Source organism: Hakea prostrata, chromosome 2 (assembly GCF_041222555.1).
Source record: "Hakea prostrata isolate BN-2017 chromosome 2, UWA_Hpros_2, whole genome shotgun sequence".
In the NCBI taxonomy this organism is placed as follows: Eukaryota; Viridiplantae; Streptophyta; class Magnoliopsida; order Proteales; family Proteaceae; genus Hakea; species Hakea prostrata.
Genome location: NC_142601.1, coordinates 38,121,013 through 38,193,101, shown reverse-complemented (window position 1 = coordinate 38,193,101; position 72,089 = coordinate 38,121,013). Strand labels below are relative to the sequence as shown.

The window sequence follows — 72,089 nt, the reverse complement described above, 5'->3', positions numbered from 1 at the left end:
AAGATCCAAATTAGGAAACAAAAAGTTACCATAATTAGATAAATCATGGTTCTTGAAGAATTCAAGATAGAAATCAAAGACAAGAACAATAGGAGAATGAATCATTGATTCAGGTAAAGGTATCATGAAAAGCATACTTAGATCTTCAAGAAAATAGACCTAAGAGCATAAATCTAAATAAGGAAACAAAACCTACCATATATGTAACTATCATGATTCATGAAGAAAACATGATATGGTAGAAGAGAAACAACTAGAGATTGATAGATCATGGATCATGAAAAGAAAACACAGCAATTGACTACTAACATGATCAATATAGAAGATCCAAGGAGATCAGAATTCAAATCAAAAGTTAAACAAAGACTAGATCATGGTTTGATCATGATTCCTTCAAAAGCTTGCAATGATCATGGTTAAGATCATTGTTTTAGCCATTAATCCTTAGGATGATCATGAGAGACAAGTCCAGAGATGTTTGCAACAGAGAATGCAGCATCTCCTCTACTGTCTCAACTCAAAAAGGAAAGAAAAATAGAGATGGAGGAGAAGAAGAGAGTGTAGCCATACCTTTGATGCAAAAGGAAGAGTTTTGACGAAGATCCGTCAAGAAAATCACCAAGGATGCAAGGGAGATGACTTGCAGAGGTCTTTGGTTCATTCCAAAGAGTTTGGAGGCAGCAAATACGAAGTAGACTCGAGATTGGACTTAAATAGAGCAAGCAAGACCTAATTGCCAAAGACAGCACCCATTGGTTGAGTGGATTGGTCGACTGGTCCAGTCGACCAATCAGTCGACCAATGCAGACAGCAATTCCAAAACAGGGAATTGAAGACCCAGATCAAATCCAATCCTAAAGGGGTTTTGCACACATATCAAGTGACTTACCTAATAGGTAGAAATGCCTTCAAACCATGATAGAGAGCACTCCAAGTCCATCAACTAATCCGATCTTCATCAAGATTCAGTTTCCATAAATAGAACTTCATCATCAACTCTCATGGATTCAAAGCCAGACACCAAGTCCTCCACTGGGATGGCCCAAAGCTGACTTCTTACTTTACTTCGGGTCACAGGACCTACAAATAACAAGGTTTCCGGGTCAAGGTTAGGGCTGGGTTTTACAGTGCTGCTCCGGTTAAAAATGAACCAAAAACCCTGTAGAGAATTTCATCAGAATTACCTGCAACTGCCATGGTCTGTTGATAATAGCCGATGTGGGCCGTAGGATCTCCGGAGCCATCGAATGTAGAAAAGGTAGGCAAACGGAAGTTGTGGGGAAACTGATATCCCACAATTGGCTTGACAAAGGGGGTCTTCCGAATAACTGAGTAAATATCCTCAGTTATCCTTCCCCTAGCCAACTGCCCTAGTTTTTGATTGATGTTGGCCAATTCCTAACCAATCTGAGTCGGGTGATCTTCAGCATTATGATCACGACCTCGAACAACACGATCATCATGAGTTATCCGATCGTCACGAAAGGCCCGTCCATCACGAAAATTCCGCTCATCGCGAACTGCTTGATCATCACGAACGATTCGTCTAACAGTCGGTGAGTGAGTTCTCACCCCTGTATCCAACCTTGTATTTGAATTGGTTGTACTTTCCTGTGGTCCGTCGAATCGATCGTCCCGCCTAGGTTGATCGTCAATCCTCCTAGGCCCTCGGTCAACCTTTACGAAAGTTCTGACCGATATTCCGATCATCAGCCAATCTTTGATCACGTGGCAATGCATGCCTCCCTGAATCGCGATGATCAGGTTCTTGTGGTAATACCACTCGTCTGGTGAGCATGCAGAGTGCTTGACTCACCTCCAAGAGTTGAATCTTTACCTGATTCAATTGATCTTGGAATGTCTCTGGAGGATCACGTCCTCCTTGACCACCATCTACCTCAATAGGTGGTAGACTTCCCTGGGGAATATCTGGATCATTCCCCTCAGGAATTTGAACACTGGTATCGCGTTGTGCAGCGGCTGCTGCCGATCTAGTCACCATGGCTTTACAAGTGATTCCCACAGACGGCGCCAAATGATGCTTCCAAAATCTGCTCAGCCCTTAGATCTCCTTATGATGACCTGTAAAACGAAAGCGTCAGACGTGGCCCGACCGAGGGGGTCGGGAGTCCACCTCCGAAGGCTAAGTCAATTGATGAACTTAATCACAAATGGCTCTGCTAGAAGCACAGAGCTAAGGAATGAAGAACGGGGAAAGTGATCTAGATCGTAAGCCTCTGATAGTTTACGTCTACCAGTGTGTATGTGGATCTGAGTCCTCTTCATGTCGTAGGCAAGTAAGGTTTATATAGAGTGTACCTTCGAATCTCCTTCGTTGGATGCACTTGAGCCTTCTTCGGGTAGTCGTTGGATCTTAACAGTTAGATCCGTTGAGCGATAGACTTCTACTAGTTTGAACTAGTAGAGGACTCCTAAGATAACCTCCAGGTTATCCGATGATTATCCCTTCGATAATGATAAGTGACAGCCGCCAATTTGTGCATGCCGTCATTAGGGTAATTAACTTAATCCATAAGTCGGATTAGGGCGTGCTTGTAGCTGCTTTAGTTTTCTTCCTCAGCAAGCTATCTTCTAGATCCGGTTCGCTCGGAAGCGAGTCGATTCCCTCCGTCTCGACCGGGGTCGAGGGTCAAACCGAATATGAACTCGGTTCGATCATATTTTCTCCGTATCACTACTAATGGCAATTTGAATCTTGTTAGAATTCAGCCATAGATTTTATCATATTTAATCATAATCATTGATTTTTTTTTTTTTTATCCTTAAACTTTTTTCTAAAATTTCATTCATATTAATGGAAATTCAAATCTCGCTTAGAATTTCAACTTTATTTACCAAAGTTTTTAATGTAGGCCCCACATGTCAAAATATAATACAATTTTATGAGATGGGACCCACGGTGGGTCCCGCATTGGCCCAGGCATATTCAGCCCCCCCCCCCAATATTCAATCCTGGCTCCACCCGGGCAAAACCAGGATTCAACATTAGAGGAGTCGGATAGTGAGAGTTTGGATCATTTCCCCATCGGTGGAGCACTAATGCTTTTCACCAAACATTGTTTGGGCCCCACGTGGGACACACTAAAGATCCCACATTTAAATTATATCATCATGGTTAGACATGGTCCTCACATATTAAAAAAAAAAAAAAAGGTAATCATTGATAATGACATTTTTACCTTTACAAATATAAGTAACTTATTTTACAAAAAAAAAAAAAAGTAAATTAAAACATAAGGATAACTAATAAATAAAAATTTTATAAAATACTTTTTAGTTTTAATTAATTTTTTTATTAAAAAAGTCTTTCAAAATCAACATTGAATGGGAAAAAAAGAAGATGATTTTATCAATAGAAGGCTAGAGACAAATTAAAAGAATCATGGTAGTTGATTACTTTACAAATTCTAAATATTCAATTCACAATTTAAAAATCAAATAAAGAGGATAATAAAAAATAATAATCGAGAAAGAAAGACCATATAAATTCAAATTAAAAAAATTAAAAAAATTAAAAAAATAAAAAATGAAGAAAGAGTAAGAGAATAACAGATTGTGGAGAAGATTTAGGAATAAACTTCTTAACATCAACTTTTTCAAAATTTTGCCACACTACGTGTGAGAAAGAAGAGAGAAAAAAAAATGGAATGAAAAAAGAGAATGAATAGGAAGAGATTTTAGGGATTATGATTAGTTTTTAATTAGATTTTTCATCCTTGAAATAGGGGTTGAATCATAACAATTGCATAATTATTGAGAATGAAATTTATGCCCATCATCTCTACCTTTAAAAAAGATTTCCCAATATTTGGGGTGGGGGTGGGGAGGGGCCAGAAAATGATATTTCACATGTAATGGCTCCGCCACTGAGTATAATTGCTTGTTGGGTGGGTGATAACATGTGAGACATTTTACCCAAAAGAAATAAGAAAACATGTGAGACAATGGAATATTAATTTGATTTGAGACATAATATGTTAATGTAGGCTTTCTAAACACATCATGCTGAGAATTTTTGTGTTGTGCATCAGGATTATAGGATGAAATAATCTGGGTTTTTTGTGCATTTTTATCTAAAATGGGTTTTTACTAGGGGTACGATACAAGTTTGGATTTTCTACTGTTTTTTCTTTTTTTTTTTGTCAAAAATTTTTCTACTTCTATAAGTAGAGGATTGTGCTCCTCTCACACCCTTTTACCATATAATTATGGAAAGTATCTTTCTCTAAGCACTGTCAAAGTGGACCAAATATAAATTTCTCATCCTTCTAAATATATGGTCTAGAAATGTATGATTTTTAGGACCCAACATTCTATTCATTTGATCATTACATTGTATCACAAAGTAAGATAATTTTTAAGGTAATTAAAACCCTATGAGGTTTCACAGAAAAAAAAATTTAATGACCCTATAAAGTTTCTTTTCTTTTTTAGTAACCTATTAGGTTTCTGATGCGTTCAAAATCTGCTCAGCCCTTAGATCTCCTCGTGATGACCTGCAAAACGAAAGCGTCAGATGTGGCCCGACCGCGGGGGTCGGGAGTCCATCTCCGAAGGCTAAGTCAGTTGATGAACTTAATCACAAACGGCTCTACTAGAAGCACAGAGCTAAGGAATGAAGAACTAGGAAAGGTGATCTAAATTGTAAGCCGCTGATAGTTTAAGTCTATCAGTATGTATCTGAACCTGAGTCTCAGATTGTGTGTTTTCTATCTCCCTCACCTCGTATGGTAGTGAGGTTTATATAGAGTGTACCTTCGAATCTCCTTCGTTGGATGCACTTGAGCCTTCTTCGGGTAGTCGTCGGGATCTTAACAGATAGATCCGTTGAGCAACAGACCTCTACTAGTTTGGACTAGTAGAGGACTCTTGAGATAACTCTTTAGGTTATGCGATGATTATCCCTTCGATAATGATTAGCCCCAGCCGTCAATTCGAGTCTGCCATCATTAGGGTAATTACCCTAATCCATAAGTAGGATTAGGGCGTGCTTGTAGCTGAATCAGTTTTCTTCTTCAGCAAGCCATCTTTTGGATCCGGTTCGCTCGGGAGCGAGTCGGTTCCCTCTGTCTCGACCGGGGTCGAGGGTCGAACTAGGTATGAACCCGGTTTGATCATAATTTCTCCGTATCACGAGCCCCCCATACCAAGCATTCGGTCGATCCCGAGGGCTTGGTTTCTAACTGGGTTCTTCGTCAGGCGATAGACTTTGCGTGCTCCATTAAATGTCATATCACATTTAATGCGGTGGTCACTTTTCCTCGAGCGTTGTGAGGGTAAGGCCATGTGTCACCTTGCAGTCGATCTATCGTGGCTCACGTAATCCAAGCGACGGTTTCCGAACGCCTGTTTCGGATTCATGAGTTCAAACTTTCAAAACGTCTTTCAATCTAGATCGTTGATTTTGAATCAATCTCGATCGTTCAGATTCCCGAACACTCGTGCGGGTGTTTTAAAAGCGGTTCGTTGTCTTCGTAGGTTTCATTCTTCCTGTCTGGAATTTGAACCTTTGTTGTCTGCTTCGTGCCTTCTTGCTCTCAAGCTTCTGCCTCACTGAATCAGTAAGTTTACTGGTCTTTTCTTTTTGTAGTTTACTGAAACAAGTAATGGCGGATAATAGGGCTTCTCTGGTATCCAGTGTTGGTAATAATAGTGAACCTTTTGCTTCTCCTCCTTCCGAACAGTCTGATAGTGATAACAAAACCCTAAATGTCTTCTGGCGCTAGTTTGCTGAAGTTTCTCAAAAAGGTTTAGAGAGAAAAACCGAAACTCCTTCTGCCTTCCTCGAGTCTGATCTTCCAAGATTGTCGAGTCTTCTAGGCAGCCTCAAACTTCCAGGTCCGATGTTGGACCTGGCTCTGTTCCCTCCATTTACAATGAGGAAACCCTTCTTTCAGCCATCCAAGATTTTGATTTTCCTTCCTCTTATCAGGTTAGGGCTCCCCTTTCTGATGAGAGGGTTGATTCAACCGTTTTGGGTGAATTTTCTCTGTATATAGATGCACTGGAAAGCGGGGTTCGCTTTTCCTTTTTTAATCCTTTGTCCTCCGCAGTTCTGAATCATTGGGACATTTGTCTCAGAATGCTCCTTCCCAATAGCTGGCGTCTCATCGTCGGCTTCTTGGGTTTGTGTTTTGAACTTGGCATTACGCCATCTCTTTCTCTCTTTGTATATTTTCATGTTCTTTCTATCTCTCATCCTCCCAGATGGGTTTTTCTGTCCAAACGCAATAAGGTTGAACTTGATTGGAGGGGCAGCATCCTTGCCAAAGGAACTTGCCCTTCTAACCACAAAAGATGGCGCGAACGATACTTTTTCTGTCGAGCGCCTCCATCGGATCTTAATATCCCAACCGCCTGGCGGCGGTGTACTTCTTCTTCCGAGAATAACCGAGGCCTCCCCTTATCCAAAGAAGACGAGGCGGCCGTCAGGAAGATCAAATCCATTCCATGGTATCAAGAAATACATGGATTTGAGGTGGAGTATAACTCCATTCTTCAGTACTGGGGCTTGGCTCATTGTGAGCTTCTAACCATCATCCTTTAATTTTACTGAAGTGATATGTCTTTAATTCTGACCCTTGTTCTTCTTTGCAGTGCCTCCAAGGATGAACCCCGAGAACCTGCGAGTGAAGGCTGCTAGGGTCGTTGCGACAGCCGAGCAACGATCACCCAGAGCCTTGACCGTAGATCAAGAGGCTTCTGCTCCCTCTCCCGACCCCTCTTATAGGGGTATTAGGAATATCAGGCCTGTGGCTGATGCTTCGGGTAAAGGGAAGAAGCCAATGGTGAAGAGGTCCAATGTCTCCTCCTCTGCCCGAACCAAAAGGAGGCATGATACAATTGATGCTTCCTCCCATAAAAAATCCAAAGCTTCAACGGATTGTGAGGAGGTCTTCACCCCCCAGTGGACCCTGAAGTTGACCGACAGGGTGACTCGGGACCCTAAGAAAGCTGCTGAGTGGAGCTCCCTCAGTCTTGTTCCTTCTGATCGCCAGGAATTTGAAAACCTGGATGACGTTGCCCTTGTTAGTCAATCCACAAGGTACCAGTCTTCTTGCTTACTTATTTTTTTCATAATTTCTTATGACTTCTTCTGATACTTTCCGCCTTCTCAGGAATGTCGTGTTGAGCTTCTATCAACACATGGAAGCATTGAGCCAGGTTGGCCGCAACAGCTCTTTGCTGCAAACCTGTGAAGAGAATTTGGCCAAGGCCAATTCTGAGATAGACCGGCTGACTGCAGCTGCTGAGGAGCTGCAGAGAAAGCATGAGGAAGAAGTGATCTCCCTCAAGGAGGCCCTTGATGCTTTGAAGGCTTGGGCCACTGTTGCCGAGCGCGAGGCCAGGAAGCAAAAGGAAGCTGCCACGTTGTTCGGTGACAGGCTTGAATTCCGATGTAGGGAGAACGAAGAATATCTGAAGTTGGCGATCCCTAGCAAGCCCGAGCATATAAAGCCAGAGCTTTGGAAGGAGTGTGTTCGGAAATACCTGAACAGCGTACCTTTCTCCGAGCTGGTAGGTGCCTACAACATTCAAGTTTGTCGCTTGGGGCAGAATGACGTTTGGGAGCAAATTCTCGCATCAATCCCTTCCTTCGATACTGCTCCCTTTCGTGAGGTGTGCCATAAAGAGGTCTTCGGGAAAGTTGGCATGGATCTCCCAGACTGGGCTCGGGAAGAAGATGATCCTTTTCCAGCTGACCCTCAATATGAGGCATACCTGGCTGACGAGCCGGCGCTTCCAGAGGAGAAATCACAAGCCGAGTCTCAAGTTGCTGCTATAGAGGACTCAGCCAATGTCATTCTTGAGGAAGGCTCTTCTCAAGATCCTGAGAAAAGTCCTCCCGACCAGGGTCCCTCGGGCAACAATGAAGAAGAGCCTTAGGGAGTTATCTTTTGTTTCTTTGTAAAGATTGACCTCCTTGTTAATGAATAGACATTTCTTTTTCATGTTGGCCTTTCCATTTCCCTGTCTCCTGCCGAAATCTTGTCTTGAATATCAAAGTATAAATGATAAAACTTATCACTTAACTTTACATTCCTCGCCGAATAATAATCTTGTAGAAATATTGTGAAGATGCGTTTCAGAAAGATGCATTAATCTTCCCCACTACTTCATTTATTGCAAAGTCCACACGTTTCCCTTATGCGAAGTCCAAACATTTTCTTGCTTTTGTACACCATTCACTGTTTCCAATGAATCAGAAATACTCCCATAATTATAATGGCGGTGCGACGATTGGAGGTATCTCTGCATCGGGTGCTCGCTTCCACATGTTTCCATGTGGCATCCCTCCGACCGTTGATCTTGCTTTCTACGGATTTCGAAGCGTCATTTCGATCTGGGTCGTTGGTTGTCCTTAGCCTTCAACCGTCGTCTTAATACCTGAGGCTATTTAAAGCCTTCATGGGTACTCTCCATCTATCCTGCTATCTGCAAGTTAGATTTGCTAAAGTGCTAAAGCGACATTCCGTCCTTCTGCCTGCTTCCGTATTCCTCGTACTCCAACAATAGCTCTATCAACTTCTGAACAAGTGAGTCTTTTTTTTACTCATCTCTTTCCCCCTTGAGTAAACTGCACAATAGTATTACTTGGGGTTTAGTTAATCGGGTTTTTCTGAAGTGATAGAGAACTAGGGTTTTCCTTCTTTTTTTTTTTGTTGTCGTTGGATATCTGTACTGATACGGCTTTTCTGTTTGCATAGTGGCTCCCAAGATCAACCCGAACTTTATCAGAGCGAAATCTAGCAAGAAAATCGTTCCGTCGGCGGTGGTTGGGGCCAGTGAGGTGGTTTCAGCTAGTGAATCCTCCAAGCATAAGGCGACTGCTGTTGGTGAATCTTCAAGTCAGATTCCCACAGTTTCTATTGATGCCGCCCGTACGCCTCTTTTTCCCGAAGTGATTGCTCGTCTTTCCCAGGAAGATCTTGATCACTCAGTTGTTGATGGCGCTGTTGACGCCCCTGCTGCAGAGACCGTTGGTGCACCCCCGAAGGAGACTCTTTGGGCATCTGAGGCAACTATGTTGGCGTCTGATTAAGGTGTGGTCCCAGCAGGCGCTGCTCCTATTTCCAACTCCAGTGCTTGTTTGGCATCCTCCTCCTCTCCTTTGGAGTTGGAGGATTTTTCCACCAGGAAGAGCCGTCGGGTGATAGGTGATGCAGCTCATCCTTCTCTTGATGTAGCTCATCCTTCTCCCGAATTAGTGTCAAACGAGTTTGACAGAGCGTTGGAATGGTACACTGCTGCTCGAATGACTTCTAAGAGCGCAGTGCTTTCCAAACTCTCAGATGAAGTCTTTATGAAGTCACTGGTGATGTAAGTCTTTCTTCATTATCTTTTGATTCTGAAAAATTACTCTTCTGCTCCTTTTTAACTCTGAAGTTGTTTGCAGGAGTCTTACTAGTAACTTCCACAACCAAGTGGAAGCAGTTTCTAGGCTCAGTAGGTTGAGCAATGAAGTTTCCAGGCTTTGGGAACTCTCTGAAGCTAAAGATGCTGAGATTGCTCGCCTTCGGAAACTAGCTTGGGAGGTTGTAGGAGAAAAGAATTCGATGATCGGTCGTCTTCAGTCGGACTTGGATGATGCCAGGGAGAAGATCCGACAACTGGAGCGAACAGTTGGAAAGTCAGGAGCCAAAGGATCTGAAACGTTACCCCAAAGGCAAGCTGTCGTTCCTTTGCCCGAATCCCTTCCAACTGATGTTCGCAGAGCCTGCGTCTTCAAGTATTTACACAGTAAGCCCTTTGTTGATATGCTGAATGCTTATAACTTGCAGGCGTACCGGGATGGTGAGAACAAAGTATGGGAATCAATATTAAGGAAGGATCCTCATTTTGATATGACTCCCTACAGTGCTGTTTGCCATCCTAAAGTATTTACCAACCTGGGTATTCCTCCTCCTGACTGGACCAAAGATAAGATTGATCCTCCACCTTCCGATCAAGATGTTATGCATTATCTGGAAGATTTTCCTGTTTATTCTCCCCTGGAAGAAGTCAATTATGACGAGCTCATCTTGAATGCAAGTTTGGTCGAGGACCATAGTTCTCCTGGACAAGCTGGACAAAGAGTATGAAATTGCGGAGGATTTTATGCATACCGAAATATTTTTTGTAATCCTCATTTCTCCTCTTCTTTTCCTTGAATCCACACCAATGGTTGACTCATATGCTTGTTCTAGCAAAGTCGTGTCGATCTTGTATAACTTCTTAACAGTCACCGATGATGACTTTCTTCTTTGACCGAAGATTGTATCCAGCTCTTGTAATTGTTTTGATACTGGCCTCTTTCGATCTTTTGAAGAAATAAGAAATTAACTTCATCTTGAACTTTGCTAGCCCCTTGAATCGCTGTTGAATTAGGTCTTAGTTGTTTGAAACAATGCCTTTACTTAAAGATTTCCGGAGAAATACAATAAGTCTGAGAAGGAACTCACTCGGGTTTTAAACCGATGCCTTTACTTAAAGATTATTCGAAAATTCAATAAGTCTTGAAGGAACTTACTCGGGTTTCAAACCGACGCCATGCGAAAGGAACTCACTCGGATTTTCATCCAATGCCTCGACTTAAGAAGATCCAAAAAAAATCCATAAGTGTTGAAGGACCCACACAGATTTTCATCCGATGCCTTATAGTTGGATCTTGTTCTTGAATGTGGTGTATCCGATGCCTTATAGTTGGATCTTGTTCTTGAATGTGGTGTATGATGCCCCCCAATCAAAATATAGTTTGTTGAAAGCCAAAAATTGCATTGATTGAGTTGAAAATGCTTATATCGCGAACAAAATTGAAATCATCATCAAGGATAGAACTTTTTGAGATGCCTGGCATTCCACGACCGATCCAACTCTTTCTGGGTGTTGATGTTCTTCAGCCTGTAAGCTCCTGAACCAACTGGTTTTACAACCATATAAGGTCCTTCCCAGGAAGGGTCTAATTTTCTTTGGTGACGCGGGTCGGAAGCTAGGGTGTTTCTCCACACCAAATCTCCGGCTAAGTACCAGCGATTCTTCACTCGAGTATTATAATGAGACACTATCCTTCTTTGATAATGTTGAGTTCGTGCTATTGCCTTTCCCGAACTTCGTCCAACAGATCAAGACTATCAAGCAGTCCTTGTTCATTTGCTTTTTCCTCGAACTCACGATCCCGTAATGTCCCTGCCATTATCTCCACTGGTGCCAATGCTTCGGATCCATATGCCAACCTGAATGGAGTTTCTCCTGTGGGTGTTCAAACCGTAGTTCTATAGGCCCACAGTACATTATGAAGTTCTTCGACCCAAGAAGCTTTGTCAGCTTCGAGTCTTCTCTTTATTCCTTCCGAAGAGCGTTCAGTTAGTAACCTCTACCTATCCATTGCTCTAGGGGTATGCCACTGAGGACATACGATGCTCGATCATATATGTTCCGCAAAATTGCTCAAATTGCGGACAGTCGAACTGAGTACCATGGTCAGTGACGATAATCTTTGGAATCCCAAAGCGATATATGATTGATTCAAGTACGAATTTCTCCACTTTTTTCTCAGTAATTGCTGCCGGTGCCAATCGGCTTCAACCCATTTCGTGAAGTAATCAATTGCTACTATCAGATATTCCCGTCCGCCTGACGCCTTGGTGAATTTGCCCATGATATCAATTCCCCACATCGCAAAGGGAATGGGATCTAGAATTGAAGTCATGGTTTCCGCCAGGCGCTTCGATACTGTAGCATGAATTTGACAGTTACCACACCGATGAACATATTCCATAGCAGCCTCTTGACCTTAGGCCAATATAACCCAAGTCTCAGAATTTTGTGAGCCAGGGCTCGTCCACCCATGTGAGCTCCACAAATTCCTTCATGCACCACAGTCAAAGCTGATTTTGCTCCTTCGGGGCCTATACATCTCATAAGGGGTCCAGAATAAGATCTTTTGTATAGTCTCCCATTCTGAATGACAAATCTAGCTGATCGAATCTTGATCAACTTTGCCTCTTTCGGATCCTCAGGTAATTTGTCATCTCTCAGATACTCGATTATCGGATCCATCCAGCAACGCTCTACTTCAATATAAGAAATTTCTTTCTCATGATAACTTGGAAAAGTTATTTCTTCAATATAGACCAAAGGGTCTAGATTCTTTTCTTTGGCATTGGCTAGTCGGGATAGCTCATCTGCCACTGAATTTTCATTCCTCGAAATCTGAGATATCTTCAAATTCCGAAATTGGTTTTGAAATGCCTACTCTATCTCTTGATATTTCTGCAAGCGAGGTTCTTTAATACCATACTCCCCCTGGACTTGGTTGACTATAAGTTGAGAGTCACTATAAATAGTAACATCTGCAATAGACAATGCTTTTGACAACCGAAGTCCAGCTGTCAGAGCCTCATATTCTGCTTCGTTATTACTTGCTTCAAATGCAAATCTCAAAGCATATCGAATAATAAATCCTGCTGGACTTTTTAATAGAATTCCAGCTCCTGCTCCATCTTTATTACTCGAACCATCCACATATACCTCCCAAGTGGTTGGTATAATGGGATCATCGATGGTGGGTTCCACCAGTGCAGTAGTTTCTACTACAAAATCGGCTAATGCCTGAGCCTTGATTGCAGTTCTGGGCTTAAAGCTCACTTGGAACTCACTGAGTTAAATTGACCAGGACACCATCCTTCTAGACAAATCAGGTTTATTAAGAACTTTACTAAGAGGAAAAGTTGTAAATACCTCAATTGGATGAGCCTGAAAATATGGCCTTAGTTTCCTAGCGGCCATCATGAGAGCCAGAGCCTGCTTCTCAATCTGCGAATATCTTGTCTCCGCATCTAGCAACACGTGGCTTACATAGTAAGTCGGCCACTGTTTTTTTATCTTATTCACGAACAAGTACCGCACTGACCGCTGAAAGGGACGTCGCTAGATATAGCTGTAATATTTCCCCCTTCTCTGGTCTGGACAAGATCGGTGGTTGTCCAAGTGCTTCTTTTAACTCCTCGAAAGCTTTCTGGCACTCTTCAGTCCATTTTGCTTCCTTGCTGCCCTTCAAGTCTTTAAGTGCCTTGAAGAAAGGCAAACATTTTTCTCCAGACTTGGAGATGAATCGATTCAAAGTAGCAACTCTCCCTGTTAAACACTGCACATCACGAACAGTTTTGGGAGCCTCTATATCAACCAGAGCTTGTATTTTGGCAGGATTAGCCTCAATTCCCCTCTGTGATACCATGAAGCCCAAAAATTTGCCCGAGGAGACTCCAAAGGCGCACTTTTTCGGGTTTAGCTTCATTTGATACTTTCGCAAGATCGAGAATACCTCGGTCAAATCTGCAATATGATTTGCTTTTGTAAAGCTTTTCACTAGCATGTCGTCAACATAAGCTTCAACATTCTTTCCTATCAGCTCTTTGAAAATCTTGTTGACGGCCCTCTGATATGTTGCTACTGTGTTCTTCAGGCCAAAAGGCATGACCTTATAATAATAGCTTTCACGATCAGTCATGAAAGCCGTAAACTTCTCATCCTCCTTATTCATAAGGATCTGATTATACCCTGAGTAGGCATCCATGAAACTTAAAGTTTCATATCCTGCAGTCGCATCTATCAAGAGGTCAATCCGAGGCAACGAATAGAAATCTTTAGGGCAAGCCTTGTTAAGATCTGTGTAGTCTGTACACATCCTCCACTTCCCATTCGCCTTTTTTACCATTACCTCGTTGGCCAACCAAGTTGGGCATTCAATTGGTTCTATGAAACCAGAATTCTTGAGTTTTTCAACTTCGCTACGAACGGCTTCATATTTTTCACTGGAGAAATTTCTCCTTTTTTGTATCACTGGTTTCGCCTTAGGATCTATCCAGAGTTTATGCTTTGCGACAGCCCGATCGATTCCTGGCATGTCTTCAGCAGACCATGCAAATACATCTTTATTCTGTTGAGGAAATAACTTCAACTTATCTTTAAATTCCTCCAGCTGTTCAGACCCGATATAAGTAATCTTTTTCTCATCCTCGGTACACAGCTGGATTTGTTCCAGCTTCTCCACTGGTTTCAAGTCTTTGCATCTCTGCCTCTTCCCGATCGTCTCGAACTTCTATAGGTAGGGCAGTTACCTTCCTCAGGCCCTCCTTGTTTTTTAAATAGGCAACGTAACATTGCCGAGAGATCCTCTGGTCAGAGGAGACTTGACCAGTTCCCATATCAGTCGGGAATTTTATCTTCAGGTGTTTTGTCGAAACAATAGCACCTATCTTGGATAAAGATGGTCGCTCGAGGATAATATTATAAGCTGGCAGTTCCCAAACCACCAAAAAATTGATTCGGACAGTTGTTTCTTTAGGAAAACTTCCAATAGATAAGTCCAATTGGACCGATCCTTCCGCCACTGCAGATGACCCTGCAAAACCATATAGATGTGTGGATGAAGGTTTCATCAAGTCCTGATCCACCTTCAATTTTTGATACACTTCGTAAGAAATTAGGTCAACTGCAGACCCTGTATCAACCAAAACTCTATGCACTTCCCGACGTGCAATCTCTACCTTGATGACTATGGCATCATCATGAGGTAAACAAACATCTCTTTCGTCCTCCTCGCTAAAGGTGATAGAATCTTCACCATTCAGCTTTTTTCGCTTCTGCGTCTCCCCGGTTCCAACAAATTTGGATTTTGTTTTCAAACTCCGGAGTGATTCGGGCTCTGGTCCCCCAAAGATGGTAAGTATCGGTGACCGAGTAGCTTCAATCACCTCCTTGCCCTTCTTAGACTTCGGGGCCTCCCTTGATCGTTCTGAACTAACCGAACGATCCCTTTTAGAAGCAGCCGCACGTGGTTCCTCCCTCCTTCTGTTAACAAAATTGGACAAATGTCCCTGAGATATTAATCTCTCAATATCTGCTTTCCAGATGACGACAGTCATTTGTATAATGACCATAGTCCTTGTGGAATCGGCAATACTTTTCTCGATCCTGCTGCTCTCTGGGTTTCAAAAGAATTTTAGGCGGCCACTTCAAGATATTTTTTCTTTTGATGATATTTAAAATATCAGCCCGAGGAACATTCAATGGAGTATACTCACTTTTACCGGGAGACCTTTGGCGCCAAGCCTGAGATTTTCCAACCCGATCACGGACATTTTTCTTTGGCTTACCTTTCGCTCAGAGCCTTCTGTTCCTTATTGGAGACTTTATTATCTCCTTGGCGCGCGTCTAGAATCTCCATGACTTCAGCTTGCTTCTGGCATCTCTGTACCAACTCAGCATAAGTCGCAGGCATATCGTGTAATAATAACTCCAGGAGTTTCCGATTAGTGAGTCCCGTGAATAGAGCAGTTTTGGCTACTTGCTTATCCAAATTTTCTATCTCCATCGTTACTTTGTTGAATCTTTTCAGAAACTCTCTGATTGATTCGTTCTTTCCTTGTCTGACAATAAACAAGGTTTCTTCCGTTTTCTTGACCTGTATTCCACTCTAGAATCGCCCTATGAATTTGCGCGCAAATTCATCAAAGTTTACGATCCTTCCAGAGGGGAGGTTTGAAAACCACTTTTGTCTTGCTCGATTAGAGATGAACCAAAAACCACGCGTAAAATTTCATCGAATTACTCGAAAGCGCCATGGTCTGTTGGTAATAGCCGATGTGAGCTGTTGGATCTCCGGAGCCATCGAATGTAGAAAAGGTAGGCAAACGGAAGTTATGGGGAAACTAATATCCGGCAATTGGCTCGGCAAAGGGGGTCTTCCGAATGACTGAGTAAATATCCTCAGCAATCCTGCCCTTAGCCAAGCGCCCTAATTTCTCATTGATGTTGGCCAATTCCCGACCAACTGCGGGTCGGGTGATCTTCAACAATATGATCACGACCTCGATTAACACGATCATCCCGTGCTATCCGATCATCACGAACAGCCCGTCCTTCTCGAACATTCCGCTCGTCGCGAACTGCTCGATCATCGCGAACGGTTCTTCTGACAGTTGGTGAGTGAGTTCTTACCCCTGTATCCAACCTTGTATTTGAATCAGTTGTACTCTCTTGTGGTCTGTCGAACCGATCGTCTCGCCTAGGTTGATCATCAATCCTCCTAGGTCCTCGGTCTTCTTCACGAAAATTCTGACCGGTATTCCGGTCTTCAGCCAATCTTTGATCACGTGGTAACGCACGTCTCCCTGAATCATGTTGATCAGGTTCTTGTGGTAAAACCACTCGTCCTGGTGAGCGGGCGGAGTGCTTGGCTCACCTCCAAAAGTTGAATCTTTACCTGATCCAATTGATCTTGGAATGTATCAGGAGGATTATGTCCTCTCTGACCATCATCTACCTCGATAGGATTTTGGCTTCCCTGGGGAATATTTGGATTATTCGCTCCAGGGATCTGAACACCGAAATTGCGCTGTGCAGCGGCTGCTGATCTAGTCACCATGGCTTTTCAAGTCGTTTCCCACAGACGGCGCCAAATGATGCGTTCAAAATCTGCTCAGCCCTTAAATCTCCTAGTGATGACCTGCAAAACGAAAGCGTCAGATGTGGCCCGACCGCGGGGGTCGAGAGTCCACCTCCGAAGGCTAAGTCAGTTGATGAACTTAATCACAAACGGCTCTGCTAGAAGCACAGAGCTAAGGAATGAAGAACTGGGAAAGGTGATCTAGATCGTAAGCCGCTGATAGTTTAAGTCTATCAGTATGTATCTGAACCTGAGTCTCCGATTGTGTATTTTCTATCTCCCTCACCTCGTATGGTAGTGAGGTTTATATAGAGTGTACCTTTGAATCTCCTTCGTTGGATGCACTTGAGCCTTCTTCGGGTAGTCGTTGGATCTTAACAGATAGATCCGTTGAGCAACAGACTTCTACTAGTTTGGACTAGTAGAGGACTCTTGAGATAACTCTTTAGGTTATGCGATGATTATCCCTTCGATAATGATTAGCCGCAGCCGTCAATTCGAGTCTACCATCATTAGGGTAATTACCCTAATCCATAAGTAGGATTAGGGCGTGCTTGTAGCTGAATCAGTTTTCTTCTTCAGCAAGCCATCTTTTGGATCCGGTTCGCTCGGGAGCGAGTCGGTTCCCTCTGTCTCGACCGGGGTCGAGGGTTGAACCAGGTATGAACCCGGTTTGATCATAATTTTTCCGTATCAGTTTCTAAATTACTAGGACCAAATAAGATGATAGAAACAAAAATATCAAATATTTCTTAGATTAAAGGGAAACATTAAGGTAGCTTGTTCTAATTCTGGTTCAGGGATTCTTTAATGTGTTCGACCTTCTTTTCTTGGATAAGTTTAAATGTATTCAAGCTCCAATCATGAACTCTTTTACGTGGAAGAACTTTCTTTCTGCCATATTCTATCCACTTTTATTAATTAAATTTTTTAAATTGATTAGAGCAGATCGTTGAAATAAATTCTACCAATCCACTTTTGGTTGGCTTGATAATAAAGGCCGTACCCCTTGAAAATATACATAAATATCCAACCAGAACTTCAATAGGGGTCAGGCAAGTGGAAGATAGCTTCACAAAAAAGTTAATGATTAAACAATCATATAGTGTCAAGCCAATCCCCACAAAAAGTTAGGTATGGAACAAAATATCCACGGAATTTTTTCGGCATGGGGCGAAATGAAACCCCAGCTGAAACCGACTTTTGCGAGATTTCATCGAGAAATTGGCGATATCTTGTCATTTATCGCGATATATAGCGATATATCCTGATATATTCTAAAATATCATTTTTTTCCAATTTTTTTTTGCTATTTTTATGTTATTTTTTTGGCGATTTTATCACAATCTTACCAATTCTATCCCAATAATTCAAGACTCAAAAGTTAATGTGTTAAATGTAATTAGGAGGAAAATCTACATAGAATAATTTATAGATAGGATGACATTATATAACAAAATCTTCAAGATTAATGAGCAATCTTACCAACTATATTCTAGTGATTTAGTCCTCAAAAGTCAACATGCCAAATGTGGTTAGGGAAGAGTATATACATATGATGTAGGCCTCAAAAGGTAATATGTTAAATGTGGCTAGGTAAGAGAATTTAAATAGAAGAATTTATAGAAAATAATTCAAATTTATCACATATTTGTATTCAATTAGGATATGCATTAAATTTACCAAAATTTTATTGACAAAAAAATCCAAAACTGGGAGCGAAAATTTCCAAATGGGGGGGCGAAATATCGCTGAAATCTCGGCGATATTTCGCCATTTCACTCGGTTCACTAGCAAGATGAACAAACTTTCGTTCATTGGTTCAAGCCAACTAAAAGATTCCAATACCCTCAAATCCTTCATCGTGTTTTTTTTTTTGGGTCAGACCTTCATCGTGTATTCAGTTAGAAGTCTTATTGAGCATTAGTAAGGTGTAGAAGAAGTGAATTATTCTCTTGAATATATTGTATAAGATATACAAGAGTAAGTATGATGTGTCTAAAAATTTACTACTCCTTAATGCGTGCCTAGAAATCAAGGTTAAATATAGGCCGACTTAGCAGTCAAGAACCCACCTCATAACCACAAAGCTCTGGCTAATTGCATAGCTTAATTGAATAACGACAATGGAGGGAAACGATTCAGATACCCTTGGTTCGTATGATACTTTAGTTTATATATGATTCACCTCTTATTTTCGATCGTTGGATTCGTTCATAATCCTTCTTGGTAGCTGTTTGATCATAGAATTCTTTTCCTTTCTTTTTGAGTCAGTTGTAGTTTGTTCAAACTTGGGGTTAGGAGTTTTTGTCATTCTTGTTCATCGTTGATTTCTTCGAGAACTTATTCTCGGATGATTGGAGTGAAACAAAACCACTTTCGCTTTCTTGGCTTTGGGAAAAGATTTTATTATCCGGCTCAACAATTCATACCTAGAAGCCTTAAAAGATGGTCCAAGTACCTTGGGACCGTGATCGTTGCTATTCTTGTTGGCTTTGGTTTGACGATTACTGTATATTTTGCAAATTTAGAGATAGTTCCTCATACAGAACACAAGCATTACCTACTTTTCTCCAAGAATACCGAAAGTGAGATTGGTGAATTTTTGTTTCAGGAGTTGAAAGCGAGGTTCAAGGGAAGAATTCTTCCTGACACACACCCTCGGAATACTCGGGTGAGGTTGATAGCGAGAGACATCATTAAAGCTCTTTCAAGTCCTCAACCAACTATTACAGATCATCAAGAAGGGTTTAATTGGGAGGTTTTTGTGGTGGATGCGGAAAGGAAGAGGAAGCAGAAGAGAAAAATCGAAAATCCCTAGGGCTGCGTTTGTTTGCTGGAATAATGGTGGGGTGGGAAATTCTTGAAAAAAGTGTAGATTTTTTACTTTTCCTTTAAATCCCAAAATGGTAAATTGTTTGGTTGCTTGGGGTGAAAAAGTGGGAGTCAACAAGGAAACTTGTGTGCTGATGTGGCAGTCCAACTTTTCCACCCCATGCCATTTTAAAACCCAACATATTTGGTGTGATTTTGAAGGAAAGTTGGGAAAAGTAAAAAGTGGGACCCACTATATCACTTTCCACAAAATTCTTTCATTTTCTTTTCCCTCGCCCCATTACACATGTGACCCACATGTTCTTTTTTCCCACCCCTATTTTCCCACCCTACCTTTACAAACAAACGTAGCCTAAATCAAGTCCATCTGACTCGAGTGAACATCACACACTTCTTTTTGTACATTTTAAAAGATTTTGTGAGGTTTTATAATTTTTTTTTTAATATTTACACTTGAATTCCGCATATTTATCCACAACCGTTGAAATCGTGTCTATGCACGTGACCGCAGCAGCTGCCAAATAAAAATCCCCCCATTATTCGCAGCACCACCCATTTCTTATCTAACAATTAATTGCTCGTGCAGAGCCGAACTTAATATGATATCAACCGCCGCATGGGTGTCTTCCCGAGACCCGAGGCCACTAATGCTGCAAATTTTACACGCTCAACCACACAGCAGTCGTCTTGTTTTTTTTTATTCCGGTAAAATCCACGGAGCAGTCGTCACAACTTGGGACCTGGCTTCAGTTCATGGAGCTGAAGTGTTCAGCCACCTTTTACACCATCGGATCGCACATTTGGATCAAGATTTGAATTTCGATTCAACCATTGAAATCAAAATCTTACCGAAATCTCAATTTAATGGTCGATTTTTTCTCGCTTAACAGTTTAGTGCAGTAACGAAACAATTTCCCACAACTTGCTGTTACAATCGCTCGGAATGATGTGCTTGAAATTGAACGTTGCTACATTCCTGTGCATTATCGTCATGCGCTATATCTCGGTCCCTCGGAGTGAGATCTTGACCGTTGAGATTCAACGATTCAAATCAAAATTTCTATTAAAATTTTGAATCCGACGGTCTCAAATTAAGTTCGACTGTTTTCACGACTGAAACAATTTCGCTCAACAGAGTAATTTTTTTGTGATCCTTTATATTTTCTTTTACTTCACAATCCCTGCTTAGAGCTTTTCGTCCCTGCTGAATCCCTCTGTCTTCCTTTACGTGTTTCACGTGTAACGGTGATCGTTGTTTACGTGGAAACAGTTGAGATCATGTCATTTCTTGATCATAGAGATGGGTCGTGAACTAAAGTCCCGATCAACTGAATTCAGTTTTTCTTACTCATTTTTTAAAATTTCCTGTTCTTTTACTAGTGAATAAGACCGTTGTTTCTCCAACAAAGAAATCTTGTTTCGCTCTGTAAAATCTGGGAGGTTATAAGTGTTTCTTGAGAAGTGTTTAGGCACTGGACTACAACTCGTCTCACTATTGATCTTACTAGTAAGTTGGGTATCTGGGTTTTATCGTTTGTTGGAACTTTCTTCTTGAAGAAACAGCAGAAGAAGAGGAGGAGGAGATGGTGAAGGATTTGAACGCAAAGCTTCTGCAGGAAAGGAGGTATGGTGAAGGATCAGGAGGGGAGGTAGAGGGAAATGAGGAGGAGAAGGATTTGGGGAAGAAGGTATGGAGCGAATCAAGAAAGCTCTGGGTGGTGGCTGCTCCTGCAATCTTCACGAGATTCTCCACCTTTGGCATTCAAGTCATCAGTCAGGCCTTCATCGGCCATATTGGTTCTGTTGAGCTAGCTGCTTACGCTCTTGTCTCCACCGTCCTCTTGAGATTTGCCAATGGTATCTTGGTAATACTATTATTTTTTTTTCAAAAAAAAAAGAAGTTGCTATTTGTAAATTTGTTATTTGTAAATCATTAATCTATCTCTTTGTTTGTTGTTGATCGTTCCTAACAGAATTTGATTTTATTTTACAAATCCATAATTTTTTTGAAATGTTAAGTGGAAACACTGTTGATAGATTTGTGTCTGTAAGAACAGAGTTTGAGGCCATTACTCTTGACGTATTCACTTGTTGAATAAAATACAGAAGTTTTGGAATGTGGATGATATCTTTTTTCAAATTATCAGTTGTAATATCCTTTTTGAGGATGCTCGTGTATTTATACATCACACGTGTGAATGTGAATATATGATGCTTCAATAGAAATGCTGAATGCTCCCCCTGAAAGGAAACCTTTGAGGTAATCGTTTTTATCAAATCCAAGTTTATTTTAATAGGAAAATCAATGAAATGTTTTTCACTGAAATATTTTGTATTGATTAATCAAAATTCATGGATTGAAAGACCACATCCCAGAGGTTTGCCCCTTATTCGTTCTGTATAAGCAACAGGACTGGGCAATAGAGGTTTTAAAGGTGAAGTATGCTGTTCAGTTTTGTAGCTTCACTTGCCAGGCATTCCCAAGGAAACGATTCACAATGGTTAGTATCACTGAAAACTTGTGATTCCTGCAAACTCAACTACTTTTGAGATTTTATTGATTCTAGGAGTACTATAACAAGGATGATGGCAGACCCCCTTGTGATCCACTAAAGAGCAAGTAGCTTGATTGGTTCAAATGCAATTCATAAGATGGAAGTGATATTTTGCCAGTTGTGGCAATAATGTGTTATTTTCCTCTGGTGATGTAGATTTACGCATAAAGAAGACTAAAATGCCTTTAAGTTACCGTTTGTGAAACACTCCACATGAAGAGTTTTATTGTTCATGTGGTGGTGTTCATTCATATTGGAGTGGTCGGTTCCTTATTTGAGATAATAGTTGCTACTTTGTTAGTTTAAACTACTCCCAATGGTTTCTATATCTGTGTATTTCTTTAGTTGTTAGCTGAGATTTATCTGCCTATTTTACTTTATATTTTGGACATTGGCTATCATTTTCAGCTTCTTGTACAAGTCACAATATTGCCTTGTGTGAGGCTTTCTAATCTGTTACTTCCTATTTTCTGGATAGCAGAAGTTGCTACATGTAACCAAGATTCAAAACTTTAGAGTTTCCACCTTATGATTTAGTGAAGAAAAGTTATCTTGTTTTTACCAATGACAGTGAAGGCTTATAGGAGACAGTCCTACGTTGAATGGGAGGCTCAAAGCTTGTTCTCTATTTCTCTATTTTATTCATCTTTTATTTTATGTTTGGTGGGTTATAACTTGCCCTTGGAAGAAGGTTGATATTGTTGTGGTGAAGACCAATTTTCACCATGTGAAATGTTCTACGGCTGATTCCGGGGCCTAAACATGCTCACATGGCTGTTTTATGATGTTGGCCATCATCAGGTGGGCATGGGTCCTGTTCAGAATAATTGAGTTCTTCAAAATGACTGGTTCTTGGCCCCAAAGTGTTTGGAGGTCCTGTGTTGCTGACTTGCTGTTTTTAGGTGTTTTTTTTTTTGGATATGAGGGCATTTTGGTCTTTTTATCTTTTTATGCAGGGTTTTTCACCTGGAACTCTATAGTACGTTAACAGGGTTGAGAGGGGTAGAAAAATGGCTAGGTTGTTATTTTGTTCTTCTTCCTTGAAACGCATCTCTGCTCAGCCGTGGGTATAGCCTTCAGGTGAACTATGTAAAATCTAGTATTGCGTTTGCACATTTGCTCTGTTTTCTAACACATATTACTGCTGAAAGTTGCTGTTAATACGTAGAGTACTGATCATCCCATAGAGTTGGTTCTTAGTTGAAATGGTTCTACATTATCTGGGGTTTGGTGTTATCCGTGTGGTAGATTGTCAATGATGTGGAGGTCATTGGATCTGTTCTTCACTTTTATCTCTCTCAAGGATATGACCATTTCGGTTTGAAAAGACAAAATGGACTTTGCCCAGTTTAACCCATCCCACTAGTTGAAAAACAGGGATGCCATGTCTTCAGTTTAAGATCAACCATATTCTCTAGCGTCGGTTATATAGTATTATCTGTGTGGTAGATTGTCAGTGATGTGGAGGTCATTGGATCTATTCTTCACTTTCATATCTCTCAAGGATATGACCATTTCGGTATGAAAAGACAAAAGGGACCCCATACCTCTAGTTGAAAAACAGGGTGCCATGTGTTCAGTTTAAGATCAACCATATTCTCTAGTATCCAAGCTATTCTGTATGTTTGCATATGTTCAGTCATTGGATGTTACAAATACTTCTTTACTTTACATGATGACATCCAAAAGGAAGTGTACGTTGAGCAACCTTCAAGATTTGCTATGCAAGGAAGTTTTCGAGCAAGGTTTGTGGGATTCATAAGGTTTTTTCTAGGGCTGAACCAATCCCACAGAAGTGGTTCAATAAGTTCAACTCATTGTTATTCAATGTGAGTTCTTCCAATGTTATTCAAACCATGGTCCAAGAACTCCAGCTTGAGGGCAATCTTTCCTTTCAAGATAGGAATTTAGACCGAGATCTCGACGAGATATGATCTTTTCTTTTTCGGAACTCAAGCCTCCATCCAAAGGGTATGAGGTGTTCATTTGGACTGTAGCTTGTTTTCCAGCCTATTTTAGGCCTTTTGAACTCATTTGTGACCTCAGATTTATGAAAATGTAGTGCAAGTCAGAGTTAAATTTTGGACCCCAAGTTGGAAACTGCCATGCTGAAGACCTTATATAAACCTATTGTACTCATAAGATACTGATACAAAAGCCTTAGCTAATACACTAATGCTCAAACAACTGCTCATACAAAAAATCTGGCGAAATATCCTATTGGAAATAGAAGATTTGAGCTGGCAGCACGCTTGGAAGAACCTAGGCAAAACTCCTTTGTCTTAGAGATCTCTTCTTGATCGACTTTGGGAGTCTTAGATAAGGGGTTGGTTTTAGTTGGGCCGAGGACCTAGATCTCAACAGAGTTATTATATTTTTTGGACTTGCTTGGCATCTCATCTCACTAAAAGTGATATACCATTCTTCTCCTACGATTCAGACTACTTAATTTTTGTTTACCATCAACACACTGAAGTTATGATTCTTGTTGTTTATGTGAATGATATAGTTTTATGTAGTAATGATGCTATTGGAATCTTGAGTTGAACCTTATCTTTATCAATATTTTCAGACTGAGGATTTCAATTTTCTACAGTATTTTCTTGGTGTTGAGGTTCTTTGGAATAAGAAGGGAGTTGATATATCACAGAAAACATTTATTTGGCCTCTCATTTGATATGTTGAAACCAAACCAATTGATACCCCTATGGCTTTGCATCAAAATCTGGCTCTATTTATAGTGAATACTTTTAAGGACCTACTTCAGTATAGATGACTAGTATGAAAACTTGTTTATCTTCTTGCCAGTAGGCCATTGACATTTCCTTTGCTGTTAGACTAGTTCGTCAAATTATATGTTCTCTATAGAAATTCCTAAGAAAACTATATATCGTGTCCTGAGTTATTTGAATGGAGCTCTAGGCAAGGGGCTTGTTTATCATCCTCGCCGGAGTATTGATGTGGTTGGTTGTCTCGATGTGGATTGGGCAGGTTCTGATGGTCATTCATGTTCTACTACTGGGTATTGTACGTTTGTTGGAGATAACATTGTAACTTGGTTAAGAAAAAAATTACAATTGCAATGTGAAGTGCTAAAGTAGAGTTCTGGGCCATGGCACACCTTGTAGATAAACTAATGCGCCTGAAGTATTTTCTGAGTTAGGATTCCCAATTTCACAAGCCATGCAAATGTTCGTGACAATTAAGGGGCTACTAAGTGCCAAACATTCCAGTATTCCACGAGCATATATAACATATATATTGAAATTGATTGTCATTTTGTTTGAAATGTTGTTCTAAGAATTTAGCTCTCATTCTCTTCATTGCCTAATTTTATCAGCTTGGTAATATCTTTATCAAACTTGTATGGCCCTATTTCAAAACTGGGAGTTTCAGGCTGGGCTTTCTCTTTTTTATTTTTTTTTATTATTTTATTTTTATTATTATTTTTTTTTTTTTGGGGGGGGGGGGGGGGTTACAGTTTGAGGAGTGTTAGTTGAACTGGTGTTTACCACTTCATGTTCTGTGCGTTTACATGAATGTGAACCATGGGGGTCCGTGTGTCATCTACATTTTGGCTTAGTTATTTGTGAGTTTAGTCATTGGGAAACTTCAAGCATAAGCTAGGTAGTTTTTCCCTTTTTATTTATTTACTTTCCATATGGATTTTAGGCATTTGGAAGTGTTTACTTCTCTCTCTCTCTCTCTCTCTCTCTCTCTTATATATATATATATATATATATATATATATATATATATGGTAAAGATGAGGGAAAGAGAGTTATTCAACCAAAAAAGAATGATGAGGGGGAGAGACTGCTAAGTCTGATGCATCTCTCTTTGCTGTCTCACCCATCCTCTTTTTCTTCTCTTCTTTCCATATTGTCTTGGGTTTATGTTTTTTTTCTTTATTACAACTCCGATTGAAGGAGTTGAAAGAGCATAGGAGAAGTTGTGAGGAAAGACATGCAGATCCTAGGGCTTGTACCTAGTATGGCCTCGCATAGAACCCAACCTTTTGGAGGGAAAGGATCCATGTGATAGACGGTAGACCTTAGCTGAGACTCTCTTGACTGGCTGGGCTAGGCCTCATTCTTCTTACTTCCGGCTTGTATTTCCTTAATTTTCCAGTTTTGTTGCTCATCTCATTTCCCACCTCTTGTAACCGTCTCTTGATTCCCGTTCATGTTTAGTCTTCATCTTTCCTTTGTTTTATTTGGACCATGTAGCCGACCTCTGTAGGTTGGGACAAGGTTGAATTGTTGTCGTTGCTGTTGTTATTATTATTACTATTATTATTCTGATCATTATTAACCAGTATGACGGTGGACCACTTGATTTTGTGGATGTCAATTCTGTGGCATACCTCAACTCAATTACCTACCTGTATGCGAGATTTCTCATTGTTTTTCTGTTGTCCTTCCACCAGATTTTCATTTCTTATGCATTGAGATCCCATGTAATCCATAGATAGTTGAGTGACATCAATCCACAAAGGGATGACAATCTTGGAATAACCTTCTAGGCTGTTGGTCACTTGGTCTACTGGTCTAGGTTCCTCAAAATTTAAAAGAAAAAAAAGCTGAGGGTTCACATGAAGTTAGTTGAAATTCTGTCTTATCTTGCCTATATAAAAGTGTCTTATTTGGCGTATGTAACCAAAAAAGAAAAAATAAATAAATAAAAGAAAGAGAAAGTGAACATGAGAGATGCTGTTCGCTACAGCTTACATTAAAATCTAAATATTATGACTTACAGAAAGTATGGGTATGGAGAATCCAAAAAGAAAACTTGTGGGCCATTTAATGAATGGTCTCCCATTTCTAAATGGATAGGGGCATATTTATCCTTCATAATACATTGACAGCAAATTCATAGTCATGATTCTGCATGACCTTAGGATTCTGCTAAAATGTAGTCCCTTATCTTTGGTAATGAATGTCGATCATCCATAAACTGATCTATTAAGTCATGCATGAACCTTTCTATATCCGCTTCTTCATTCAAAAAAAAAAAAAAAAAGAAAAAAAAAAGCCGATCTCTGTTAGGCTTGCATTACTCTTTTTTTCTTCTTCTGGCTGATCTCTGTTTGGCATGTGCAGTTGGGCATGGCCAGTGCACTAGAAACTTTGTGTGGGCAATCATTTGGAGCAAGGCAGTACCATATGTTAGGCATATACCTTCAAAGGTCATGGATTGTTCTCTTCATTTGTTCACTCTTTCTTCTTCCTGTCTTCTTCTTCACATCTCCAATTCTAAAGCTATTAGGCCAAGATCCCCACATTGCAGAGGTTGCTGGGACGATAGCACGGTGGTTAATACCTGTGATGTTCTCTTTCATAATATCCTTCACCTGCCAAATGTATCTATCTGCACAGAGCAAAAACTTGATCATTGCATACTTGGCAGCAGCTGCCCTTGCAATCCACCTCGTTTTGTCATGGCTTTTGACAGTGAAGTATAATTATGGACTTACTGGTGCAATGGTGTCAACAATACTAGCATTTTGGATTCCTAATGCGGGTCAGTTTATGTTTGTTACTTGTGGTGGCTGTCCTGAAACATGGACTGGTTTTTCTTCCCTTGCTTTCAAGGATCTATGGCCAGTCATCAAGCTATCACTGTCATCTGGTGCTATGCTCTGGTATGCTTTCTTCTATATATATCTCTTGTAGAATTATAGTTTTCATTTCTACAAATCAGTTATAATAAGTAGTTAGGTGGTTCTGTGAAAGTAATAGTATATTTTTCATGTATGGTATAACTATTAGTGAAAAAAGGGGAACATTGATTATGTACTCGACTAAAATAATAATGAGAAATGCTATATTTTATTCTAACTCGGTTTTTTTTTAAACAGTCTCGAGCTTTGGTACAACACAATCTTGGTTCTTTTAACTGGGAACATGAAAAATGCTGAAGTTGCCATTGATGCTCTGGCTATCTGGTAATTCTGGTCAACGTTTCATCTTTTTTTATTTTCATCCCTTATCCCATTCCTGGTTTGAGTTGTCTTTTTCATCATCTGATATGTCTCATTTCTTTTCACACAGTATCAATATCAATGGGTGGGAAATGATGATATCTCTTGGTTTCTTGGCTGCAGCAAGGTATTATCAGTTTACTGTATTATGTTAAGATTTTGTTCTATTCTTTTCTTTGTTTTTCCTGGTTAGTGTGTGTTTATTGACCACGTGGCGAGCTGACGCAGATAATGTAGATAGATCTGCTAGTCATTGGAAGGAGAATATGAGTGAGGACAATGATATACATTTAGAATCATGGGTTTGAGGGTTTTTTTTTTTTTTTAAGAAGTAAGAGATGTAGAGATAACAACCTCTTTCAACTCAAACAATTCATACCATTGGGGGTGTTGGAGGTGCTTTTAGCCATTGCAAGGTATATATACAAAAAAAAAAAAAAAACTAGAAATGATTAGGTTAAGGTACATTATGACTCTCTAATGGCTTAAATACCCCTTAGATACCCTTGTTTGATAGAGATAACATCAAACTAATCCTTATTTACTAATACCACTGCCTTTAAAGGTAGTTCCTAATGTAACATAGATACTAAATAATATTATTGCAAGACATCACTGCCTGGTTGTGTAGCCCTGCACTAAAGCAGGGGAATCAACATGTGTGGAATTTTTTTTAAGTGGCCCATGGTAGTATTTTGTGTGCCCTGTATCTGGGACTGGGGTATACACAATGACCACTTAAGGATATTCCACAGCATTCACTTTTGAAGGTACAGTGTTTCAGCTCATCCCACAATTAAATCAGCAATGGTTGGCTTACATACAAAGATTTATGGAGGAAGAAGGAAATAAATGGATTTGATCTCTTCAAATTGTGTTTTGCTTTCTGGATCATCTCTCAACTCTCTTCAAGTTCTTTTTTCCTGTTGGATCTTCTTCTATCTTTGGTTTGTTTTATGAAGCTTATATCATCCTATGTACAGTACTATATCGCCAGTATTGATAAGCTCTGAAAAAATTCAACTGGAGATTGAGCAACCTAGTCTCAGATCTCTTCATACTTCTCCTTGTGTGAAGTTGACAAAAATTATAAGATTCAAGAAAATCATAATCTATCTTTAGAAATAAAGGATTTTGGCTTTATATTAAACTAAAACAGATGAAGTGAAGAGGTTTTCTAACGGTGGGAAGAAAGAGTGGAAGAAAATAAAACTTCAGAATCGTGGTGTGTTTGTGGGGCAAGGGGAAACAAAGGAGAAGAGGGAGCAAAAATAAAGGGAGGTGAGAGGGCAAGGAAGAAGAAGAGAGGATAGGCAATAAGAATGGTGGAAGAGAGAGAGAGGCTGACGGTGCAACCTAGAGGGGGGTGACTTGGTTGCAACTAGTGGATTGTCCTAATTTTTGGTTTGTGCGGAAATGCAAGGTAAATTGAAAATTCAAATGAATTTAAACAATAGCAAACAACCACAACATAGGATTTATAGTGGTTCAACTGTACAAGTGTATGCTCACTCCTTTCTTGGTCTCAAGAGAGTATTCTGCTAATGATTCTCTTTTAATATAGTGGGTAGAGATCAAACCCTTACAATAATCTTTGTTACGGGGCAAGAGTACCCTTTACAATCTTTGTTTACCAAGTAGGGCAAGAACACCCTTTACAATCTTTGTTCATGGGCAAGAGCACCCAATCAATCTTTGTTAACGGGCAAGAGCACCCAAAACCAATTCTAATCTACCCAGACTAGAAATGAAATAGTTACAAATGAAAGATGTTACCTTACAAGAGGTGTGACACTTTACCTCTTGTGTGAATGTGATGCAATGAGAGTTGTATGCTCAATATATGAAATGCATGCACCACTAACGCCTTCAATCACCTCAAACTTGACTTCCACAAGCTTAGTTAACACCTTGGTTTGTTTTTCAAGGTTGGAGAGAGGATGAGAGGCAAAACACAATTTCTTTCTTGTGATTTGAGAGCTTAGGATCACTTGGGGAGTAGTTGATCAAGTATGATGTTCAACCCTCTCAAATGGGGTGAATTGGGCTTATATAGTTGGCCTTTGAGTGCCTTAGCCCAATCCCCAACGGATAGAAAACGGACATAATTTTAGTCTAGTTTTCAGTCCAGACGGTTGTCCGTCTGGGAAATATCCGTTAAAAACTAGCCGTTGCAGAATTTTGACCAGACAGATGTCCGTCTGACTAGATGGATGTCCATCTCAGACGGAAGTCCGTGACCAGACAGATGTCCGTCTTAGACCGACGTCCGTCTAACCAGACAGATGACCGTCTTAGACCGACGTCCGTCTGACCAGACAGATGACCATCTCAGAAGGATGTCCGTCTGACTGGACGGAAAATCCGTCTGAGCTTCTGTGACTTGACAGAAACTAGATGGATGTTTGTCTGACCAGATAGTCATCCGTCTACAGCAAGTCAAGAATGGGACTTGGATTTGGCTTGGGTTTTTGGTCTTTTTGGTCAATTCTAAGCCTCATACACCTTTCTACTATGTCCTAGGCCAGTCTAGTGACATGATATGCACATGATTACATACAATTACATAAGAGTGCATTGGAGGTGTCCTCAGTCCTAACTTCATCTAAGTCTTGATCACTGAAGTTCTTGAGTCTTCTTGAACTCCATTCTTCATGATCATCTTCATGTCCATCTTGGCTTGGTCTTCATGACCATCTTGGCATGGTCATCTTGACTTAGACTTCATGCCCATCTTGGCATGGTCATCTTGACTTAGACTTCATGTCCATTTTCATGTCCATCTTGGCATGATCTTGGCTTGGGCTTGACTTGAGCATGAGCATATGACTTTGACTTTGAGTTGGTCCACTTGTTCTCATCTTGAACTAAAACAACACAACTCAATATAGCCATTTGTAATTCATGTTTGTTATCATCAAACCAATGGAGGCTGATGTGGCAAATGCTGACATGGCATTTTCCAACAGAGGCCATAGGAGGTTCTTCACTATTAAAATGTATTTATAAAAGGAAAAACTGAAAAGGCCAAATGTACACTTGTTGGGAGGCATGATGCATTGTATCTTGGCACTTGCATTTGACGCTTTCAGCCCCTATGGCCTCTGCAGGAATTGGTCTGCCTTGTGCATTAATCTGCATAACTAGGGAACGAAGTAGGGTTCTTCAAAGTGGTGGGGGCTGCAGCCCCCAAGGAAATATTTTGGGGGGCCTATCTGGGTATTTTGGTAAACTTGCTTGCACTGGATTAATTCACTATACATTTGTGTCATGGGTGTATGCATGGTATGAGATCACGCTTGTTGGCCATGGGGAGACGAGTTATGGTTCGAGTCCAGAAATCTCCAAATCTTGACTGAGATCTCGGTTGAGTTGAGATCCCAGTTTGACCCAATATCTCAATCCAACCATCCTTTTTAAGTCCCACAACTCAAGCAAGACTGGTCGAGATCTCGACCTATCTTGCCTCCTCTCACCTCCCATCTCGTCAATAGCTTCCCAAGTTCATTTTTTGCCAAATATTTTGCCGGATTGTTGCCTCCGCTCGCCTCTCACCTTGCTGACAGCTTCCCACAATTCCCTCTCACCTTGCTGACAGCTTCCCACAACTCCCTCTCACCTTCTTCTTGTTAGGATTAGGACAATCAGTCACACACAATCAAATAAAAGCAAGAAAGCAAAGAGATGGATTTTAGCATGTGCCAGACTAATGATAGGGAGAGTTTTGCAAATAGTTTGTATGTTTTCAGATGATTAATGCATTATAAATAACTATCTTCAAATATGGGGTTTTCCACCCTAAGAGAACAGTCTTCCTGCAACAGCTTGTATTCATTAAAATAAAATAAAAAATGATAAATGATCTGAATAAACTGCAACCTGAATGTATCTAGGTTACATAACAGTGATTTGTATTGCATACACTGATTTGTTCATTGGTTCAATCAATTGTATGAGCATAAATCAATTCCCTAATATGTACTTTACTGAACATAGAATGACATCATACATCTTATGGATAGCACTTTGTATCACTACAAGGTACAATTTGATCTTTAAAGGTGCAAACACGCTCAAGAAATTTGTATAGTTATCAGAGATAGCAAAGCATGACTTAATTGTAAGCCATTGACCTTGCTTTTTTCCCATACCGCTTTAATATGTACATCAACTCTTTTTCTGACAATGGTTCCAGTGTGCGGGTGTCAAATGAACTTGGAAGAGAGAGCTCAAAAGCTGCAAAATTTTCAATTGTGGTTGCTGTGCTTACATCGCTGTCTATTGGATTTGTTCTGTTCTTTGTGTTTCTATTTCTTCGGGGAAAACTGGCTTATATATTTACAAACAATCCTGAAGTGGCCCAAGCAGTTGCCAACCTTTCGCCTCTCTTAGCTTGCTCTATACTTCTGAACAGTGTTCAACCTGTCCTCTCAGGTTAGTTACTTCCTCTAATTGTTTTTTTCTTTTCTTTTCTTTCTCTTAAGAATGTAACATGACAGTGTTGATGCTACCATGGTGGCACGAAAATGAGCAAAGCTAATGGTGTCGGTTCACCAATATTTGCACTTCACAGTATGGAACATTTGGCATAAACGTTTGCTTGTTGAAGGGTACATCAACAAAGACAATCTGACCAGAACTGAATTGTGCTGGAGATTTATCAATTAGAAGCATGTTATATGACTTGAAAATTATATTTAAGAGAAAGGGGGTGTGGGATATGAAGCAATTTATTTATTACCTGCCGAATTATCTCAAGATTAAAATAAGGCACCGTCGGCTCAGAAAAAGGATCCTGTCTTATCCACTATAATTTTGCTATGTGGACAAGTGAGGTGGCTATTCTTGCTGTTGGTGTGAGAACATGGTCTGGTAAAGCTACTTGTAAAATTTGATATCCTAATTCAGTAAAAAACTCATATATTGGCCTGCATCCTATGTATGTCTATTCATGTCTTTTGGCACTCCAACCCCCTATTGTTTACTTCTCAATGGTCCTGGCTTTTCATGGCTATATGTTGCCGCTTTCTAAAACTTCGTTTGGGATGAAATTTGATATTTGAGCAGGGGACATTGAGGTCTCCCTGTCCATAGAAGATGTGTGGCATGTGCCTCACTTGAGCTGCCATGTGGTATGTCATTTGGGAGCCCTTCCTATGTCGGATGCGAAAGAAGCTAGAGCTCTTAAAATTTTAATTTCTTGGTGGTTCCTTTAGAAACTTATACGTTGAACAACCATTAAGAATGATTCATGATTCATTTTCCTTCTTTTAGGGGTTGCTATTGGTTCTGGCTGGCAGAGCACTGTGGCTTATGTAAACTTAGCATGCTATTACTTGGTAGGGATTCCTATTGGAGTTGTGCTTGGGTATATCATTCATTACAATGTCAAAGTGAGTAACCTTTCCTCAATTTTCCATATTTTATGTCAGAGGTGTTTGCTTTCTATTGTTTGTTATTTCAAGCTGAGAAGCCACAAATGAGTGTGTTGTTGTAGCTACTTTTTATGTGATTAGCTTATGAATCATCAACTTCCAAAGGGGGGGGGGGAGAATAAATGAAACTAAGGTTTTAAGACTTCTTGGGACTGTTTGAGATGCACCGGAATTTTTGTTCAAACAGCCCAAGCTCGATCTTCAATGGACTATATATGCCTTCAATGACTAGGCTCTTGTAGTGCATGCAAAAATTTAAGTAGTTTTTTGCCAGTCTTCCAAATTCTTAACTTTATTTTCTCGTCTCTCACTATTATCCGGTTCTGCAGGGGATCTGGATGGGAATGTTAATTGGAACACTTGTTCAGACTATTGTGCTTGTTTTGATCACCTCCAGAACTGACTGGGATAAGCAGGTATAGTTACTGCATATGCCTTAATCCAAAATACTACCTCAGGCTGTAGAATATGAGCGATGAGAACAATATCATGGGCTATGCCCAACTACTTGATATAGGAGTATCAAGAAGACTGCTGAAGAGTTTCATGGAAACCTTTGATGAAAAAAAAGGAAAAACAAGTTATTGCAGTGACATTCCTTCTGTATTATATGTATTTATTCCTTCCTCATTAACAAAAACCAATTATATTTGGATTGGTTGTTCACAGGTAGCTCTTGCCCGTCAGCGTGTGAAAAAATGGGTTGAACCAGTTGATGAATCAAAGGGAAACACGGAGGACGTGTAGCAGCTTTTTACAATCACAGTTCATCTTCAATGGCCAGGTTCCAGGCATTCAACACAGAAGGGGGGCTATGAGTGCTAGAATCAATATTAAGCCAATAATAGCCTGGTTGGATGGTGCTCTTATTTGCACTATTTATTTCGATGGGGATTTGGAAATAGGGAATGGGATTTTTTGGTTGAAGCTGGTTCTGCCCTATTAAGAGACCAGATTTCTTGATACATGCAACTAGCATCTTGGCCATCTGTCTTAAGCCGAGATTGTTTCAGTTAGATTCTTAAGCATTTGAATCACTGAATTTCGCTCTTTCAAGTTTTTGTTTAAAAATGTTTTAAGAAGTGAAGATTGCTTTATTGTGTAGGTTTTTTTCAATATTTTAAATTAAGCGAATTTGATATAAGATGATTTTGTGGTTGCATTTGTCCTAGAGAATATAGTTTCTGGAATGGCCAAAAAAAAAAAAAAAAAAGAAAGAAAGATCATATAGAAATACCAATGCAAGGGTTTTGTTAAATTAGTTACACAAATTCACGTCTTAAAAAGGGTAGAATAGAACAATCACAGCTGGTATGCTTTTACTATCATAGAGGGGTTACCATTCATATAGGGATTAACCGCATTTATGGAAACAAAAATACCAAAGGATTAGCTCATAAGTGTGTGTTCACCTATATGATTGTGCACCATATCAATGATATCAAATCAACACGTCTGCTTTTGATAGAAGATGCATCAAGATGTTAAACAAAAACATCATCTTTTTTCGTTAACAATTTGTGCTCGACAACCTAAACTTATCCACTTCATGGCTGAGAGACCTATGCTCTTCAAATGCCATTAACCTAACACAAAATTAGGTGGCAATGAAACTTGAGACTCAGAACTAATTTTGTGTATTAGGCGGCAATGAAACTTGAGACTCAGAAAAACTAAGGCTGACCCTTTTACCGAAAAACAAAAAAAAAAGAAAAAGCCAAAAATAAAGATTTAAGAGGTCCCACCGAGATTTGAACTCGGGTTACTGGATTCAGAGTCCAATGTCCTCACCACTAGACCATGGGACCGCAGATGAGGGAAGAATATCTTATTATTTACAAAACATAACCTTTTATCTTTGCTAGCTTTCTCATTTTGTAGTGTAGGGATACAAAAGATTGGTGTTTCTTTGAGTCTCAGTGTGAAATCCAGCCCTAACCTTGATCCAGAATCCTTGTTGTTTGTAGGTTTTAAGACCTGAAGTAAAGGAAGAAGTCATCTATGGGCCATCTCAATGGAAGATATGGTGTTTGACCCAGAACCCATGGAAGTTGATGATGATGTTTGACCCAGAACCCATGGAAGTTGATGATGGTGTTCTATACTTGGAAGCTTTGACAAATTTGAAAATGAAATTGCACCTTGATGAAGATGAGATTAGTTGCTGGACTTAAAGCATAGTTGGACATGTTTGAAGGCATTCCTCTATACTAGGTAAGCCATATGTTGAGTTGGGAGAAGCCCATTGGATTTGGATTAAGTTTAGGCCCTCATTTCCCTAGTTTGGCATTGCTGACATGCTTGGTCGACTGGGCCAGTCGACCAGCCAATCGACCAACAGGGATAGAATCTGCCAAAATCCTCTGTTAAGGTCTTTTGGTGCTCTATATTATAGAAGTATATGTTCTTAGCCTCCTTTGTTTCTAAAACCCTTAGGCTGCATTTGTTTGCAAAGGTGAGGTGGGAAAAAAAAAATGTGGGTCCCATGTGTAGTGGGGTGAGGGAGAAGGAAAGGAAAGCAAAGGGTTTTGTGGAAAAGTGATAGTGGTGGGTCCCACTTTTTACTTTTCCCAACTTTCCCACTAAGTCCCACCAAATATGTGGGGTTTTAAAATGCAATTTTGCTGAGGTCCTGCGTAATTAATGCGCAGGACCGTCAAGCGAGCCGTCCGATTAGATCGGACGGCTCGCATTGTTCTTCCATTAAAATAATATAAACAACCTGTTAAAGCAGCTTTTTGGGAACAGGTCGGTCCAATGACACTAAACCGGTTCGAGCTTCTCTTTTGAGTTGTACTATATGTTATAAATACGTTTTATAAAACACAACGTACATACAATTGTTTTATACCTTTAACAAAATACATTTGTATACGATACGAAATGATTTCAAACCCATGCGCGGGTAAATTTTGAATTTCAAAATATTTTGAAATACACAAAACCTATTCTTTCACCGCCCAACCCTCATTTCGTTTGTGAACGATTTCGAGCTCTGACGTTCTGGAGAAGAAGAAGAAGAAGAAGAGGTTGAAACTCAACCACAAAGTGTAGCGCGACTGTGATGCAGATGAATTTCGAGGAGGACGAAAAGGAATTGGAAGCCATAGCGAAACATTTGCGGCAGCTTGATGAGTTGAAAGCTTCCCAGTTTTGATCGAAGCAGAAGAGGTATAGCTTCAGTTGTAGGTCGCTTCCCAGTTTTCGATCGAAGGAGAAGAAGGATCTTGAAGCAAAAGAAAGAAGCCCTAGTTTGAGGTAAGGTTGTAGTGTTCTGGTGTCCCTCTTCGGTTCTTCCATCTTTCCTTGCAGTTGTTCCCTTTTATCGTAGAATGAAAAATGTTTCCAAGAATTACAAGTTGTGAATATGATCTAAAGAAGAGAATTTTCTGATAAAGAAGGAAATAGAAAGAAGAGTTCTTGAAGGTTTGGATTCCTGGTCAATCAAAGAGGTTTTCGAAGAAGATACCGTATTAATTTTTATTTTTGGGAGGAAGTAGAGGAATGGGTGGGGGTTTGGGGGTTTTCATGTAATGTGGGCTCGGTTTCTTCTATTTTTTGAACAAAATGTAATTTCTTTATGGTTGCGATCTCTTATGGGTTTTAGTGTCAATTCTTCTGGTCTGGTTTTTGAGGAAAATCAGCATTTGGGCTTGTGCGAAATTCAACTGAGTTTGGTTAGGATATCCCCATGGTTCGTCTGCTTTACTTAGGATGGTCGGGTTGACGGTGTGGGATTTATAATGATTTTGTTGATTTCTGGAGTCTGGTGACAGTTTCGACTATTTAATTCTGCTGTTGACGCTTTGAATTTGAACTATTATAGGATTGTTTTAATTTGTTTCAGGGAAAAAAATGGCTATATATACAAAGGAGACCTGCGTGGTTTCTTATTTATATGGGTGAGTGGTGAAATGTTGTCTTCTCTGTTTTATTATTCTAATTGGAAATGGAATCTCCGGTTCGATTATTATATCTCTTGTCTCACTTGTTATTCCTGCAATTTTTGAATTTTTCCATGTTACAGAGAGTCGATCATCTTATGTTACCCAATAAGTGAAACTGTGATTATGTTACCTTCGACCCAAATCATCGGGGTTGATTTGGGTCTTCTGCAATTGAGATGATCAGAAAACTCTCCAGTCTAATGAAACATAATGGGACGTGACAAACGGAGAAATCAGAGAAGTGGTGTTAGAGCAGGGTTGGGGAGGATGGTGAAATGGTTCCCTCATCTAACTCGTTGGCCACCAAAGACTATTCGGCCAGTCTCTACTCTATGAAACTGGTGAAAGTTATCAGAAGCCAGATATTAGCAATATTGAAGAGGCTGAATCATCCCTTCGTGAAACCAGCTGTTTGAACTATGAGGTTTGTTACTGCACATTATCTTGCGTTTTGATTTTGCTGAGATTTGACCATGTGAATGTGATTCTGATTTCGGAGAACGGTATAGAAAACACATGTTAACCAATTCGCCATATTCTATATTTGAAATATTACTTTTATAGAGAAAAGTTCCTTTTTGCTTTCCACATTAGATGATAGAATGAGTTGGGTTGTGCCTGTTTGTGGTTATTTAGTTGACATTGTGGATTTGTTAACTGTTGCATACATACAATTGTTTTATATTCATACAATTGTATGCTATATTTGAAAGATTACTTTTATAGAGGAAAGTGCCTATTTGCTTTCCACATTAGATGTTACAATGAGTTGGGTTGTGCCTGTTTGTGGTTATTTAGTTGACATTGTGGATTCGTTAACTGCTGCATTGTGTAAGATCATTATGGTCATATCGAGAAGACTATAGGTGGTCAATGCTGTTTTCTATATTCTCTGGACCTTTACAGCTACTTGTATGGGATATGTCGATAATCATTGTGCTCAGTTCCTAGCTATAATGTTATCTGTTGGTTCTCAGAAATAAGTGAATCGCGGTGTTAAAAGCTTCGGCTATATTCTTGTCCATCTTCAGTTCATTATTGTGGCGCTGTTTAGTTTTAACCTTCTGTCCTTCATTTTTAACATTCTATTCCCAACAAAATTTTTCAAATTTGGTTGTCTTTTGAAATCTTTGTTTCTTAAATTAATGGGTAGCTTAACATTGCTTATGAATGAGATACTAATTCCTATGTCTTTTGGTTCTATGAATTTGGTCAAGAAGCTTAAATGCTTTTTTATCTATAATTCGGTTACGAAGGTCAAATACATTTCCTGTACACAGGAGGCTAGAGCATTGTTAGGGAAGGTCGAGTATAAAAAAGGAAACATACAAGCTGCTCTTTAATTTTCCATACCCTTTTTTTGATTTGCTTGTTAAGCTGATACTTTAATTTTTCTAATCTGCTTTTTTGAACATATCTTGTAAAATTTTGCATGCCCTTATTCTGGTATTTTCTGTATTTACACATGAATGTTTGTAGTTATTGCTGTAAATGACTTCTTTTTATAGAATGCATCTTTTATTCATCCATCTGGTGCATCTGATGGATCATCATATAATAGTTTTTTTTTTATCTAATATGGATGGATTTTATGTTTTTCTGGTTTAGGTATACAGGGGGTGGTTGTTCACAGACTTCATTTCATTAAATTAGTACTTTTGACAAATACTGATGCTTGACTGATGTTTTCCTTTGCATTAGAGTCTTAAGAACCTTTTTAATTTTACATTTATTTCTTGAAACCATCTATGGATAATCCCCCTATCAATCGTCATCTCAACTGATCCATCTTTTGTACTCTCGTGTTTATAAAATAGATATTGGAAGACATAAATAAATGTAAGATTAGAACCTAAATAGGTCTAATCCCAGTCAGCATGAAATAAACATCTCCAGGAACAAGACATCGGTTGGTGTGATCTGAAAAATGGTAACCTTTGAAATTCATATGGTTGGTATACATACATACATATATATATATATATATATATATATATATATATATATATATATAAAGAAAGCTCATGGCTTTGTTCTTGAGTTAAACTTCAACTATAGTGGAGTGAATGTATGAAGATGGTTTATGGTTTTATGTGTTTTAATCCGCATCGTATTCTTCTTTATATTTGTAAACTATCAATTAATATTCAATAAGGAATCATTTAGGATTCCTTTTAAGTTTATTAATGTATTTAAATTTTAGTCTGTGCATGAATATCGACTATATTTCACATGAATTTTGCAGACATTACCCAGAAAGGAGGGAAAGTGAAATTTTGACGTGATGAAGTCTCTGGTGAGACATAATCAATTGAAGCAAATGTTCCAACAATTGGGTCAGTGAAGTCATCGACAGACTCAAACCAAAGTCCATAATCTTCAAAGGCGAATTGTGGATTTCATTCAGGAACAGGCATTTGTCAGGCTTCAAGTCACGGTGAATAATATTGTGCTGGTGTAGTGAACATTAAGGTATCAACAATTTGCTGAACCACAGCTTCTATATATGATGCTCTGGACATCCAATTCTTTTATTTGTCATATCAACCTTTCATATGACAATTACAGTCTGATGAAACAAATAATTGAAACATGACATTCATATTGAAACATTCTTTATTCCCTTTAAATTTGTATAAAACAATGATAGACCATACACGTTATTGTAATTCTTCATTTGGAAATTTTAGTGTGCATAACAGTGATTGGTTGGTCAATTATGAGATATTTTTTAGTTTTTATTTGGGGTTTCCAATACAAAAATTCTTCACATAAAGAGTTGGTATGTACAGTTGTTATTCTAATTTACCAAAAAATTATGAAGATATGAAGGTTTTGTATGTATGATTGCGATTACGTTTAGGCAAACTTGGTAAAATTGAATGGTTCTGTTCTGAACCTATTTTAAACGGAATGATTCCGTTTCATCAGACTGATCAGATAGTTGAATTGCCCATCACCGTTATGAAGGTACTTGAAACAGAATGATTATGTTTCATCAGACTGACTAGTTTCGACTATCAAGTATATTGCTACTTCTATTGTCTGTTTCTCAAGTCTGGTGTGTCATACCAGAAGTTGGTGGATTTCAAGTTGCCACATTACATTCAATACTTTACCAAATCGCTTTACAGCTGATGTAGTAGAGAACTTTGTCTCAGTAAACAAATGTTGGTATGATTTAATTATTCTTTTTGAAACACGTATTTGCTTTTGAAATTATTTATTTTGAGTAGGTTGGATCTTGTTTCTTTTATTTTTTGGAAGTTTGAATTAGGTTGACAGGCTGGAGGTCTGAGACAGATCAATGCTGCTTGATCTGTGTATAATGGGAATAACCGAGATGACCATATTTTAGTGACAGCATGAGCGCACAAGCAAGCTGATCAGGTTGAACTTGTATGAGAGTCTGGTCAGTAGGTTTGCATCTTTCCTTCACATGACTTCAGGATATTCTATATTTTGTACCGTTTGTGAAAAATTCCCATTCCTCAGTACTTTAGGTCATCAGTATCGTTCAATTCATATCAACTTCGAAAATATTAATCAGTAGAAGTATGATTTAATTCAATTAGAACCGTTCATTCTGTACTTTTGACTCTTAAAGTTCAACTGCTTTCATGCGCTTAATCTTCGTCATCAAGTTTTTTATCCTTTAACCTTTCGTATTATTTCCAGAAATCATTCATTTTTGAAATTTGTATTGGAATTTGGATTCTCAGGTTGTCATCAATTTAGACGCTGATCTCAATATGTTTAACCATAATGCCTCTTGTGGTCAGCCGCCCCAAATGTTTTGTAATCATCCAAATTCTGAGGTCAGCCGCCCCAAATCAAATCACCTCATTAATGCACCTGTCCAGCTTCCTTGACGTTATCTTCTTCTCCGTCGTTTGATCAATAAATATTATTTGCTTCCCATCGCACGATTGTAATGATCTCCTTAATCGTTTTTACTTTATCCACGTGTCTGGTCGCAATGTTTCCAAATCCACCGATAAACCCCAAGCGTCGATTACGAACAGTTATAGCCGTCGATATGAAGCATCGTATATTTCCCTCCACTTTTCAAGAGTCTTTTCAGTATGTCACCTCATCTTTGTATTTATTTACTCCCTGTCATCCGCTTGGGCCCATAACCCGCAGTTTTGCTCTTCATACTCAAACTGCAAACTGCATTCCTCTGCAACTCCATTATCATAATTCCTGAACCTTCGTTGCTGCCTTTCTTGTTCTTCTTCATGGATCCCTCTATGAATTCATCAGGCCCCAACACCTCCGAACAAGTGAATGCGCCTTCACATGTTAATGTTGATAGCCCTGCTCTGTATGCTGTGGACGAAGAAATAACTCCTTATGTTCCCTTGGACACCACCTGTGAAATCCAGCCCAAACCTAGCCAGGGCACCCTATCTGTTTTGGGTAAAGAAGGGTTAGTTTAAATGTTTGACCTTAAAGTTGGACCTTGATTTGATCTTAGCTTGTTGCTTGTAGACCCTTTTGGTTGACGATTTGGTGTCGGAACCCAAGCCCATGGACATTGTCGATGATGCCCCTCACTTGAGAGCATTGTCAGTGTTAGTTTTGAATCTGCGCACCGAAGAGGGGTGAATTAGTTGAAATACCTAATGAACTCCTGTGCCCAATCTGAATATATTTCCCGAAACTAGACTTCTTGATGGACTTGTAGGAGAAAATCTCACTCAATTTGACCCCATATAACCTTCCAAATCCCTGTCCGAAGTTGCTGAACTATGTCTGTCAAATCCTGCTTGCGCATCGAAGAAGATGAGCCTAGTTGGTGAACCTAATGAACTCCAATTCTTGATCTGAAGGTATTTCTGGAAACTAGACTTCTTGATTGACTCGTAGAAGAAAACCTCACTCAATTTGACCTTGTATAGCCCTCCGAATCCCTGTTTGAACCTTGCTGTCCTGATTGGTCGACTCATTGGTCGATTGGACCGAAGTAGACCAATCCAATCGACCAATGGTGTCTAAATTTACCAATTTGGTCCTGTCTCCTCTATTTAAGTCAAATCTCGGGATTACTTCGCCTCCTATGCCTCCTAAGCCTCTGGAATGAGTTAGAACCCTAATCTAATCAATTTCCCTTGCATTCCTTGGTGATCTCTCTCAAGACTTGAAGTAATCTTCTTCCTCTCGCATCAAAGGTATGTCTACTCTCTTTTCTTTCTTCTCCATCTCTGATTTTCTTTCTTTAATCTGTTCTTGGATGAGATCAGGAAGAAGATGATGCACTCTTGCAACCATCCAATCCATGATCTCATCTTGTTCCTTGAGATCTATGATCATCATCATGATCTCAACCTCAGCCAGTGAAATCTTCGAAACCCTAACCCTAATCCTTTGAAACCCTAACCTGGGTGATTATCTGAGAACCTTTTTGGTAACCTTCCATGTGAGGGAAACCTCATGGGTAATGTGGAGGTTGATCTAAATTCAATATTCTTTAATTCTTCTTGTTGTAATTGGCCAATCATCAATTCCCTCCCTCCTGTGATCTTAACCTTTTTATGGGAACCATAAGGGTGAAACCCTAATTTCTTGGGTTAGATCAAGAACCCATGTTTTGACCATGATTATCTTCCCATAATGTTTCTATTAACCTAAACAAGATTTTCTTATTATGTTCTTGATTGCAACCATTCCCTTTCTTCCTGTGATCATAACCTTTTCATGAGAGCCATAAAGGTTGAAACCCTAATTTCTTGGGTTAAATCAAGAACCCATCTTTTGACCATGATTTGATGATTTTATCTTCCTATATGATTCTAATACATCCTAGGAAGTTCCCCTTCGAATTTCGGATCAATCCGACTTCAAACGAAGAAGTTATGGCCAAAACAGTTTTCACTATTCCGTACTGACTCGATTGGTCGACTGGGTCAGTAGACCAAGGCAATCGACCAATGAAGTCAGTAGCTTCAATTTTCGCTCGATTTGATTTGTTTGCTCTCTGATCTTTTAGGTATCATTCCTAATGTTATATCTATGCTTGTTAGGGGTTTATTTGCCATGTTTGGTGTCTCTCTCTTTGATCTTTGGATTATCTTCGGCGATAATCAGGTAAGGACAGTTGATTCCTTAACTACATAGATTGCTTGTTCTCTGGTTTCTACTTTATGAAACTATGAGATTACCTACTGTTATTGTATTTTAATTCTGATCTCCTACTGTGGGAACAGTAGCACTTATTTATATCATCTTTTCATTGTTTATGTTATATGAATTACTTATTACTGCTTAATCTGATGTTGCTTTTACATTCTCTTTTATATGATGAACTACTAGTTGTGTATGTCATGACTGATCTGAGAATGTGTTTGCTTAAGTTTGGTTTGGGATTGGGAAGTGTCCTTTTGACACTTCTGTCCTTGGACATTATCGGAAAAAGTATGGGATGTTTCCGGGGTTGCCCATCGACACTTTCCCGAATCAATGGTTGTCATACCTAGGGATGTCTAGCAGTGTTTGGCTAGGATACACCCCTGTTATATCAGACCCGATTCGGAAGGGTATTGAGACCGAACGACCCGTGGTAGCAATGGAGATTCACGGGCGCTCAAGACCGGTAACCAACCCGTGAGAGGACGGGAATCACATTGTGGGGGCCATTTATTGGAGGGTTGCATATGGCTAGACTTGGGCTCATGGGCGCTCAAGACCGGTAACCAACCCGTGAGAGGACATGAGAGCTTCCCGTTTACCATATGTGGATAACCAATAGGGTTGATGAGTCCGTAGTCCGAGTTGGTCGGTGCCATAGGATACGCTGACTCTAGTGCGAAGGATACCGGAAAGGATCGTCAGGGACGAGGAATGGACGTATCTGGAACTGAGTTGATATAACCGACTAGATGACTTGCATTGGGCTAGGCTTTCCCCGACATGCGCGCCGGTACTTATGCCAAACGGTTGTGAGAGAGTGTGTTGACTTAACCCCTTACCATGGAAATTGTCCGAGAAGGATGCAGGACCCATTACCAATCGGTCGCCCGAGATATCTTAAATGGGTGAGGGAATCCAAGATATCTTAAATGGTTGAGGATGTGAGCGGACCTACCCAAAGAAGTACGGTGCTATGACTTAAAGCATGTCTACCATAGAGACCAGCATACATAGAGTTAGATGCATACATACATTACTTGTTTCATATTGCATTGCATCTTGTTATGGTTTGCTTCCATGTTATTTATGTTGTTATGGATTAACTTGCCTTACTGGGTTTCTTTCGAAACTCATTCCTTTTTTTGTACAATCTGTTGTTAGACTTCTCTACAGGTTTGGATTTCTTTGACGGCCCGTATGAGGAAGCGCAAGGTGAAGAAGATGAAGACTGAAGAACCAGAAGAGCTGACTGAAGATGTGGATTTGATTTCCTTTGTTTCTTCTAGACTTATCTTTTACTTTACTTGTATTAGCTTAGAGCTTTATTTAGATTTCGATCTACCTTCCGCATGTGTTTGTAGGGTATATTTCCGCTATACTCTACAGTTGTCTTTTGATTTGGTATCTTGTTATTCCGTACTCTGATATTCTATAGTGATCCTTCTGAGATCCTTTCTTGACTTTTATTATAAATTACTTGAACATTATGATTTGTTCTTGCTTTTGATTATGTTATTGTGCGAAATGGATGTGATCGTTCCTAAACTTGATCTTTTGGGCTGTGGATCACACTCTCGAGTATGCCAGATAGGGTACCGGCTGGGAGGATGTGACACCACCAAAGTAAAGATGGACCCCAGACATGCTGGACCAGAATGGTATCCAACTACGGTCAAAGAATCTCACCTTTCGTCTTACCGTCAAGATTTCCATTTTCCTTCTAATGCCAAGTTATGGGTTCCTGAACATTCTGTGCGTCCATATAATGCTTGCCCCGACGTTATTGCCGTTTACCTCCATCACCTTGATTCTGGATTTAGAGTTCCTCTAATTCCGATTGTCCAGTCTTTACTTGACTACTACCGCGTCTGCCCTTCTCAACTTACTCCCAACAGTTGGAAGTTGGTTTACTGTTTCTTTGCCTTCATCAGTCAAATGGCCCCACCCCATCTATCAAACTTTTTAGAAATTTTCACAGACTCAAAGTTTCCCGTGAGCGTGGTTATCTCCATTTTGCTCGAAAAAATAGTATTGCTGCTGAGTTGGGTAACACAACCAAAATCTTCCCAGAGCACTCTATTCCTCATGACAACAAGAAATAGAGAGAAAGGTATTTTTTTGTTCCATCCCCATTCCCAATTACCGCTCTCGATGGTGTTTCCATACAAAGGAATCCCTTCGTCCTTTGAACCAGCGTCCTACGCTGAGTACATATGATCAGGAAACATGGAGCCTGATCCCGTCTGGAATACCCATTGATGCAACAGAACTGAAGAGCGATCTTTGGATTGGCAACTCACAACCTCTTACCAGGTACATAAGATAGGGTTTTTCGTCTTCTTCTTCTTATTTTTTTTAATACTATAAATTTTGTTGCAGTTGTTCACAACTGTTTCTTTTACAGGGACTGATGTTTATCAAATCCCTAACATTTATGAACTCCGAAAGGTTGCTTCAGAAGAACAAAAGCGTGATTCCAAACCTGAGAAGTCAGGTAAGAAAAGAAAACATTTTGCTGTTCATCATCCCCCCAAGAGAAAGGTTGGTAAGAAGAGTGCTGAGAGAAAATGTCCATCTGGTCAGCAAAAGGTAGACCAGGTACAAGAAGAAATTGTACAAGAAAATGCTGATGAAGAAATGCCCGATATTGAGTTTGTCAAAGTGATTGACAGTAAAAACCCTCCTGTTCGAACAAGAACCTCAAGAACCTCCAGAAGCCTGAGATGTAAAGTGAACTCAGCAGGTCCCTCTTCAGGCCACAAGGTATCAGCTTCCAAGAAAAGAAAGAAAGAAAAATCAGGGGTTTCCCCTCCTGCTGGAACTCCTGACAGTGTAGCTGAAGAGACTGGTGAGCCCGTTTATTGTTCTAGGAATGAAGTGTTCACTCCTCCCATGTCACCCATGCTACCTCATGATGTTTCTGTTCTCCCAAACAATATGGTTGAGAATGAATATCAAGGTAAGGAAATACCTAATTATTCCATTGAAAATTTGAAGAATATGGCAGAAGAAATTCTTGCTAATGTTGCAGGTGATATTATTGAACAAATAGCTGATCTGGTGTTTGATGATAAGACTTCTGTTCCCGCTCCTCCCCCTGAATTTGTTTATGAAGAGAATATCCGTAAGGATATTCCTGAAAATGAAAATGTTGTTGCTGATGATGACCATGTTTTAGTTTTTGGTCCCCCTATACATGATCCTACCCCTGTTTTGGCTCCCCCTATACATGATCCTGATTTGCTTGCCCATGTTTTTGCTCCCCCTATACATGATCCTGCTTTGCCTGCCCCTGATTTGGCTCCCCCTATACATGATCCTGCTTTGCCTGCCCCTGTTTTGGCTCCCCATATACATGATCCTGCTTTATCTGATGACGAAGAGAACATTGCGGCTGAAGTTGTTGACATGCAAGTAGATTCGAATGACGCCAAGATACTGAGATGGTTGAGGGAGACTGATTTGAGACTTAAAGCATGTTTGCCAATAGAGACTAGCATACATAGAGTTAGATTCATATATGCATTGTCTATTTCATATCATATTGCATCTGCTATGTTCTACTATCATGCTATTTGTGTTGCTATGGAATAACTTGCCTTGCTGAGTTCTTTTGAACTCACTCCTTTTTGCAAATAACTTTGTTAGAATATCCTGCAAGTACTGACGAGTATGATGGCTAGTACTACGAAGTACAGACCGATGACGCATACTACTCCCAAGATAGTGGCTACAGTGACTACGAAAGTGAAGAACTCATGGGTGAAGACGTTTCACGTCAGGATTAGTCGCACTCATGTGCTAGTTACTCGCTATTTGGATTCTGAGACTTATACTTTTAGAAGTGGTATTTATAAGTTAGAAGAGACCTTAGTTTAGTTTGATTACTTCTTTTCTTTCCTTTCTTTTGGGAATTGGTTGTAATCTTTCCTTTTTAGTTTCGAGCTACATTCCGCTATGTTATGTGGAGTGAATTTCCGCACACTCTACATATGATTGTTCGAGATTGATTATTATATTGGTATTATTTCTTTCCGCACTCTGATTATATTGCTATTCTCTTCTTCTTATCTAGATCTCTTTGTTTATATAATGTTACATTGATTATGTCTTGTTCATGATTATGTTATTGTAAATGTGGGAGGATGATTTCCTCGAATACTGGATCTTCGGGGCTATGGATCACACACTCGGGTATGCCAGGTAGGGTACTGGTTGGGTGGATGTGACAATCTATCTAGGAGATCATCTCTGTGAGCCGAATTGATCTCTTATAGCTCAAGACTCCTCCTCTAGTTGTGACAATCTTTCTCCCATAGTATACATGTAAGCCTCTTGGATAGTGTGGAAGTCACCATAGACATCTGAGAAGCCAAGTTTGGAGTCTCGGAAGTTGGACGTGAAGGACCTCCAACCTCAAACTGTTGAGGTGGGATAGTATCCTCCTCATCTATCGGAACATCCTGTGTCTCCTCATCCCCCTAATGACCCTCACCATCATCATCTCAATCCTGAGCCTGAGCTAGAGCCTGAACATCCGCATCGTCGTCGTCATCATCATCCTCACCCTTAGAACTCTCTGCATCATGAAACTGCATCATCTTGATTAGTCTTGACCGTATGACATCTCCTAAGTTTGGACTAAGCTCCTCTGTATCCTCGAGACTGATGTTGAAGTGTTGGAAAACTAGTGTGAGATGTCAACCAAAGCTAAGTTCCCCAGGATACTCGACTCAATGGATCATGACGTGTTGTATGATGTAGGATAAATCGATGTGATGCCCTATGTAGATGCTATAGATGACGAGCGCCTCCATCACCAAAATCTTATTGTGATGACCGCCCTTCGCTATGATGTTTCACTCGATGATGCAAGGCAATGACTTGAGTGAAGGTGTCACATCCACCCAGCCGGTACCCTACCTAGCATACCCGAGTGTGTGATCCACAGCCCTGAAGATCAAGTATTGAGGTAATCAACCTCCCACATAGACAATAACATAATCATGAACATAAATAATCAATGTGTAAAGTATAAATGAGAGATCCAAATAAGGAAGGAATAAATCATATATCATCAGAGTACGAAAGACAATCAAAATGTCTAAATCATAAAGTCAAGTGAGGCGGAAATCTCAGTCTACTAACAGCGGAAAATTAGTACCAAAAAGAAAAGGAAAAGAATGTAAACTAATCCAAGTAGCAAGTACAATGAGTAACTAAATTGTTCTCAATCTTATAGACGACATCTCTATAAGTATAAATCTCAAAAATGGCGCAAGGGCGCTTCCACTCTATGGTCGGACTAAGCATCGTACGTAGCATAACCACCCGTGGAATCTTCAATGTAATTGTTGTAACCACAATCACCTTCCTGGAGATATGTCTCTTCTCCTTGCGCTCTTTATACGAGCAGTCATGATACTCAGAACCTGTAGAGAAATCTAACAATACATAGCACAAAAGAAGTGAGTTTCAAAAGAAACCCAGCAAGGTAGTTAATCCAAAATAACATAAATAACACAATTTCAAAGCGAAGTAAGATGCAATATGATATGAAACATATGATGCATTATGATTCTAACTCTATGTATGCTGGTCTCTATTGGCAGACATGCTTTAAGTCATAGCACCATACTTCTTTAGGAAGGTCTCATCACACAACGCCTTTTGGTAGTGGGTCCGACATCCCTCGGGACATTCCATGGCTGGGGTTTAGGTCACCGCTCTCTCACATCACCATTGGTCTAAGTATTGGCGCATGTCAGGGTCAAAGCTTAGACAAATGCAAGTCTCCTACTTAGTTACATCAACTCAGATCCAGATACGTCCATTCCTCGCCCCTGGCGATCCTTTCCGGTATCCTTCACACTAGAGTCCTCATAGTCCCTGACTACAGACTCATCAACCCCATTGGTTATCCACATATGGTAAACGGGAAGCTCTCATGTCCCTTCACGGGTTGGTTACCGGTCTTGAGCGCCCATGAGCCCAAGTCTATCCATATGCAACCCTACCAATAAATGGCCCCCACAATGTGATTCCTATCCTCTCACTGGTTGGTTACCGGTCTTGAGCGCCCATGAATCCCCATTGCTACCACGGGTCGTTCAGTCTCAATACCCCTCCGATTAGGGTCTGACATAACGGGACATCCTAGCCAAACACTACTAGACAAACCTAGATATGTCAACCAACAGTTTAGGAAGGTGTCCAAAGGGCATCTCCGAAAACATCCCATAATATTCCCGTAGGTGTCCAAGGACAGAAGTGTCAAAATGACACCTCCCCTTTCCAAACCATACCTAATCATTCACAACCATAAATCCATCATATCACATACATGGTAACTTCTTATATGGAAAGAAATCAATAACAACATCCAACTTGTATATAATTGGTAAGTAAATCATACATGAATTAATTAGCATAAACAAGTAATGCTACTGTAATCAAAGTAGTTGCATCAGTATTCAACCAATATAAGAATCTATTTATAGAAGTAAATCAAAAGACTCAAACATGGAAACTAATCATGCAATCTATGTGATTAAGGAAATAACTATCCTTACCTTAATTACTTTGCAAAGGATATTGGGGATCAAGTAAGATCTTGTCTAAACTTGGAAAGAAAGTCCTAAACAAGTATATATAACATATTAGGAAAGATACCTAAATGGAAAGAGATCAAATCATCCAAAATAGACCAAATATGAGGTTGCTGTCCTCATTGGTCGATTGATTGGTCTACTGCCTCAGTTGACCACGCAGTCGACCAACAGAGACAGTGACTTACAAAATCAGAGATTTCTGATTACAAATCAGAATTTGGTGATTCAAAAGGGCACCAAACAAGAGGGAATATGCAAGGATAGTGTATTGGTATATAGAGGACTTCAAAACTCTAATAATATCAAGTCTTCAAGTTACAAATTAGGAAACAAAAACTTACCATAGTTAGATCAATCATGGTTCTTGAAGAAATCATAGCAAAATCATGGATGAGAAACTATAGGATGATGGATTACTAATCTGATAAAGGATTCATGAAAAGCATGCATAGATCTTCTAGAAAAATAGATCTAAGAATGAAGAACATTGAATCTAAAAAGGAAAGAAAATGAATACATGGTTTCCTTCAAAAGAGAGTGATGATCTTGATGAAGATCATCCACCAAGCTTTAGATCCTTAGGAAAAGAGAGAGGATGAGTAGAGTGATGGTTGCAACAGAGATGCAACATCATCTCTACTGTCCTCAAATAGAAAAGGAAAGAAAAACAATGGAGAATCAAAGATGAAACATAGAAGAGGATGATCACATACCTTTTTGTGTAAATGCAAGAGATTTGATGAAGATTCGTCAAGAAAATCACCAAAGATGCAGAGGAGATGACTTGAAGAGGGCTCTGGTTCGTTCCAACGAGTTTGGAGGCACAAAAGACGAATTAGATTTGAAGTTGGACTTAAATAGAGAAGCCAAGACTTAATTCAACAAAATAGGACCCATTGGTCGATTGGTTGGTCGACTGGCCCAATCGACCAAGCAGTCAACCAAGCAGGACAGCAAGTCAAAAACAGGGAAATGAAGGCTCAGATCAAATCCAAACATGAAGGGGTTTTGCACACACACCAAGTGACTTACCTAGTATGTAGAAATGCCTTCGAACCAAGTCAGAGAGTACTCCAAGTCCATCAACTAATTCCATCTTCATCAGGGTGCAGTTTCCATAAATGGAACACTGTCATCAATACTTATGGATTCTAAGCCAAATACCAAGTCTTCACTGGGATGGCCCATAGTTGACTTCTTGCCTTACTTCGGGTTGTCAGACCTACAAACAATAGGGTTTCCAGGTCAAGGTGTTGGCTGGGTTTCACAGAAGGAATCATCTTTGTGCCGCTCCTCGGACTGTAGTAGGGATCGTCGTCCCAAAGCATGGCACAAATCTCATGTAGCTTATGGGGAAGTAGTGTCTCTGTGATATCAATGCCTATCGGGATCCACTAGGAGGAATCTGGGAAGTGTGGTACTCCTAGGATGCATGCCAAAACTCTTGTGGAGAACCTGATCTCAGTCTCTCGGATCCATGTCTGAATGACTAATCTCGTGCCTTTGTGGATGTCTACCTTTGAGTGGAAGGTCAGGTCACTGTAGAAATACTTGATGAGCTCTAGATAGACTGGAAAGTCAGTAGTGAAGAGGTGTTACCACTACATTGCCTCTAACCTCTGCCGGATGCGGAATGTCCATAGATTCCTCGTGATTACCAGTCGGCCATACTTGATGGGAAGGTCCCAGTAGTAGTACTCATAGAGGAACTCTGCCTCTGGTGTGTCAAACAGATCCTCTCGGATGATCACTTGGTGAGGAATGTGTCCACAACCCCTTTCTGCATGCCTACCTTGTCTAGGCATAGTGAATATGTTAAGACAAGGCAAAGTTTGCAGTGAGTTAGTACAATAGGTTTATTTTCGGTAAATAAGGGTATTTGGTAATTTTTGGGAAAAATTCAATTTAGGTGAAAAATGCGATTCAGACATGTTATCATGTGTATAATAGTTGTTTTAGCATGCTAAGAAGGTCTGGTTGAGAAAATTCCTTTAAAACCCTTGGATTTTGAAGAAAATTCAGCGAGTGGGAAAATGGTGAAAAAACCGCTTTTGGTTGAAGTTTTGAGATTTTTGCAAACTTGGAATTTGGTCAAACGAAGTGTATGTGCACCTCAATCATATTGAATCAGGTGTGTGGGAAATGATTTGACTTGAGAACTCCTTTTCGTTTGAAAATGGGAAGAAAATTTCAAAGTGTGGCTTTTTATGTGGTGAATAGTGAAAATGGGAGAAAAGTGTGTTGAATGTTGTGGTCGGAGCATGGCATTGAGTTCAAAACACTTGGAATACAAAGAAAGAAACTCCTAGACATGTTTCAAACCTAGAACAACAACCATTTCATGGATTTAAGCAAAAATAAGAAGAGGGTTAAGCCACCAAGGAGTTTGAACATCACATACATGCTAAATGTTGTTGTTGAAGACCCTTGAAGCCCTAGAAACCCTTGGAATGCCTTAGGAAACCTTTCTCCGGAGCCCTCTCACGAAATGGGAAAAGTTAGAAGTGTTTTGGAATGAGCATTGTGGGCCCTTTAAATAGAGTTTTTCGGGCAGAGACCTTTGGTCGCTTACCTTGGTTGCCCCAAGACACCAAAGACTCAAGCGACCAAAGAGGGTTTGATTTCTGGTTTTGGCCATTTTGAGTGAAATTTGATTTCAATGCTTATCTTTGTATTTTTAATGGCCAATACTATTGAGGTAAGTGTGTTTTGCATGTTTGGAACATGGGAATGATTTTTGAAAAATTTTCTTGGATTTTTGCCTTCATGTTGGATTAATAGGATGGTTAACACAAGGACTCGTAGCACCTTTGCAAGTTGGAATGGAAATAGGATTGCCCGTAACAGTGGTGCATCTACTAATGGTGTCGATGACCAGGTACCCCTGAATGGTCAGACTGTTGGAAATCCACCTGATGCTCCCCCGATCTCAAGTTTGTAGGATATTGCTAATATCATGGGGAACATCATGCAACAAGAAAGCATATAGATCAACCAAATGATGATAGGAATCATGGCTATGCACATACTTGTGATGCTGCCCAAGTGAACCCTAACCCTACTATTGTGCCAAATGTTGAAAGGAATGTGGGTACTCCTCATTCCAAGCTGATCGAAAGTTTTCTGAAGCTTCAAGTGCCAAATTTCACCGGTGTGTCGAAGGATACTTTGTTCCCTAAAAAATGGCTGAGGGAATTAGAGAAAGCTTTCACAAATTTGTAGTGCACTGAGGCACAAAAGATTTTGTTCGCTGAGTAGAAGCTTCAGCATAAAGCAGATGCATGGTGGAATGCGACCCATCCTCTTTAGGAAGCTTTGCATGCTGATGGTATTTATTGGAAAATTTTCAAAGATGCTTTCTATAAGAATTATTTCCCTGAGTTGTGAAGGATGCAAAAGAGTCGAAGGTCATGGCTCTTGTGCAAGGACCCCCTTTCTGTGCTGGAGTGTCAGCAAAAGTTCGAGGAACTATTTTTCTTTGCTTCTGTGTCTTTGAAAGTAGATCGAGCAAAGGCAAATAAGTTCTTCAAAGTACTTAGACCCTCAATCAAGACTTATCTCACTATTCTGCAGATTGAGAGTTATGCACAGATTGTTCAGAATTCAAAGAAGGTTGAAGAGTCTAAGAAGGAGCATTATCGTTTCCAGAGCTCCTTGCAGAGTAGGAATCCTAGATATGTGGAATGGACTGGCAGGAACTTTTCTAGACCTACACCATATCCTACCCCGACATTTTAGCCTAGGAATGTGGGGCAAAGTTTTTGGAATAGTCAAACTAGACAACAAAATCAGAATAGCTGAAGCAGGCCAAATGGGAATGTTCAAGTAGGCTAGTTTATGCTAATCCTAGGCATGTGAATCAGAGACCACTGATAGCAGTGACTACTACTACTACACCAAGAGATCCTATCTGTTTCTTCTGCAAGCAGACTGGACATGTTGTTCGCACTTGCCCTTGAAGAAATGCTTAGCCGGTAACAACTGTGGCTAAGACTGCACTAGCCCCTCCTCCTACATGAAAAGTGTTAAGCATTACTAGAATTGAGCATGATATGAGTCATGATGTTGTGATAGGCATGCTATTTGTTGCTTCAGTACCTACTTTTGTACTATTTGATACTGGTGCATCTCATTCTTTCATATCATCTGGCATTTGTACTTCGTGACACCAAAGAGCTTATCTAGATGCTTGATGACTAGTACACCTACTAGATCAGTAGTACAGTCAGATCAAGTAGTTGAAGCCTGCCCTGTTATTGTTTGTGGAAGGAATTTGGAAGCTGATTTGGTACTTTTAGATATGAAGGATTTCGATGTGATTTTAGGAATGGACTGGTTGACTGCTCACAAAGCAGTTATCCTCTATCCTTTGAGAAGAGTACAATTTCTTATTGATGGAAATTAAATTCATATTTTGAATTTCAAGGTGATCAAGGAAGGCTCAGCAAAAGACTTGACTGCAGTGATGCAAGTGAATGCATTGGTTGAAAGTGCATCACTTAGTGCTTCATCTGGAAGTGAGATCAAGAAAGAAAAGAAGATTGAGGAAGTCAAGTTAGTGAATAATTTCGTGGATGTTTTTCAGGAAGACTTGTCAGGTTTGCCTCCGGAAAGAGAGCTTGAGTTTACCATAGAGTTGATTCCAAGAGCCAACTTGGTATCAAAAGCTCAGTGTAGAATGGCACCTACCGAACTGAAGGAACTACAAAATCAGCTAAATGAGCTCTTAGATAAAGTTTTTATATAGCCAAGTGTATCACCTTGGGGAGCTTCGGTTCTATTTGTGAAGAAGAAAGATGTTAGTATATGTCTATGCATTGATTGTCCGGAGTTGAACAAGTTGACCATCAAGAACAAGTATCTGCCACCCAGGATTGATGATCTCTTCGATCAGTTGAAAGGTGTAGCAGTGTTCTCGAAGATAGATTTGAGGGGTCTGAATATCACCAACTTAGAGTGAAGTCTAGTGATATTTGCAAGACAGCTTTCAGAACACGGTGTGGTCATTATGAGTTTAAGGTCACGCCCTTCGGTTTGACAAACGCCCCAGCAGTTTTTATGGAATTGATGAAGCGAGTATTTCACGATGTCTTGGATAAATTTGTAATTGTGTTCGTTAATGATAGTTTGATTTACTCGAAGATTGAAGAGGAACATGTGAAGCATCTTCATTTCACCTTGCAAAGATTAAGGGAGAGGCAACTTTTTGCTAAGTTTAGCAAGTGTGACTTTTGGTTATCGAAGTTAGTTTTCCTTGGGCATGTAGTTTCAGCTGAAGGAATAGGTGTTGATCCCGAGAAAGTTAAAGTAGTTGCACATTGGGATAGGCCAAGAACTGTGACCGAAATAAGAAGTAACTTGGAATGGCAAGTTACTACAGAAGATTTATTGAGAACTTTTCTAGGTTGGCTGCCCCTATGACCAAGCTCACTAGAAAAGGAGAGAAGTTTGTTTGGATTGATACTTGTGAGAGAATTTTCAAGAGCTGAAAAATAGATTGACAAGTGCCCCAGTGTTGACTATACCAAATGACTCTGGCGGTTTAACAATCTACATTGATGCATCAAAGATTGGTTTGGGTTGCATTCTGATGCAACATTGGAAAGTAGTGGCGTATGCCTCAAGGCAATTGAAGGACTATGAGCAAAACTACCCTACTCATGATTTGGAATTAGCAGCTATAATGTTTGCTTTAAATATTTGGTGTCACTCTCTATTTGGAGAAAGAATTGCCCTCTACACTGATCACAAGAGTTTGAAGTATTATTTCACTCAGAAGGAGTTGAATATGCCGCAAAGAAGATGGTTGGAATTGGTAAAGGATTATGATTGAGACATCCAATATCATCATGGAAAAGCTAATTTGGTTGCCGATGCTCTTAGCAGAAAATGTAAGTGAGAAGAACTTGATTGGAATGCTTTGAGCAAACCACTATTGTGTTCTATTTTGGAACTTGGTTTGGAAATTGTTCCAGAAGGATCCAAAGTGATAATTGTTGCCATGACAATAAGATCCACCTTAAGTGTCACATCCACCCTAAGGGTACCCTATCTGGATTACCCGGTGGAGTGATCCACAGCCCAAAAAGATCAAGTTTAGGAACAATCGTATCCATTTAGCACAATAATTTAATCAAAAGTAAGAACAAATCACAATTTTCAAATAACTTAATAATAAAAGTCAAGGAAGAATCTCAAAAGAATCATAAAGAGCATCAGAGTGCGGAAAGATATTAAAAAAAATAATTAATCGAAATGTGAAATGAGGTGGAAACCCATTCTATAATAACAATGGAAGGTAGATCGAGATAAGGTGCAGGTTATAACTAGTTCTTAAAAGAAGGGAAAGGAAAAGTAAACAACTAAATTACAGTTTCTTCTAGCTTATACAATGCTTCCTAAATAACAAAATCATAAGAAATTAAGCCAGGCCGAATCTGCTCCTGACAAAAATCAGTCTCGGACTGCTAATCTTTATCAAATAAGCTCACCTTCTTCAGGCTGTAGATTCAAAACTAACACTGACAATGCTCTCAAGTGAGGGGCATCATCGACAATGTCCAAGGGCTTGGGCTCCGACACCAAATCATTAACCAAAAGGGTCCACAAGTCTCTCTATCCCCTACTTCGGGTCAAACACCATGTCTTCCATAAAGAGGGCCCACAAGGACAACTTCCATCATTTGGGGACATGGATCTACACTAAGGAAAAGGTCGGACATAACCTCCTAAGGCTTTCAAAGATAAAAACACAGAAATCACGGTCTAACATCAAGGTCTAATATTAAACAAGTCTTTCTTCACCCAAAATAAATAGGGTGCCCCGGCTAGGTTTGGGCTGGATTTCACATTCTCCCCCCCTTAAAATAATTCCGTCCTCGAAATTGGGAGAGTGCTAGGCTTTCGAAAGAGATGGAGATACATCGCTTTTACCTTGACTTTCTTCTCCCAAAAATATACGGAAAACAAATAACAATAAGTCTTTTGTAAGAAAACGAGAAATAAATCTAACATGCTTTGAAATCAAATCAAGAGTATGATCCTGGCTTCATGAAGACTTCATAAGGATCATGGCGAAGATCAATATGAAGATCATAAAACCTTAAGAATGAAAGGAGATAGTAGAAGAGATGGTTGCAAGGATGCAACATCTTCTTCATAGTCTCAATCACAAAGAATAAAACATAGTAAGAGTAGATCAATACAACATAAGGGAGATTACTAATCTTTGATTGAAGAATAGGAGATGAAAAGCTTGAAGTCTTGAAACAATTAGAAGGAATAACAAATCATGAAGATCACACTTGATTTCTCTTCGAAATCATCATGCGGAGAATTTACAAGGTTATAGAGTGTATGGAGATCCACTTTAGAACAACATGTATAGAAGAATCAATCATGGGAATGACTTAAGATCGCCCTCTCATCAAAGGAAAAATAGAAGGCACAAGAAGAAATAGAAGGGGGAAAAGATTAGCTTTGAGGTAAACTTCTACTAAACGAAATTAGGCAACTCATATGACAAAGAATAAATTGAACAATGTATATGGTAGGTATGCATTCGGCACAGCACCAAGGTTAGGATTAGGTGGGATTTCACATGGTAGGTATGCATTCGGCACAGCACCAAGGTTAGGATTAGGTGGGATTTCACATTCTCCCCCCTTAAAATAATTTCGTCCTCGAAATTGAAAGCATACCTGGGCTTTCAAAAAGATGGGGAAACTTCTTCAGGGGTGTGATTCTCCCACCGATTCTTTACTAAGGGGACGGAAAGTACAATGAAAATAGATCTAATAGGTAAAGAATACTGAACTCTCGGCTGACTTCTCAAACAGTTAAAAGGAACTCAAACAATACTCACAGGCACTTCATACAGACTAGGCAAACTCATATGGCAAGAATAACTCAAAACAATGCACATGGCCTATATGCAACGCATCAGTAAGGATTAAATCAAGCAATGCACATGATATGTATGTAATGTATAAGTAAAGAATAAATCAAGGCAATGCATGTGGTATTCATACAATGCACAGGTAACTATAAATCGAAACAATGCATATGGTATTTATGCAATGTACAAGAAAAGAATAGATCAATAGCAGAAGTTAAGGGCTAAGAGCAACGTACCGGTTATGACATCTTGATTTGGTTCTGATTCACTTCCAACAATGTTAATCACTTCATTGGCAGGAGGGGCTTGAACTGGTTTCGCAGCCAAAGTAGCTCGACGACTTGGTTTATGAGGGCAGCAACAGGCGAAATGTCCTATTTGACGGCAGTAAAAACAAACAAGTTCTCTTTGTCCTACAGGTTGTACCGGTGCTAAAAGTCTTTGATTCACTGGCCTCGGGTCTGTAGTAGTTTGATTGAGGTTTGCATTCCCAACACTTTGTGCCACAGTTCGGGGTTGATAAGTCGGAGTGGGATACGGTGCAGGCCTAGTGAACTTTTTGTCGGTCCTTTTAGCATGGCTAGAACTTCCATTGGGTAGGACTTCTGGTGACCTAACTTCACTTTCCCAACATCCGGCATAGTAGCAAGGTTAGGGTTTGCCTAGGCAGCAGCATGGGTCTCGTTGTTCATGGCCATTAACTCGGTCAAGATTTGGTTGAACTGCACACTCTGCTGTTGCAACATTTCTCCCATAAGATTAATGATTTCTTGGTAGTTGACCACTGGAGGAGCACCGGATAGATTGCCGGTAGCTTGACCTTTCAGAGGGTTCTGGACTTCAACACTTCCAGAAGACACTCCAGCTTTAGGAACAACTCTCTTTCCATTCCGATTTGAGGAGGCACCACATTTCCTTCTTCTGGCCATTCTAACAAACCAAACGAAAGTTAGAAAAATCTATGGGAAAGTCTAAAACCATAATCACACATCTGACATGACGAACATACTTAAATCAGCTGTATAGGTCATAAAAATTCAAACAATGCATCAAAATCAAAATTTTCCTAAACTGCCAAAACAACAAAATCTGCCCTGCTTGAAAAACAGCTTTAAAGGGACCACTTTCTCTATTTCATTCACGCTTCAAACACTTCCAACTTCGAGCTTGGCTCTAGGAAAAAAAATTTCTTTAGGGTTCCTAAGGTTCCAAGACTCTCAAGAGGCTTAAACAACTTCACACAAACTAATCAGGTTAACAACACAAGGTAATCTTCATTCTTACTTCTCTTTCTCTTCAAATTTCATTACCAACAACATGATTTTCTTCAAAACTGAGAATTGCTTGCTGTTCTTGGTTAAAAACATGTTTAGGGGTGTTTAGAAACATGCTCCAACAAATTTCCATACAATGCCAAGCTTCAATCAAAAAGATTTCCCACACTTTGCACCAATTTTACTATTCACTTTACAAAAATCCCAACTTTACAAATACTTGTCCCATTTTCAAACCAAAAGGAAATTTGACACCAAACCAATTCCTACATGGCTGATTTACATGAGGAAGGTGCTCACACACTTCGTTTGGCCAAAATCCGACTTTCCAAAAATTACGAAACCTTGCCCAAAAGAGGATTCCTTCTTCTAAAGTTGCTGAATTTTCACATCCACACTACAAAATTGATAGATTTTCTTCAAACAAACAATCCCAGCATGTTTATCCAAGTCTTATGTACATGCTAGCATGTTCGAACCGCAATTTAGACAAAATCAGATTTTTTTTGAAAAATTACGAAAATGCCACTCTTTCATTCAAACAAGCACAAGAACTAAACCAAAATGCAAACTTCTCTTGACTCAACAGGTTCACTAAACCTAGAGGAGGTAGAAGGGCTGATAGAGGTCGGGGACACGTTCTACGGCTAGTAGTTCTATAGGAGGGTCTTCCACAACTTTCATTGTCACGCCCTCCCAGCCGGTACCCTATCTGGCATACCCGAGAGTGTGATCCACAGCCCGAAGATCAGGTATCGAGTGATCAACCTCCCACATAAACAATAACATAATCATGAACAATCATAACATGAGTGCGGAAGATAAATCATAGATTCAATAAAGAAAGAATGAATCATAACTGAATCAGAATAATAGATATAATCAGAGTATCAAACAGATAAGTAAAGTGAAGCAAAAATCCCACTTTACATCCAGCGGAAAAGTAGCTCTAAAAGAATAAACTAGACAAAACCTAATCCCAGTAACAAGTACATTGGGTAACTAAATTGTTCTCCACTTTATAGACAACATCCTTGTAAGTGTAAATCTCATAAATAGCACAAGGACGCTTCCACTCAATGGTCGGACTAAGCATCGTACGGAGCATAACCACTTGCGGGATCTTCAGAGTAATTGTGGTAACCGCAATCACCTTCCCTGGAGATATGCCTCTTCGCCTTGCGCTTCTTCATAGGGACCGTCATAGTACTCCGTACTGCAGGATAGTCTAACAACATTGTACAATAAAGGAATGAGTTTCAAAGAAACTCGGTAAGGCGATTAAAATCCATAATAACATAAATGGCGAGAATTCCAGAACAAACATAAATGCAATATGATATGAGACAAACAATGAATGAATGAATCTAACTCTATGTATGCTGGTCTCTATTGGCAGACATGCTTTAAGCCATAGCACCGTACTTCTTTAGGAAAGTCCACTCACATCCTCAACCATTTAAGATATCTTGGATTCTCTCACGGATCATTTCACCGGTCTTGAGCAGCCGATTGGTAATGGGTCCTTCATCCCTCGGGACAAACCTTGGCGGGGGGTTAAGTCAACACACTCTCTAACAACCATTTGGTATAAATCTTGGCGCATGTCGGGGTAAAACCTAGCCAAATGCAAGTCTTCTACTTGGTTACATCAAGTCAGATCCAGATACTTCCATTCCTCGTCCCCGACGATCCATTCCGGTATCCTTCACACTAGAGTCGGCGTATCCTATGGCACCAACCAACTCGGACTACGGACTCATCAACCCTATTGATCATCCACATATGGTAAACGGGAAGCTCTCACGTCCTCTCACGGGTTGGTTACCGGTCTTAAGCGCCCGTGAGCCCAAGTCTAACCATATGCAACCCTACCAATAAATGGCCCCCACAATGTGATTCCTGTCCTCTCACGGGTTGGTTACCGGTCTTGAGCGCCCATGAATCCCCATTGCTACCACGGGTCGTTCGGTCTCAATACCCCTCCGATTAGGGTCCGACATAACAGGACATCCTAGCCAAACACTACTAGACAATCCTAGATATGTCATCCAACGAGTTTAGGAAGGTGTCCAGAGGGCATCTCCGGAAACATCCCATAATATTCCCGTAGTAGTCCAAGGACGAAGTGTCGAAAGGACACCTCTCCTTTCCAAACCATACGTAAGCATACACATGCATCAATTCATATCATCACATATATGGTAACTTCATATATGGAAAGAAATCAATAAGTACAATCACTTGTATATAATTGGTAAGTAAATCATACATGAATCAATTCAACATGAATAAATAATGCTACTGTAATCAAAGTCATGCAACAGTAGTATATCATTGTAAGAATCTAATTTAGGAAACATATTAATGATATTCAAATATAGAAACTATATTCATGCTATCTATGTAATTAAGGAAATAACCATCCTTACCTTTTATAACTCGCAAGGAATCCTAAGAAATCAAGTAAGATCTTGGCAAACTTGAGAAGAAGGTCCTAAACAAGTATATACAACATATTAGGAAAGATCCCTAACAGCAAAGATATCAAAACATCCGAAACAGACCAAATCTGGAGTTGCTGTACTCATTGGTCGAGTGGATTGGTCGAGTGGTCCAGTCGACCAATCAGTCGACCAATGCAGACAGTAGCCTATAAAATCAGAGTTTTAAGATATGGAATCCGAATTTGGTGGTTCAAAAGGGTACTAATCAAGGGGTAGACTACATCAGTAGTATTCTAACATATAGGGGACCTCAAAACACTAATCCAATCAAGATATCAAGATCCAAATTAGGAAACAAAAAGTTACCATAATTAACTCAAACATGGATCTTGATGAATTTGAAATAGAAAACAAAGACAAGAACAATAGGAGGATGGATCATTGCTTTTGGTAATGAAAACATGAGAACATACATAGGTCTTCATGGAATAAGGCTTAGAAGCATAAATCTAAATAAGGAAATAAAACCTACCATATATGTAACTATCATGCATCATGAAGAACACATAGTATGGTAGAAGAGAACATCTAGAAATCTATAGATTATGGATCATGGAAAGAAACACAGTAATTACTACTAACATGATCAACAAAAGAAGATCCAAAGAGATCAGAATTCAGATTAGAAGTTTAACAGAGATTAAATCATGGTTTGATCATGAATCCTTCAAAAGCTTGCAATGATCATGGTTAAGATCATTGTTCTAGCCTTAAATCCTTAGGATGATCATGAGAACATGTTCGAGAGATGTTTGCAACGAGAGAATGCAGCATCTCTTCTCTTGTCTCAACTCAAAAAGGAAAGAAAAACAAAGATGGAGGAGAAGAAGAGAGAGTAGACATACCTTTTGATGCAAAAAGAAGAGTTCCGACGAAGATCCGTCAAGAAAACACCAAGGATGCAAGAGAGATGACTTGCGAGAGGTCTTTGGTTCGTTCGAGAGGGTTTGGAGGCAGCAAATACGAAGTGGACTCGAGATTGGACTTAAATAGAGCAAGAACAACCTAATTGCCAAAGACAGCACTCATTGGTCGAGTGGATTGGTCGATTGGCCCGATCGACCAATCGGTCGACCAATCTTGCAACAAGACCAAAACGAGGGAATTGAAGGTCCAGATCAAATCCAATCCTAAAGGGGTTTTGCACACAAGTCAAGTGACTTACCTAATAGGTAGAAATTCCTTCAAACCAAGATAGAGAGCACTCCAAGTCCATCAACTAATTAGATCTTCATCAGGATTCGGTTTCCATAAATAGAACCTCATCATCAACTTTCATGGATTCAAAGCCGGACACCAAGTCCTCTCTTGGGATGGCCCAAAGCTGACTTCTTACTTTACTTCGGGTCATCGGACCTACAAATAACAAGGTTTCCGGGTCAAGGTTAGGGCTGGGTTTTACATTCTCCCCCCCTTAAAGAAATTTCGTCCCCGAAATTGAAAGCGTACTGTGCTTCCAAAGAGGTAAGGAAACTTCTCCTTCATATCTTCTTCCTTCTCCCAAGAAGCTTCTTCAGGGGTATGGTTCTTCCACCGAATCTTCACCAAAGGAATGGCGCGATTCCGCAGCTGCTTGTCCTTCCAATCCAAGATTTCGGCCGGTTCTTCATCATAGGTCAAATCAGCACTAAGTCCTTCGAGTGCTTGCTGCAAAATGTGTTCCGGATTCTCTATGTATTTTCGGAGCATCGAAATATGAAACACATTGTGCACACCAGCAAGAGGCGGAGGTAATGCTAATCGATACGCAACAGGTCCAACCTTTTCCAAAATCTCGAAAGGTCCAATGTAACGAGGGCTAAGCTTTCCCTTAACATTGAATCTCATCACACCCTTCATTGGTGAGACCTTGGGAAAGACTTTCTCTCCAACTTGAAATTCCAAATCGGTCCTTCTCTTATCGGCATAAGATTTCTGTCTCGATTAGGCGAGACTTAATCCTTTCTCTTATCATATCTACCATAGCACTTGTAGCTTCAATCATCTCTGGACCTAAGACTTTTCTTTCACTGTCTCGAGTCCAGTACAAAGGTGTCCTACAAGTACTACCATACAAAGCCTTGAATGGAGCCATGCCTATTGTGGCTTGATAAGCTGTTGTTATAGGCAAACTCAACCAAAGCTAGGTGTTCATCCCAATTACCACCCATATCCACCACACAAGATCTGAGCATGTCTTCCAATGTCTGAATTGTCCGCTCGGATTGTCCATCGACTTGTGGATGATGAGCTGTACTCAAGTTCAATTGGGTTCCCAAGGCCTTCTGCAAACTATTCCAAAACCTTGAGGTGAACCTAGGATCACGATCCGAAACAATACTCAATGGCACACCATGCGGACGAACCACATTATCCACATAAAGCCTGGCTAGCTTATCCGAGTATGAGTGATCTTCATAGGAATGAAATGGGCTGATTTGGTCAACCTATCAACAATCACCCACACGGTGTCATTGCCTTTACTTGTCCGAGGCAAGCTAGTCACAAAGTCCATGGAGATATCTTCCCACTTCCAACTAGGAATAGGAAGAGGCTGAAGTAATCCAGATGGAGGTTGTCGAACGGCTTTCACACGTTGGCAAGTCTCACACTTGGCAACAAAATCATCAACATCCGCCTTTAGACCAATCCACCAAAAATGTTCCTTCAAGTCCTTGTACATCTTGGTGCTTCCGGGTGTCTGATAAAGAGGACCGACTGGTGTGCTTCCTTCAATATTTCTTTCTTAACTTCTTCGTTTGCGGGCACACACAGTCTTCCTCTAAACAACAAAGCACCATCCATGGATATACCAAAGTCGGGGTCCGACTCAGGATTCGAAGAAATCTTCTCAACTTTGATCAAAAACTCTTGATCGGAACTCTGTGAGCAACAATCTTATCTCTAAGACCAGATCTTGCCGTCATGGCGGAAAGAATAAAAACAGAATTCTCGGAGAACGATTTCCAAACCAAAACTCTCAATAGAAGACCACAATGGTAAACTCAAAGCATTCAAATCCAAAGTCTTCTTCTGGTTCTTCCTACTAAGAGCATCAACAACAACGTTTGCTTTCCCAGGATGATCTTGAATATCACAATCATAATCGGAGACTAGTTCCAACCATCTCCTTTGTCTCATGTTCAACTCCTTTTGGGTAAAGAAGTATTTCAAACTCTTATGATCCGTGAAAATGGCAATCTTCTCACCGTAGAGATAATGTCTCCAAATCTTCAAAGCAAAGACAACGGCGGCAAGTTCTAGATCGTGAGTGGGGTAATTCCGCTCATAATCCTTCAATTGCCGAGAAGCATAGGCTACGACCTTGCCATGTTGCATCAGTACACAACCCAAACCAATCTTTGACGCATCGGTATAAGCCTGTCATACCACCGGAACTATCGGGTATAGTCAAAACCGGGGCACTTGTCAATCTATCTTTCAACTCTTGGAAATTCTTCTCACGGGCGTCGGACCAAACAAACTTCTCTTCTTTCCTGGTCAACTTAGTCATAGGAGCAGCCAACCGAGAAAAGTTCTCAATAAACCTTCGGTAGTAACCCGCCAATCCAAGAAAACTTCTTATTTCCGTTACCGACTTCGGTCTCTCCCAATCAGCCACAGCTTGGACTTTTTCAGGATCGACACGAATACCTTCAGCTGAAACTACATGACCAAGGAATACCACTCTCTTAAGCCCGGAAATCACACTTGCTAAACTTAGCGAACAACTTCTTTTCCCGCAATCTTTGCAAAGTGAAACTTAGATGACTCGCATGCTCTTCTTCGCTCTTCGAATAGATCAAGATGTCATCAATGAAGACAATCACAAACTTATCAAGCACATCATGAAATACTCGGTTCATGAGGTCCATGAACACCGCAGGAGCATTGGTCAATCCGAAGGGCATGACTCTAAACTCGTAGTGACCATACCGCGTTCGGAAAGCTGTCTTGAAGATATCACTAGACTTCACTTTCAATTGGTGATATCCGGACCTTAAGTCAATCTTCGAGAACACAACTGCACCCTTCAAGCGATCGAAGAGATCATCGATTCGGGCAGCGGATATCTATTCTTGATAGTCAACTTATTCAACTCACGGTAGTCGATGCACAAGCGCATACTACCGTCTTTCTTCTTGACGAACAAGACCGGAGCTCCCCAAGGTGACACACTAGGCTGCACGAAACCTCTATCAATGAGCTCATTCAACTGATTTTGCAACTCTTTCAACTCGGTAGGAGCCATCCTATACGGAGCTTTAGATACCGGAGCAGCACCGGGGACGAGATCAATAGAGAATTCGACATCTCTGTCCGGAGGCACTCTGATAGATCATCGGGGAAGACATCAACAAAGTCGCAGACAACTTTGACTTCGTCAATTCTTTTCTCCACTATACCCTTGCCTTCAGATGAAGCATCATCCACTAGGGCATAGACTTGCATCGGTCGCGAATGAGCACCTTCTTACAAACCCTTCTCTTTTCACCCTGAAATTCAAAGACCGGACTTCCACAAATATGGAACTGAATCTTCTTTGAGGAACAAAGGAACACAGCTTTGTGGGCTGTCAACCAATCGATTCCCAAAATAACATCGAAGTCCTTCATGTCAAGAATCACAAAATTGGCTTCCAAGTTCTTCTCACCAATCAACACGGGACATTTAGATAACCCCTTATCTAGTTTCACAATAGGACCAGTAGGTGTACTAATCAATAAACAACTAGACAACTTCTCGGGGATTAGGTTAGTCTTCTTGATGAATGCGAGATGACATGAACGAATGAGATGCACCCGTATCAAATAAGACAAATGCAGAAATAGAAGCGACTAACAATGTACACTGTAATCACATCATGGCTTGGATCCTGCTCGATCTTTGGAAATACTGAAAACTCTACCGAGAGGGAGGAGCGGGAGCACTCTTCACCATTGGGGCGGGCTGCTTGGGCGCGGCCGCTCGGACGAGGCACGAGCAAAATGACCAGCTTGCTTGCGGTAGAAGCAAACGGGATTGCTTTGGATCCAACGGGGGTGGCTGCAACAGAGGGCTTCGAACAAAAGGCCTTGCACTTGCACTTGCACTTGCACTTGCACTTGCTGGTGGTCGGTTTCCGCCATCTTTGTCTAAACCGGCCGGGCTGCTGAAAACCCGTGTTCGACCTACACTCTTAGCCTGAAAGGTAGGAGTGGGGTAGGGTGTAGGTCTCACAAAACGACGGTCATTGCGATCCACCAAACCAGAATTCCTTGATTGCCAAGGCTTTTGCACACGAGCACTTTCCTTCTCTGTTTCTTCCAACTTCTTCGAGTTACTGCACCACTTGAGCATAGCTCACTATAGGCTGGATTTGTGAGGTAAGCTTTAATGGCGGGCGCAGTCCTTTGAAGAACTTCTTTGCTTTGGCGAGGTCTTCCTTCAAAGAATGCGGAGCAAAGAAATGAAGCTCCTCGAACTTCTGTTGGTACTCCAACACGAGACGAGTTCCTTGAGTCGGAATCATAAACTCGGCTTCCTTCGCATCCTTCACCGCCTCGGGAAAGTAGTTCATACAAAAAGCCTCTTTGAATAACTCCCAAGTTACAACTCCTGCATGCAAACCTTCCAAAACGGGACGAGTGGAGATCCACCATGCATCGGCTTCTTGTTGCAACTTCGTTCAAGCAAACAAAATCTTCGAGCTTCCGAGCATTGCGGATGTCGGAAAGCCTTCTCCAACTCACGAAGCCACTTGTTAGGAAACAAGGGGTCCTTGGTAACTCCAGTAAAAGTGGGTACTTGCATCTTGAGAAAACTCTCCATCGGGCGAGTATGAGGAGTTCCAGCTAAACCTCCCGCATTCGGGACTGCGGCATGAGGATTCACATTAGCACCAGCCCGGGTCTCATTATGCGAGTCATGAAACCCACCAACATCTGGTTGAACTGAGCTACTTGCTCTTTGCATCATATTGCCCATAATATTGGCAATATCTCTCGAAACTTCCAACATTCGGGGCACCGGGGATCTCATGAGTACCCCGATCAACATTTGGTATCTCACCACCCCCATGAGGTACTTCACCACTTCCCGAGGTACTTCACCACCTCCATGACCACTGGATTCACCACGCCCACTTCTCAAAGTAACCATTCTGCAAAACCGAGAACATCAAAATACCGAATTTCGAAGATTCAACATAAACCACAAGTCCAAATGATTTGAAAACTTAAATCATGCTCAAATATATCCATATAGTCATCAAACAATATTCCATAAGGCAAAAATCACATTTTCCAAGAATTCAACAGCAAATGAGGTCACTTGTGACCATTGGTCGAGTGATTGGTCGAGTGACCCGGATCGACCAATGAGTCGACCAATGAAGAGACAGAATGCGAAAATTCGCATTATAAGCCTCATTTTCACATTCCAACCTCATTCTAACTTCTTCCAAAGGTGAGAGAGCTCTAGGGAAAATCTCCAAGAGTTCCCACAAGTGTTCTTGAGGTGATTTAGTGCTTCAACAACAACACCACAACACACCATCTTCACAAACAAGGTAAATCTCTCATTCTTTCTTCTATTTTCATCTTCTCATGCTTGCATTTCAATAAAACCATGCTTTACTTGTATCCAATGCTAGAAATCATGCTTAGGAATGCTTAGAAACATATTCCCTAGGTTTTAAACACAATGCCATGCATAGACAACAAGTTTTAACACATTGGTGCTCATCTCGCAAAGTTTTATACCAAAATCGATATCTTTAGAAAAATTTCGTTTTCTCTCAAACCGCTTGAAATTTTCGCACGAGATCAAATGCTACATGCTCAAGATGACATTGTAGATAGGTCCATACAATTTGATTTAACCAATTTCAACTTTTCAAAAATCCAATTTTGACCTAAATTGCAAAATCCCCAAATTTCTTCTTGCTGAATTTTTCGCTTCAATCCAAGTTTTCGATCGATTTTCATCAAAACAACTTCATAGACATGAAATTCCAAGTGTTGCGCACATGCTAGTATGTTCAAATCAAATTTCCCCCAAATTTGAAATTTTCCGAAAAATTACGAAAATACCCTTTTGGCTCAAATCTTAAAATAGCACTAATTGGAATTGTCTCTTGTCTCTTTCACGGATACACCATGCGAGAGGGGAGGGCGAGGAGGAGGTAGAGGTCGTGGTCGCATCGTAGGTGCTCTTAGGGGCAGAGGTCGGGTTCCTTTCGAGCCTAGAGAGGAGGTTAGGAGCCAGGACATGTTTGACACACCTCGGGCCGAGTTCTGTACGAGGCCTACTTCAGCTATTGTAACATCGAGATGGGACGTCTACTTCACTTACGCCAGCTCAGAGCCTTTAGGATTCGGCAGAGGTTCGACACTTTGCAGTGGACTCATCTCTTCACCGAGGATTTACCGGTATACCCGGAGCTAGTGAGGTTGTTCTTCAGCAACCTTACTTACACGAGAGGAGGCTCGGGGCCAAGGACATCCACTCGGACTTGTCCTCGGGAGCGGGGTCTTCCGGACTCAGATTCGCTTCTCTACCCGGACAACGGCTGAGATCTTGCGGGTTCCTTACTATCCACGGCGGTGTGTGTGGATACCTGCAGGAGCAGATCTGGACAGCCATCGATGCCGTACGAGCTTCGCGAGATATGCTCTACGCTATGGGATAGCCGCCGATGCTTCACACCGTGGACTAGCGGACGGATGACGGGTTCTGCACGTATTATCGGTCGCATAGTCGGCCGAAACATCATGCCGAAAGCCGGACATCACCATCGGGTCACGGTGATGGAGGCCTTAGTCATCTACCGCATCTACATGGGCTTCGAGATCGATCTCTCCTACATCATTCAGCGGGTCATCTTTGGACTTAGTTCTGCGGCCTAGCATGCGGAACCTTTGCTATGGGAGACTACTGACCTTGATCTTCAGGCATTTCGGGGTGAGTTTCAAGGATACACCGATGGACACTAGATCACAGGGATACCCCATTGGGACTCGGACCATTCGTTAGATGAGACTACATCAGTTAGAGAGATCTCCTGGTCCAGAGGGTGAGGATGATGATGAATCGGAGGATGAGGATCGGGGATCGGAGGATGGAGGAGAGGATATCGGTCTGATAGTGATGATCGGGCCGGAGATGATGCGAGATATGCGCGAGGCTGAGCACTGTGCATCACGAGTTTCCTTCATCACACTTCGAGGTAGGTGGCCCTTCACATGCGTTCCGGAGACTTCGGATCTTGGTGCACGAGATGAGATCGATGACTTCCATGCTAGAGAGGATGGAGGTCGAGACGGGGAGCAGATGTACGAGAGGATGGAGTCACGACGGGATAGGATAGAGCATCGGGTGACTCGGCTAGCGAGAGGAGTTCGGAGCATACGAGAGATCGGAGTAGATCACCTAGATAGACTGTACCTTAGGATTTCCATTTATGCATTTCGGATGTAATCCTTGTAAAAACTTTTGAAATTAATGAAGTTCATTTTGTTCCTCTTTAATTATTGTATGTTATGCACCTTTCTTTTCCTTGCATTAGTGACATTTGTTCAAGTATAATTATGGTATGTTATTCGAAATGTTTTGTTATGCCTCAAAGGTCAAGTTTCTAATTCGGTGTTCTATTATTCACTTCTAAGAGTAGAGGAGTCATTTCGGATCAATGACTCGGGAATGTTCAGTTGTTGTCTTTTGTGGTTAGGATCTCCTCGAACTAAAGGCTACGATACCAATCTATCACGCCCTCCCAGCCGGTACCCTATCGGCATACCCGAGAGTGTGATCCACAGCCCGAAGATCGGGTATCGAGTGATCAACCTCCCACATAAACAATAACATAATCATGAACAATCATAACATGAGTGCGGAAGATAAATCATAGATTCAATAAAGAAAGAATGAATCATAACTGAATCGGGAATAATAGATATAATCGGAGTATCAAACGGATAAGTAAAGTGAAGCAAAAATCCCACTTTACATCCAGCGGAAAAGTAGCTCTAAAAGAATAAACTAGACAAAACCTAATCCCATTAACAAGTACATTGGGTAACTAAATTGTTCTCCACTTTATAGACAACATCCTTGTAAGTGTAAATCTCATAAATAGCACAAGGACGCTTCCACTCAATGGTCGGACTAAGCATCGTACGGAGCATAACCACTCGCGGGATCTTCGAGTAATTGTGGTAACCGCAATCACCTTCCTGGAGATATGCCTCTTCGCCTTGCGCTTCTTCATAGGGACCGTCATAGTACTCCGTACCTGCAGGATAGTCTAACAACATTGTACAATAAAGGAATGAGTTTCAAAGAAACTCGGTAAAGGCGATTAAAATCCATAATAACATAAATGGCGGAATTCCGAACAAACATAAATGCAATATGATATGAGACAAACAATGAATGAATGAATCTAACTCTATGTATGCTTTGGTCTCTATTAGCGGACATGCTTTAAGCCATAGCACCGTACTTCTTTAGGAAAGTCCACTCACATCCTCAACCATTTAAGATATCTTGGATTCTCTCACGGATCATTTCACCGGTCTTGAGCAGCCGTTTGGTAATGGGTCCTTCATCCCTCAGGACAAACCTTGGCGGGGGGTTAAGTCAACACACTCTCTCACAACCATTTGGTATAAATGCTTGGCGCATGTCGGGGGTAAAACCTAGCCAAATGCAAGTCTTCTACTTGGTTACATCAAGTCAGATCCGAGATACTTCCATTCCTCGTCCCTGACGATCCTTTCCGGTATCCTTCACACTAGAGTCAGCGTATCCTATGGCACCAACCAACTCGGACTACGGACTCATCAGCCCTATTGATCATCCACATATGGTAAACGGGAAGCTCTCACGTCCTCTCACGGGTTGGTTACCGGTCTTAAGCGCCCGTGAGCCCAAGTCTAACCATATGCAACCCTACCAATAAATGGCCCCCACAATGTGATTCCTGTCCTCTCACGGGTTGGTTACCGGTCTTGAGCGCCCATGAATCCCCATTGCTACCACGGGTCGTTCGGTCTCAATACCCCTCCGATTAGGGTCTGACATAACAGGACATCCTAGCCAAACACTACTAGACAATCCTAGATATGTCATCCAACAGTTTAGGAAGGTGTCCAGAGGGCATCTCCGGAAACATCCCATAATATTCCCGTAGTAGTCCAAGGACAGAAGTGTCGAAAGGACACCTCTCCTTTCCAAACCATACGTAAGCATACACATGCATCAATTCATATCATCACATATATGGTAACTTCATATATGGAAAGAAATCAATAAGTACAATCACTTGTATATAATTGGTAAGTAAATCATACATGAATCAATTCAACATGAATAAATAATGCTACTGTAATCAAAGTCATGCAACAGTAGTATATCATTGTAAGAATCTAATTTAGGAAACATATTAATGATATTCAAATATAGAAACTATATTCATGCTATCTATGTAATTAAGGAAATAA

At 40.4% G+C, this 72,089-nt stretch overlaps 1 protein-coding gene and 1 non-coding gene across 2 annotated transcripts; one reads left to right on the top strand and one right to left on the bottom strand.

Annotated features, from left to right (window-relative positions):
* Positions 1-19,917: 19,917 nt before the first annotated feature.
* LOC149024310 (protein DETOXIFICATION 21-like) lies at positions 19,918-34,437 on the top strand. The gene is made up of 8 exons (XM_089144606.1): positions 19,918-21,150; positions 26,943-27,484; positions 27,701-27,787; positions 27,894-27,950; positions 32,019-32,257; positions 33,098-33,216; positions 33,588-33,674; positions 33,928-34,437. The coding sequence occupies exons 1-8, from the start codon at positions 20,869-20,871 to the stop codon at positions 34,003-34,005; spliced, it is 1,491 nt and encodes a 496-aa protein (XP_089000732.1). The 5' UTR covers positions 19,918-20,868; the 3' UTR covers positions 34,006-34,437.
* Positions 34,438-34,994: 557 nt separating this feature from the next.
* TRNAQ-CUG (transfer RNA glutamine (anticodon CUG)) lies at positions 34,995-35,066 on the bottom strand. The gene has a single exon. It is a non-coding gene; the product is annotated as a tRNA-Gln (tRNA).
* Positions 35,067-72,089: the final 37,023 nt, after the last annotated feature.

Coding starts and splice junctions, on each gene's coding strand:
- LOC149024310 (XM_089144606.1), top strand. CDS start 20,869: ATGGTGAAGGATTTGAACGCAAAGCTTCTGCAGGAAAGGAGGTATGGT. Junction 27,788..27,893: donor ATTGATGCTCTGGCTATCTG/GTAATTCTGGTC, acceptor CTTTTCACACAG/TATCAATATCAATGGGTGGG. Junction 32,258..33,097: donor TGTTCAACCTGTCCTCTCAG/GTTAGTTACTTC, acceptor TCCTTCTTTTAG/GGGTTGCTATTGGTTCTGGC.